Genomic DNA, 71907 nt, shown 5'->3' with positions numbered 1-71907 from the left:
CTGTCTCACTATCTGCCCCGTATGGTCCATTATTCTGTTATGCCTTCATTGACAATGCCTCACTCTCTTACTTAATCCACGGGGTTCTGGAAATGAATGCGTCAACATTCCATCACTGTGTTACTCCTAGTCCAAAGACACCTCCTGCTATAACTGCTCATATCTTTTCTAGTAATGTAGCACCCAAATCCAGTTTAATTTTTCCCTTTGCTATTGCATGATCACCTCTAAAGAATGTGTCTGTATAATGCAATGTGCCCTCCATGACACTTTCTTTCCCACTAGTCTCTCTTACTTCATGATGAAACTCAGATAGCAGATGCAGTAGTAACTGTTCCTTGTCCTTCTCAGGCTCTATAACTATCTGACCATACTGCACTCTGAAATTTGTTTGTATATTAACCACTCGCTATACTCTGTACAGACCTATATGGATCGTTGCTTTGTAATTTAAAAATTGAGAGCATCTGCCTTGTTGAGGAAAGCTTCTTGTATTCTCCTATCATCTTCTAACAGATTATTATCATGACTACACATCCTCCTTTGTCTAACATACATGTGCAGTGTTTTTCACCCAGTTTGTCACAACTGCCAATGGCTTGTCCATTCCTGGTACTACCCATCTTATGAAATTGGCATGGACCTCTCTCATCTTATACTCATCTAACTCATCTATCTAGAGTTCATTATCACAGGCATGCAGTCTGTTTTGTGTTTCTTCAACTGATTTCCTTGCAAATCAGTACCACTTTATCGTTCTATAATGCTTCTTACATTCCCTGATGGTGACTAACGTAGCACTGTTTACTACTTTATAATAGTAGGCCAAAGCATAAATAATCTTTTTTATGTTGCCACTCAAGTACTCTTTAATTTGTCGGATTCTTCTCCTCCATGTGTTCATGTTTCTCTACTTCCTTTTTGTTAACTGAGTTAATATTGATCTGAAGGCTCCTTTACGGAGTTATCTGGGGAGAAGGGCTCTCTGTACAAAGGGATACAATTATGATTGCTTATATAGCATCTCCAGGTAATGTAAGTACAATTTATTTCAGAGTTAAAAAGTGGATTATCTCAAAGAAACTCATGCTATACACATCACTGTACTAATTTTTAAAGTTTCTGATTACTGTCTGCCAAAGACTCCCTTATGAATCTTAGTTCATGTCCTCCGTGGGGGTGAGTACCATGTCCAAAATCTCAATCGTTTCTTCTATTTCACTTTCTTTGCAGTGCTGAGTATCAGATCCAGTACTCCTTTTGTGTGTTCTGCTTCGACTTCCTCTTCACTAGTGATTACTGTACCCCGGGTCTCTCTCTTATATATCCTACCAACTTCCTTTTCAGCAGTGATTACGGACCTCACTGTTGTTAGATATTAAATATGCTGAAAGAAAAAGTTTGCTTAAATGCAGAAACAGAGTTTAGTAATATGTGATCAGCAACCATGCTAAATGACTGTGGCTTAAAAAAATAAGGAACTTGCTTATGAGTGTATTACACACACATCAAGAAAGCTGAACTTCTTACAGACATGACAAGAATGTAATCTGCTTTTACTGGACAACAGGACATGCTTTTCTAAGAAAGTTTAAAAATGTGCTTTTCTAATCCACAAGGCGTTTCCTTGAAGACAGTTTACTTATCAGCATTTGGACAAGAACAGATGTGTTAGCATTTGCGTCATCAAGGCAGTATCTTTCCAAAACCAAGAGAGTGTGTGTTTAACTAAAATATGTATAAAAAGTCTGTATTAAATCTAGTTATGTTAGGGGTATGGTAGGGACACATTTGGTGTCCTGAGGTAAATGTTATATCTCTCACATCATCTGTACTATATGAGAAGTAAAGTGGAACAGTACTTTAAACTGTAACGTTTGTCCAGTTTGGTTTATTATAAAAGTTATTGGTTACTGCACTTAAAGACAGGTGCTGCAAAGTATATTCTCTTATCAGTGTATATTCTGCAAGTTTCTGTATGCGACAGACTGTGAATGCAAATATAACCAGACTTTGAATTTTAGCAGAATCCAGCCAGCAAGTCCGAGTGTCTTAAGAACACTTCAAATCCCACAGCAAGAAGCAGCAAACAGTAAGCAGAGAGAGCTCAATATAATTTTTCAACTGTCTCTCTTATGTACCCTTTCACATTTCCTCCTCAGTATTGACTGCCATGCCCAAGGTTTCTTTTATGCATCCTACCACACCTCTTCATCAGCCATGATTACCATACCCAGGGTCTCTTTTTATTGTCCTACCACATTTCATCCTCAGCAGTGATTACTGTACCCAGAGTCTCTTTTATATATCCCACTGCTCCTTCTCATCTGCAGTGTTTACCACACTGTGGGGCTCTCTTATGTATCCTACCACCAGTCTTCCTCAATAGTGATTACCATACCCAAGGTCTCTTTTATATATCCTATCATAGGTTCATAGGTTTATATGAGATTAATAGGCTAATGACTTAAGGGCCTCACAAGCCTTGCCAATATAACTTGATTTGACCCAATATATGGCCCCAGGGGCAAGAGGATGTCATGGATTTTTGCTTGTGCATTCAGTATCTTACAGATTGCCCCTATCTATAAAGGACATAGGGACTGTCCCAGGTGTGAACTTGTGATTCCACATCCATTGATCCATACTGCATTTGAAAAGGGCCAGTGAAGGGCCCTGCTTAATGTGAATAGGAAGCCTGTTCCAAAGAAGGGGCAGTCGGTGAGACACATATCTGTCTCCAGCATGTTTTATTTGTGTCGCTGAGTAAGTTTAGATCCCTATATTTGGTGAACCTCATGCCGTTTGCCTTGATGATGCATAGCAGCTCCATCATGGCTGGATTTGTGAGTGCTTTGTAGATCAGGGATAGCTCACCATTCATTTGTCTGATTGAGACCCTCCTGAAGGATATCTACATCATTGGTGGATTCAGTGTTTGCCCCCAGCTTGCAGTCATTGGCAAATTTTGTCATCCAGAGGCCTTTCCCATTTGCTTTGACTTCAGAGAAGTATATTCTGAACAAGAGAGGTCCCAGTACTGAGCTATGTGACACACCATTAGCAAGTGGTCTCTTGCTGGATCTGGATTCACACACTTTAACCACATGCCCTGTTCATTAGCCAGTTGGCTATCCATCTGGTGACATAGGGCTTTATGCCTAGTTTTGTGAGTTGATTTATGACATCTGAGGGGGAATTGTGTCAAACGCCTTGGCCAAGTCAAGGTACACAGTAGGTACTGTTTTGTACTCAATAGCTGAGCTGTTTGGCTGGCTACGATCTACCTGCAATCATCTAGACATACAAGCTAATTTAAGTACACTTTCTTTTCAACTTGCATTATTGCAGTGATAGTACTATATTTTATTTATTTGATTCATTTAATATTAATTGAATATTGCGGTCTCTCAATCTCTCCACAGTTAGCATGCTAGAAGTGGAAGCCACCTGATTTCTCTGGGGGTTGTATCACTTCTTTGAAGTTCTGTGTTTAACTGTTAGCCCAGGGGGTTTCTCTTTGCCTTATAATAGTGTTAGTCACATCTCTGTGCATATATTTGTGCTCACCACCTGAACTTTTTGGCTGGCTGTGATCAACCTGCAATCATCTGGAAATACAAACCAATTTAAGTACACTTTCTTTTGCACTTGCATTGTTTCAGTGATACTACTGCATTTTATTTATTTGTTTCATTGAATATTAATTAAATACTGTGGTCTCTGTCTCTCTGCAGTTAGCTTGCTAGAAGTGTAACTCACCTGGTTTCACTGGGGGTTGTATCACTTCTTTGAAGTTCTGTGTTTAACTGTTTGCCAAGAGGGTTTTTCTTTGCCTTATGATAGTGTTAGTGACATCTCTGTCCATTTTGTGCTCAATATCTGAGCTGTTTGTGTAGCTGTGATCTACCTGCAATCATCTGGAAGTACAAGCTGATTTAAGTACACTTTCTTTTGCACCTGCATTGTTTCAGTGATAGTAGTGCATTTTATTTATTTGTTTCAGTGAATATTGATTGAATATTGTGGTCTCTCTGTCTCTCTGCAGTTAGCTTTCTAGAAGTGCAAGCAACTTGGTTTCACTGGGGGTTGTATCACTTATTTGAAGTTCTGTGTTTAACTGTTAGCCTAAGGGGGGTTCTCTTTGCCTTATAATAATGTTAGTCACATCTCTGTGCATTTATTTCTGCTCAATACTTGAGTTGTTTGGCTGGCTGGGATCTACCTGCAATCATCTGGATGTACAGGCCTATTTAAGTGCAATTTCTTTTGCAATTGCATTGTTTCCGTGATAGTACTGCATTTTGTTTGTTTCACTGAATATTAACTGAATACCGTGCTTTCTCTGTCTCTCTGCAGTTAGCTTGCCAGAAGTGTAATCCACCTGGTTTCATTGGGGGCTGTATCACTTTTTTGAAGTTCTGTGTTTAACTGTTTGCCTAGAGGGTTTCTCTTTGCCTTATGATAGTATTAGTCACATCTCTGTGCATATATTTGTCTCAATATCTGAGCTAGTTTGCTGGCTGTGACCTAGCTGCAATCATCTGGAAGTACAAGCTGATTTAAGTACACTTTCTTTTGCACATGCATTTTTTCCATGATAGTACTGCATTTTGTTTGTTTCATTGAATATTAACTAAATATTGTGGTCTCTCGGTCTCTCTACACTGAGCGTGCTAGAAGTGGAAGCCATCTGGTTTCATTGCGGGTTGTATCACTTCCTTGAAGTTCTGTGTTTAACTGTTAGCCTGGTGGGGTTCTCTTTGCCTGATAATAGTGTTAGTCACATCTCTGTGCATTTATTTATGCTCAATATCTGAGCTGTTTGGCTGGCTGTGATCTACCTGCAATCACCTGGAAGTACAAGCTGATTTAAGTACAGTTTCTTTTGCACAGGCATTGGTGCAGTCATAATAGTACATTTTGTTTATTTGTTTCGTTGAATATTAATTGAATATTTTGGTCTCTCTGTCTCTCTGCAGTTAGCTTGCTAGAAGTGTAATCCACCTGGTTTCATTGGGGGGTTGTATCAGTTCTTTGAAGTTCTGTGTTTAACTGTTAACCTAGAGAGTTTCTCTTTGCCTTATGATAGTGTTAGTCAAATCTCTGTACATTTATCTGTGCTCAATATCGGAGTTGTTTGGCTGGCTGTGATCTACCTGCAATCATCTGGATGTACAAGCTGATTTAAGTACACTTTCTTTTGCACCTGCATTGTTTCCATGATAGTACTGCATTTTGTTTGTTTCATTGAATATTAACTGAATATTGTGGTCTCTGTGTCTCTCTGCAGTTAGCTGGCTAGAAGTGTAAGCCATCTGGTTTTACTGGGATTTGCAACAATTATTTGAAGTTCTGTGTTTAACTGTTTGCCTAGAGGGTTTCTCTTTGTCTTATAACAGTGTTAGTCACATCTCTGTGCATTTATTTGTGCTCAATATCTGAGTTGTTTGGCTGGCTGTGATCAACCTACAATCATCTGGACGTATAATTATAGGTTCATAGGTTCATAGGTTTATACTAGGCTATCTGCCCTAAGGCATTTATAAGCCTAGCCCAAAGTTTTGTGGCTTATGCCACCCCTTATATGAAAAAATACTGTGCCCATTAGTTTGTTGTGCCTCTGTCCAGCAGTGACACAGAGATGATTCCCGGGGTAAACCTACGATCTCCCATCCACAGGTCAAGATTTCTCTTGAACAGAGCCAGCGAGGTGCTCTGCCTCACATGGACCGGGATTTTATTCCACAGCATAGGGAGTCTCTGAGTGATAAATCTATCCCTCCAGCATGTCCTATTTATATCCGTGCTAAGGTTTAAGTCGCTTGCTCTAGTGGTTTTGGTGGATTTGGATTTTTTGAGGTGGAGCATGTCCATTAATTCCGGGTTGGACATGGCCTTGTATGTCAGGCACATGTCACCTCTGAGCAGACGGTATGCGACTGAATAGAGCTGGAGTTTCTTCAATCTGGCAGCATATGACAGATTTTGGAGTCCAATTTATTTATTATTTATTGACATTTGTTAACCGGGAAAGTCCACTGGGTTAGAAACTCATTTTCAGTGGAGGTCCAGGAAGAAATACTCCATAGTACACTTAAAATATGTTTATACAATAAATTTATGCAATAACAAAGAAAAAAATGTAAAAACAGTTAGACGTTGACAACTATTAGAACATAAATTTAACAAATATTTCTAATACAGCAAGTATGTGAGGCAAATATAAAACAATATAATCATTTCATAAGGGTTTATACAGAAAATGTTACACCTGAAGGAACAATGTGGACATTTGTTGTATTTTGCATATCTTAGAAGTTAAAAGTTAGTAAATAGGTATTTAGGGTGGTTGTGTGGCAGGTACACAATGGATTATCTAGGTAGTGAGATTTTAAGGCAGTTTTAAAAGTTTTAGCGTAGTCAATTTGGGTTATGCGAGATGGTAGGTTGTCCATAATTTTGCAGTGCCATGGGAATACAGACATTTACCTGCCCTTTTGTTGGGTTTAGTTATGGTTCAGAGGATCTTAGAGTTCTGGTAGGAATATATGTTTGTAGGACTGAGTTGATTACAGGGCAGTCATTGGGTTTGCACATTAGTTTGTGTGCTATGGTGCGTTGGGTATACTGGAGGTGGTGGGAAAATTCTGCCCAATTAAGGGTACTGATAGCTTGGCAATGGTGAAAGCGATAAGATGTTCCGGATGCAAATTTGGCAATTTTATAGTAGCATGATTGTAGTTTATTTTTAAGAATTTTGTGTAGGTTGGTAAAGATGGCACTACCATATAGAACAGCGGGAATGCATAATGTGCTGGCTAGTTTAGTTTTGGTATTGTTGTCCAGGTAGAGTTTATGGTGATATAGTTTGCCTAATTTAAAATGTGTTTTTTTAAAGCATTGAGGATATGGGGTTCATAACTGAGTTTGTTGTCTGTTGTTATTCCCATCAATTTGGCAGTTTTCGCTATTTCTATTTCAGTACCATCTTTAGCAAATATTTTAAAGTCAATGTCTGGAGTTTTTGTAGACAAAAGTAATAGTTTTGTTTTTTGAGGTTTAGCATTAGTTGAGAATTGATGAGCCATGATTTAACAGAAGTGAAAGCTATTTGTATGTTTGTGAGGAGATCTGTAAAATTGTTGGAGGTGGATACTAGTGTCAAATTATCCGCATATTGGATAAGGTTTTGGGCTGCACAGTGGTGCAGTGGTTAACATTGTCACCTCACAGCAAAAGGTTCTCCTGTTTGATTCTCGGCTGGCGTACCTTCTGTGTGGAGTTTGCATGTTCTCCCTGTGTTCGCGTGGGTTTCCTCCAGGTACTCCAGTTTCCTCCCACATTCCAAAGACATGCATCTGGAGCATTTCTCCCCGGGCCTCCGCTGAAAACAGGCTCTATGGAACCTAGTCGGACTTTCCCGGTCAACAAATGATAAATAAATAAAAAAATAAATAAAAATGTGTGGGGTTTTGTGTAAATCATTTATAAAAATATTAAACAGTACTGGTCCTAGAATGGATCCTTGTGGGACCCCTATGTTGTTCTTTTGGTAATCAGATTGTGTATTTTGCCACCTTACTGACTGTTCTCTATTTTGTAGGTAAGAGGTAAACCAATTAAGGGATTCAAGGAAGCATCCTAAGTTTGATAGTTGATATAGCAGCTTAGTATGTGATACTGTGTCGAAAGCCTTAGATAGGTCCAGTAGTAAAACTGAGGTAGGATGACCGGCATCTATGGCTTTGTTAACAGTGTCTGAAAAAGAGAGTAGTTCAGTCTGATTTAAGTACACTTTCTTTTGCACCTGCATTGTTTCACTGATAGTACTACATTTTATTTATTTGTTTCATTGAATATTAATTGAATATTGTGGTCTCTCTGTCTCTCCACAGTTAGCTTGCTAGAAGTGTAATCCACCTGGTTTCATTGGGGGTTGTATCACTTCTTTGAAGTTCTGTGTTTAACTGTTAGCCTAGGGTTTTTATTTCCCTTATAATAGTGTTAGTGACATCTCTGTGCATTTATTTGGGCTCAGTATCTGAGTTGTTTGGCTGGCTTTAATCTACCTGCAATCATCTGGACGTACAAGCTGATTTAAATACACTTTTTTTTGCAGTTGCATTGTTTCAGTGATAGCACTACATTTTATTTAATTGTTTCATTGAATATTAATTGAACATTTTGGTCTCTCTGCAGTTAGCTTGCTAGAAGTGGAATCTTCCTGGTTTAATTAGGGGTTGTATCACTTCTTTGAAGTGCTGTGTTTAACTGTTAGCATAGGGGTGTTCTCTTTGCCTTATAATAGTGTTAGTGACATCTCTGTGCATTTATTTGTGCTCATTATCTGAGCTGTTTGGCTGGCTGTGATCTACCTGCAATCATCTGGATGTACAGGCCTATTTAAGTACACTTTCTTTTGTACTTGCATTGTTTCAGTGATAGTACTAAATTGTATTTGTTTCATTGAATATTAACTGAATATTGTGGTCTCTTTGTCTCTCTCTGCAGTTAGCTTGCTAGAAGTGTAGTCCATCTGGTTTCATTGGGGGTTGTATCACTTCTTTGAAGTTCTGTGTTGAACTGTTAGCCTAGGGTTTCTCTTTGCCTTATTATAGTGTTAGTGGCATATCTGTGCATTTATCTGTGCTCAATATCTGAGTTGTTTGGGTGGCTGTGATCTACCTGCTGGAACTTTTATAAGTTGCTGGATTTGTTTTTATCTGTTTGGTGTGCTTTTTTGTTACAGCTATGACTCTAGCCCTAAGCAGCATCTTACCTTCACCACAATACCAACAAAAAATGATTGACTTCAACAATTGACTTAGTTTCTGGTTTCTTTCCAAGGGGATCAAGTATCTGTCTGCCTGGGATGACATGGTTGACAGGCCTCAATGCTTTGCCATAGATGGCCTCCACCTGCCACGCCTCAGGTTCCGAATCTTGGCCAAAGATCTTGCCTCCCCCACTGTGCCTTTTTTGGGCTATATCCCAAAGCCAAATCTCCCAACATAAAAAATCTGTCAAAAAGCAAATTGAAGGTCATGCTGCTCAATGCTAGGAGCCTTAACCTGAAAATGCACTCACTGGAGGCACTCCTCACACTGGAAGATGCCTATGTCTGTGCAGTCACAGAAATTTGGTTCAGGGCTGCGGGGAACACCCCTGCCTTCATAGGCTATACCTCATTCCACACTTTCCGACCCCAAAATGAGGTCAAAAAGACTAAGGGTGTTGGATTCTCTATCTTGGGTTCCTATTGTATTGTCGACAGCTTAGGTTATCGAATGCTCATACATTGACACCTACTAGTCGAAAGCTTGCAATAGCGAATGGCCACTTTATTGAATTCTTTCCTCTGGATAGAATTTGCTTGGCCGTTATCAGGGATTTGCCCTTTCCCCAATGTAGAGCGATCTTGGAGTTGGTATATTTAGTTGGGGGGGTGAGGGGCAAAGCCCCCCACTATGTTTGGGTGTGTTTATTTATTTTGTTTACGGATGGCCACTCAAATTCTTTCCCGAGGAAAGAATTTGATTATGTGGCTATTTGCTATTGTAAGCTTTCGACGGTTAGGTGTCAATGTTTTTGGATTTGACAACCTAAGCTGTCAATGTTATGCTATACTCCCCATCTTCATTAAGGACATTCACATCTCCAGATTGGTTTAACAGCATGATGCACTGGAACTACTCCAGGTGTAACTGACAGTTGGCAAAACACCCATCCAAGTTATAGTCAGCATTAGACCCCCTTCCATGACTCAGGACACCCACTCCTTCTACCTGGACCTACTTGACTCCATCAAGATATCCCCTAACACCCTGATCCTTGGTGACTTCAACTACCCCACCATAGACTGGGTGAACTATTCCTGCACTAATGCATGCACCCAATGATTGCTTGACTCCATCAGTTCTAATGCACTAGACCAGCTGGTCTCATCCTCCACAAGGGGAAATAACATACTGGACTTGGTTCTCACCAACATGGGTAATGCTGCACCACCCCCATTGTATGTTCTTTCCTGGTGAGATCAGCTCATTGGTCTGTCTCATTCGAAGTTTCTATCCCACCCAACCCCTCCCCAGCCATAACCAGGCTAAAAAAACTTCTCATAAGCTGACTACAACCTCCTAAGGGAGGGTATCAGCAGCTTCACACCACCGCCCTCCTCAGAAGATGCAGACAGCAAATGTGGGAGGACTATGGTTCACCAAGTTCGCAGACGACTGCAAACTGGGTGCCATAATCAACTCTCCAGCTGACACAAACATCCTTCAAAAAGGTCTCACAGAGACAGATAACTGGTGCCAGCACCATGGTTTAAAGCTAAATACCAAAAAATGTATAGTCATACCCTATGGCAAAAACAATGTGCCCACAAATTACCACATAGGCGGTAACCCATTAAGTACAGAGACAGTTATTAGGGACCTGGGGACCCAAGTTGATAGCAATCTCTCCTTTGAAAACCACATTGCCAATGTGGTTAGAAAGACCTTCTACATAGTCCACCTCATCACGAAGGGTTTCACATCTAGATCAAGAGAGGTAATCATGCCCCTTTATTCATCCCTCATCAGGCCCATCATAGAATACAATGCCCCTTTTGGGATGTACCTTACCTGACACCTGCAGCAATTAGAAAGACCCCAAAAGTATCTCACCAAGAAGATCAAGGGTCTCAAACAGATGCCATATGCTGCTCGGTTAAAAAAACTCCAGCTCTACTCAGTTGCATACCGCCTACTTCGAGGCGATCTATGCCTGACATACAAAGCTATGTCAAATCCAGAATTAATGGACATGCTCCATCTCAGTAAATCTAAATCCCTTAGAGCCACATGCTCGAGGGACTTGAACCTCAGCACAGAAATAAATAGAACTTTCTGGAGGGACAGGTTCATAACCCAGAGGCTCCCTTCGCTCTGGAATAGAATTCCAGTTCATGTGAGGCAGAGCACCTTACTGAATCTCTTCAAGAAGAATCTCAATAAGTGGATGGGGGATCCTAGGTTTGTCCCAGGGATTACTCCCGTGTCACTATTAGACAGAGGCACAGTAAACTAAACCTTAAAAAGGGCACAGTATACTCAAATCAAGGGGTGGCGTAAGCCATACAGAATTGGGCAGAATACAGAATGCGAACTTGGTGAGCCATAGTCCTCTCACGTTTGCCTGTAACTCAGAGAAGTATATACCGAACAAGAGTGGTGCCAGGACAGAACCCTGTGGGACGCCACTTGTGACCGGTTTCGAGTCTGACATGGCTCCAGCAACTCTCACTCTGTGGGTTCTGTCTTTGAGCCAGTTTGCGACCCATCTTGTGACATTTGAGTTTATATTTAAGCTGGATAGCTTATCTATGATGCCCGAGTGAGGTATTGTGTCAAATGCCTTTGCAAGGTCCAGATAGGCTGTGTGGACTACCTTCCCTTCATCTATGGCTTTTGTGACTGTTTCGAAGAAGTCAACCAGGTTCAAAAGGCAGGATCTGCCCTTGACAAAGCCAAACTGGGTAGGATCTAGTGTCTGTAGGTCCCCAATGTCTTTGTTTATGAGCTCCATGATAATCCTCGCCATAGCCTTGCTGACTAAGCTAGTCAGGCTTATGGGGTGATAGTTTCCAGGGTCCATAGAGGAGCCGCCTTTGTGGAGTGGGACCACTGTTGCTGTACGCCATTCTGTGGGCACATATCCTGTAGTGAGGCTGAGATTGTATAGCTGTTTTATTTGAGGGATTAGTTGTTCTTGGAGTTCATGTAGGACGCAACCTGGGACACCATCTGGTCCCATGGAAGCAGTGTTTTTTGCTTTGGAGAGGGCAGCCTTCACCTGAGCATCAGAGATGTTTGGGAGGCAGCCCTCTGCCGGGATAGATACTTGCTCCTTTGGGGGGGGGAGGGGGTGGAGAAGTTTGCACTGAACCTGTCTGCCAGGATATTTGCGATGTCTGTGGGTTCAGTGTATTTTTTGTCATTTAGAATCAACTCAGAACAAGCCTGGGAGTGCATCCCAGGTTCCTAACATAACTGAAAAAAGCCTTATGATTGTCTTTGGTGTCCTGTGCAATTTTTCTCTCAAAGCTGGCCTTGGAGGATTTTATGAGGGATCGTAATTTTTTGCTAGTACTGATCAGAGATGCCTTCCCTATTAGGGATTTTGCTCTATCATGTAGTAGCTTCCTCCTTCTGTTGTACAGTTTATTTATGGCAGGGGTCCACCAGACTGGATGCCTCCCTTTGGATGATTGGGTCTTGGTTTTGTTTGGGATAGCATGATCCATGCATTCCTGGAGATGTCCATAGAATGCGTTTATATAGGATTCTGAAGTTTGGGCCTTGTTTCCACTGGCCCTGGGGCCTTGAAGGATTCCACTTTGGTTTTGAGAAGTGAGAAGTTCGCTTTTGAGAAGTTTTTCACTGTAGTTTTCTGGGCTGGGGGTGGGGTCGGGATGTGGACATCCAGTGAAATTAATTTATGGTCTGATCTTACCAATGAAGGATATACTTCTGGTGTGGAGTATAGAGTCCCCCTGTTGGTAATGATCAGGTCTAGTATGTTGTCCCCTCTTGTGGGAGTGGTGACTAGTTGTTCCATAGCATTTGAGTTTATAATTTCCAGGAACCTTTGGGCTAAGGTGCTGGGGCTTGAGTAGTGCTCCCAGTCAATGTTTGGGTAGTTGAAGTCGCCCAATATAATGGTGTTCGGAGAGATCTTCATGTTCTCCAATGTTTTCAGGAAAGCCGAGTGGGATTCCTGACTTTGAGAGGGTGGTCTGTAGGATGCTATAAACTGAAAAGCAGTCTTGCCCACTGTTAGTTGCACATGGATGGTCTCCGATACTTCATGCAATGCCACTAACCTGGAGGTGTGGATATCCTTGATAAATATGGAAACTCCCCCTCCTTTTGTGGTTCGGTCTGGGTTTTGGGGCCGAAAAGCATGATATGAGGTATAGCCTGGTAGTGCTGGGGTGCTCTCTGGAGCCTTGAACCAGGTTTTTGTCACTGCACAGATATCGATGTTCTCCATATTGAGGAGAGCTTCGAGTGCATGCATCTTGAGGTTAAGACTTCTGGCGTTAAGCAGCATTACCCTTACTTTCTTGTTCCTTGTGCTATCTATGGGGGTGGGTTTGACTTTTGAGCCTTGCCTAAAAAAGGCACTATGGGGGTGGCAAGAGCCTTTGCCAATATCCGAAAGCCCAGTGGTGACAGGTGCAAGCCATCCCTAGCAAAGCAACGTGGCTTGTCGAGCATGTCATCCCAGGCTGACAGACACTGGATCCCCTTTGAATGACACCAAAATTTTAGCCAATTGTTAAAATCAATCATTTTGTCTTTGTACTGTGGCATCATTCTAGGTGAGGGTAAGATGCTGCTCAAGGTCAGGGTCATACCAGCCTGGGCTACATGATCAGAGAGCTCCTCTATGTCTCTTTTCATGTAGTCCAGGGAGGTACGTCTCAGGTCATTCACACCAGCATGTACAATGACCAAGTCATATTTGTATTTGCTTTGGAGTGACCTGAGTGCTTGCGTTATGTGGCGGATCCTAGCACCCAACAAGCAGCCCACCGTGACCTTCTCTTTATTCAGCCTGGTGAGCGGGACGTCAGTGTGTCTGACAATATTGTCACCTATTACAAGAGTATCAGGTGTGTTATTCAGCCTTAAGGGATGTGGCTGCTTGGCACACTGACTTTGTGGGCTATGTGTTGTGTGTGTTTTGTTTTGAGGTAGTGTTTGCTTGGATGTCTGCTTTGGAGGTCTCTGTTGCGTAGGTAGATGTTTATTTAGAGCCTCTGAGTATCTTTTTGTGTATTTATGTGTTTGGTTCGCTGATGTGGTGGGACTATGTAATACTGGAATTGTGTTGTGTGAGGTTACCTTCTCCTCCTGACTGGTTACACCAGTTTTGAGATGAGAGAGCTCAGCCTCCAGTTTGGCTAAATAGTTGCATCTCGAACATATATTTGAACCTGTTTGGAGGAGGAGAGGGTTGTCCGTGTACATGAGACAGTTGTAACATTGCCTCAAAATTCCCAGATTCACCAGCTGGACTGGAGAGGAAACCATTGACTGACCTTTGGACATGCTGGAGTAATATAGGGAAACTGAATTTAAGACGGACCAATAGAGGACAGGGTAATCGTACAGAGTATAAGAGTAAGTAATGCTTATGGTTTAATAGTGCTAACTTGTAGGATTACTTAATTGGACCAATGAAGGGCCTTAGAATGAGAATATGGTGTTTAAATTGAGAGATAGAGCAGTTCTAAGGGAAAAAGTGAATAGCAGACTTTGTGGAGCCAGGAATAGTTTAAACCCAATTAGGCGGCGCTGCCCGCTGTTGCGCTATGCACAAAAACGCGCAAAATCGCACAAAAGAGGGTTTTAAGAGAGGAAGATGAAGGAGTTTGGAATTGACCCAAAATGGCCAATAAAACTACAGTTTCAAGTCAGTAACCACTTCCACAGGAGCAGGCATGCTGCTCAATGTTTTTCACTGCCACTGATCAGAGATACTTCCCTTTAGCCCAAGCAAAAAGTGGTCTCCAAGAAACTTACAAACAGTTCAAGAACAGCAGGCCTGTAACTGAACTTTTTTTAAATCTCAGAAAAGTGGGAAAAAAAGCAAGATTTTTTTTGTTTTTTTCAGAGATAGCAGAGGTTCACAAGTATCAACAAGTTATAACAGTGCAGTAAATGACCCCACACAAGAGTGCTAGGCCAAAGACAGATAAAATGCAAGTTTTGAGAAAAAAACGATTTTAAAAATAAGTGCAAACAGGAAATTCAGTAAACAGCTCTAGGTTGTGCTCTAAATACAGTTACTAATGCTTCCACATTTTGCCATAAAACCAGAATATATTAAACATTGTATTTACTTTGCTTGTTAACTAGGTAGGTAAGGTAGTCCAGGACACATTTTACCACACAGCATACAATAATTACAATGTTTTACAATTTGCTACAACATTTAGTACAAATTTTGCACTGAATGTTAAAATAGTTTCCTGGAAAAATAGACAACAGAAGCAGCGTACAACAGTAAGACGGCCTTACGCACAGCAGTCTTTCGGTTTCATTTTACAGGAAAACGACTAGCTTCTCGGAAATAAGATTACATTAAGTCACGTTAGGACATGGAATTTTCCTAGACAGCAGCATTCCGGGAGCTGAGAGCTACATTTTTTTGCCTTCAAGCAACTTAACCATCCCCCACATAAACGCTACCGACTTGCATTGTCTTTGGCTAAAAAGTTCAGCAGAAAAACACCAATGTATAAGCGACTACATAAATGCATCGTATTCAGCGTAAACTAGTCAAACCTAGCAGTGTGCAAGACGTTGAACACAGAACTGATAAATTACCATCCTGGCATTTGCGACCTTGTATATGTATCACACTAGCTTCCGGAAAGGAAACAAACTTTCTGTATTCAAAAGTACGCACATCTTGTGTTACAAAAAGCTGCTGACTGTAGAATAATGTATGAATGCTTGTGCATTGCAGAATAATGAACGTAACTGATTCACATGCATGTGAGAGTACCATTGCTGCAAGATAACACGTGAAAATAATATGTGAATAAATGCTATTGTGCAAAACCCCTCGTTTGGGTCCCTATGGCTTTTGCGTACGTAGGTGTAAACTTGCAAGCCTGCATAGTGTGTGCGTGTAAATAGCTGTGTTTTAAGACATATTTTAAGGAGAAAACACAATAAAAATTTCGCGGCAAGTATACAGTTTATGTCCGATTTATCATTATTTGTACGTAGTTAAGCATCTCTTCAAAGAATTGCTTTATGCTTAAAACTTGGGATTGGATATCCTTTTCAAAAATGATGTGTACGTATTTAGCAACAATACGCTTTGAATTGTGCTCTGCACATTGCAGCTCCACTTCAGTTGCATGTCGCCGTGTGACAAATGAGCTCGTTGAGCGCTGCTTGGTACTCACGAGCCGCATCCCTCACTATCTCCGGATTGCACGCACCCTCTCGAGCCATCCTGATTAGTAAGCACACGTGCAGGGCTGCAGCATTCAGCCACAGTTTGAGGCTTTGCGAACTGATGCATGTACTGTTCATGGTCTTTCTCACTTGTCTGAGTCGCGCCTTCAACAAAGCCTCATGAACTTTAGTGGACTCTAAGACAGTGCAGGATTGAACAGTCAGTGAAAGGGCATAAGCCTTAACTGTTTCTAGGAGACTCGATAACTGTCTCTGTTTGTTGGCTCCGTTTCTGAGCCCCAAGAAAGCTGTCGAGGGCTTGTCGTACTAAGGTGATATCAATGACGCTTCGTGGTTTTGTAAAAATTATGGGCTAATACAGCCGCTGCCTCTGTATCAGCTGAAATCATTCTTTTTAGTGTTTTTGTCTTTAATTGTAAAATATCCAGTTAAATGAGAGCAAAGCTGCGAACCAGCTGTCCGTTAGGGCTACTTGCTTGTAAGAATACTGCTTTGGATAATTAGTATTTACCATTTCAAAACAAATAAAAAAGGTTTGACATCGTAAGTTACACCAACCGCCACTATCCAGGTAACAGTAGAAATGGATCATAAGCAAGGAAGTGACTTTCCCTCTTTCCAAGCACAAACGAATGAATTAGGGCACAGCCCACACTCCAAGCACTGATTGTAGCCTTCAGACCCCCCTAAGCTCTCTCCGATTGTCAGGAAGTCCTTCAGTTTGACTCTGATTTTAGCTCTGTCTGAATCCCTCGTAAAACTGAAAAAGGTGGTGAATTACCCTTAATAAATAATGGAAATAAGTAGAGTTATAGACTTCTTTTAGGCAAAAAAGTATACTAATTCACATTCTCATAATCTTTCAATATCTTAAATTAATGCTGAAAATATTTTGTGTCCATGATTGTCCCTGATTATTTCTGCATTTGTCTTGGATTCTAGTGAGATTTGTGCCTGATTGGTTGACAGCTGTGTCTGCCATTATACTTTCATTCCATCTTTTTCTTCTTATGTTAATCTTGTTTTGTAGAATTTTGGGTGGAATATATACAAAACGATTATGCTTTTTAAATGTATTTTGGTGCTGCATGTGAGGGATAATCCACAGCCACCTATATATGACAGATGACTGGCACTGATGGGAGTTTGAATCCCACCACTACCAACCTAAACACCGCCTGACATATTTTTCTTCTGTCCCTGATTTGGCTGAAAAATGTCTCTCTCTCTGTTCCTTCTAATCTAGCAATTTTAGAAGGAAAGGTGGTGGACTAGACTTAATAAATAATGCCAATAATTAGGGTTTATGCTTTTATTTGAAAAAAAAAAAGCATGATAATTCATATTCTCTTACAGATTCACAGTTGCTTAACAGGCTATTGATCTGTGAGGATCTTAAGAAGCCTAAACTTGGTAATTTTTAGCCCTTATATCTTCCATACAACTAATGAGATATGCCAAATGGGTTCATTTATTTTATGTATTTATTTGTGATGTCCCTGCACTGGCCCAATAATGAAGCAGCCTCAATTCTCACCACTGGCAACAGTGGGGAATGTACAGACTGGGAGGCTGACAAGTACACATACATAGTAAAGTGAAATTTCCTTTAAGAACACACAGAGATCAGTCTGGGGCTGGTTTCTCCTTCTTTCTCCAGATCCCCAATAAGACTCCCCATTGGCACATCTATAGGGTTGAGATCTCAGTTGAGTGGCCAAGCCAAAACCTCCAGCACCCTCTCTGTCCAACCAGTGCTTCGTGTCCCTGCCCAAGTAGCTGACACACACACAGTTTGAGATTTGATTTATGTACAAACACACACATATGCACCTGGGAAAGGCTGGCACAGGTTTACTAGCTATGCCCCCTTCTTCTCAGACTATAAGGTAGTTCCAGCTGCCACCAGCCAACTCTTTATCAGATACTCTAAGGCTCTTAACAAAGGGTGTCCAATCCTGCTGTGTAATGTTACTAATAATCCAAATGTGTCTCATAGATATCAGCCACAAAGATAGGTTTAAATATATTTAATAATAAATAGTAATATAACAAGACAATTCTCATTAAGTAATCCATTACATCAGAATTCAAAATCATAGGAAATATTTAAAACAACATTGCAGAACAGTCTCAAATAAATAAAGAAAACATCTAAGTTGTACTTTACTATATTCCTATCTGCCCTAAAAACTAACTTACAGAACAACATGCAGGCAGAAGTGCAGAAGGTGATGATGAGTAGATGTTTCTAGGTCAAAGACAAGATACAAAATGCACAGTCTCTCTCTGAGAGAGTTCTGAAATTAAGATCAAATATTACTGCTGGTTTAGCTTGGATGACATCACTTTGTGTCATCTGACTTTAATTCCCAAGCTAAACCCCCAGTGTAGCATTTGACATCTCCATGTGAAAAATACATATCTCTCAGATGTTTGCAGATCCTATAAGTCATAATACAATAAAACACTTCTGCATCTCAAACCTAGCAATTACTTCTCTTCCAAGACAATGCAAAAATTTCTAGCTATAGATATGGTATCTGCTACTGAACTAAACATGAGAGATAACTTTTATAGCACAATCGTAAAGCAATTTAATTTCAACTTATTTTCTTGACGTTTTGCAAGTTAACTCTGTATGTTCTAGTTTCTACTGTTAAAACATATACATTTACACAACTATACTAGTTTATATACATTTCTATTCTAAGCCAGCAGGGCATGCTGTGGTTACATTTTAGCTCAGTACTTTACACCTTTACACACACTTCTGTATGAGTCATATCAATATTCACAAATTATATAGAATTATTTACAAAATTCCAGATGGCTGGGCTGGCAGTATTTCATTTTGTGACATTATTTATTTATTTATTTACATTTGTTAACTGAATAGTGTCTGACTGGGCCAGCTAGTCCATTTTCAGCAGAGACCTGGGAGATAAGCTCCAAAATGAGTATTTATTTATTTATTTATTTGTTTGCATTTGTTAACTGGGTGGTGTCCGACTGTGCCAGGTAGCCCATTTTCAGCAGAGACCCAGGGAGATAAGGTCCAAAACAGGTAGTTAACAGAACAAAGAAAAGATATATACATAAATGGCAAAGATAAAAGTTAGGATTACAGAGGTTGTAGGAATTAAAATGTACAATGATGCTAGTTCAAATATACAATTAAGTAAACACAGTGTTTAAATGCATGCAATAAACTTCACAAGAATAGCAACAAGTAGAAAGAAGTTTAACAAGTATTACTATTATTTTTTTTTTCAATAGAATGAGATTGAGAGAAGAGACACTGGAGAAAGTAAAGATTGGAGTGTATATCGTATTGCAGTAAACAGTAGGTCATTGATGGTGAACCTATGACACTCATGTCAAAGGTGGCACACCAAAACATTTTGGATGACATATCAGCGTTCACCAACAGCTAAGTTACCAAAGAAACTGAATGAACAAAAATACAAGAAACATGTTAAGACTCAGCAACAAAAAAAGTCATTAATTGATGTTAATCAAATCAAATGCAATGTGTTCCATATTTTTCAGTTGAATTCAAAATTACTATTAAAAGGATAATAATTTTTTTGCTCCACAATTTTAGGCTCAGTTATCAGTGCTTACATCATTTTCTCTGTTGTAAGTCATTGATTTTTCTTTTCCATTTTAATACATAGCAGCACGTTTGGACTGTATGCTTTTTTAATAAATGAATATGTAAATGATTGTTTCTCTTTTTGCAGGGGGGGGGGGGTGACACACCAGCAGAGTCAAGAGAGCATTTTACATATTTTTGACACACCAAGCCCAAAAGGTTTACCATCACTGCAGTAGGTGAAGAGATTGATCTGGGACAGTGCAGGAGCATAGCCAGTGTTTAGTAAGGTGTTCTTTTAGGAGTAGTTTGAACTTGTGGCTGACTGGGTTTAGCAGGATGTGTTGGGGGAGTGAGTTCCAGGTTGTGACTATTTTACTGGAGTAGAGGAAGTCTCCATAGTAGTTGTGGGATTTGGTTACTTTTATGATTCGTTTGTCAGATGATCTGAGGGCTCTGGAGTTGGTGTTTTGTTGGACTAGGTCAATGAGAGCCGGGCAGTTGTTGGGATTGTGGATGATAGAATGGGTGGTGGTGCGCTGGTTGAGTAACAATAGGTTAGGTAGTTCAATCCAGCTGAGTTGTTGAAGGGCATATCATTGGTGTGTTTTGTGGGGTAGGTTAGCAGCAAACAGCTATTTTGCTATAACAGGCTTCTAGGTTGTTTAGGTCAGATTTGTGCATATTGGTAAGGATTTGGTAACAGTAGAGTAGGAGGGATAGTAAGTGGGATCTGGCTGTGGCTAACCTGGCATTGTTAGTTAGGAATGGTTTTCCCTGTAGAGTGAGCAGAGTTTGGAGTGAAAGTTTTTGATTGCAAAGGATATATGTTTATTGAATTTTAGACAATCATCTATTGTTACCCCTAGGAGTTTAGTGTGGCTGACTGGTTCAATTTGTGTGACATTAGAGAAATAGATAGTAATCGGAGCTGGGTTATTTTATTATTTTTTTTTATTACCAAAAGCCATCAGTTTAGTTTTGTTTGTGTTGAGTACTAGGTAGTGGTTGGACAGATAGTTTTCAATGTCTTGGAGAAATTTCTGAGTTTGTTCTTCTAGTTCCTGGACTGTGGTAGCAGAACAGATTAGGGAGATGTCATCAGCATATTGAATAATGGTCTGAAGAAGCTATGTGAAAGTGCTAACCTTGTGCACGCATTAAAGTCTCTTTTATATATATTTTCGTTGATTCAGTTCGTTTTTCAGCTGCATGGTCGCACACACTGAAGTACTTGCTATATTCGTTTATTTTTGTTTTATTTTTATTTGGTGTGTGGCGTTTACTTCCACGAACGTATTAGTTATTTTTACTGTCTTACTGGTAAATTAGATAAACAATAGGGGTCCAAGGATGGACCCTTGGGGTACTCCAACAGAAATTGGTAATAGGGGGAGAGTTTGTTTTCCCATTTGGTTGACTGTTGTCAGTTTGAAATTTAGCTATGAATCCAGGTAAGAAATGCTGGGCTGAGGTTGTATTTGGCTAATTTATTGAGTAGAATTTGGTGGGACAGAGTATTAAAAGCTTTGGACATATCGAGAAAGACAGATGTAACTAGTTGGTCTTCATTTTTTAGGAGGTTTACAGTGTTAGTGAAAGCTAAGACAGCAGTATTAGTGCTGTGCTTGAGATGGAAACTGTGTTGTGACTTGGATAGAAGGTCGTTCTTTAGGAAGAAATCAAGGAGTTGTTGATGAATGCACTTTTCTAAGATTTTGGCTATGGGGGAGACAATGGCGATGGGCCGGTAGTTTAAGAAGTCTGTAGAGGGGCCACCTTTGTGAATGGGAATGATTTGTGATATCTTCCAGAGTAGAGGGACACACTGTTTAGTGATGGACCGGTTGATTAAGATAGATATAGAGTAGTAGATAGTGTTGGCAGCTAGTTTTAGAAATTCATTGTGGAGGTGACTGGCAGTGAGAGAACTGGGTTTTAGTTTGGTAAGGAGTTTTTTTATGTAGCTGATTTGAATGGATTTAATGTGGAATGAGCTGGGGTTGGAAACTGTGAGGATGGATACTGTTAGGGGTGTGTTGGAATTATTACTTATGAGGGAGGTTATAGAGTTAATAAAGTAGGTGTTAAATTGTGTTGCTATAAAGTCTGAGGAATTGTTGGTTGAGTTTGCTGGTGTGGGTTTTCCAGGGTTTAGGAGAGAGTTTATACATTGCCAAAAATTTTTGGGATTGTTGTGATATTTTTGTTTGCACATTTGAAAGTATATTTTTTGTCCTGCTTTACTTGTTTCTTACCCTGATTTCTTAAATGCTGATAACATGTGAAGAGCTCTTTGCTTTTGGTACTTTGGTAGGTGCTTTCATAGGTTCTTTGATTACTAGTCTAAATGGCATTATAAGCCTAGCCAGTATAACTTGATTTTACCCGATATGTGGCCCCCCTAGGGGCAAGAAGATTGCATAGGTTTGTGCATATGCCTTGAGTATTTTACAGATTGCCCTCTCCATAAGGGACATAGGCAGTACCCAAGGTGTGAATTTGTGATTCCCCATCCATTGATCCAAACTGTTTTTGAAGAGGGCTGGGGAAGGGTTCTGTTTAATGCGAATATGAAACCCGTTCCAAAGAAGGGGTAATCTCTGTGACACATATCTGTCTCTCCAGCATGTTTTATTTGAGTCACTGACTAGGTTTAGACCCCCTATATCAGGTGATCTTCATACTGTTTGTCTTATGGATGTGTAGCATCTCCATTAGGGCTAGATATGAGAGTGCCTTGTAGGTTAGGCATACATCACCCTTTAATATTTAGTAGGAGACAGAGTAAAGGGACAAGGTTTTTAGTCTGTATGCATAAGAAATGTTGTTAATGCCCTATATTTTCTTTGTGGGGAATGTCAGAGGTTGCTCCAGCTATTGTAAGTGCCTAGTCACGTACATGCCAAATGGTGCCTTGTACTAGATTATTGGTTTAATGAGGACTAAGTACACTGGGACTAAAATTTCCTTGGATCTGGATGCCATAACTTTACTTATACGATATATATGACTTCCTCACCACTGTGGACACATGGGATCAAAGTTCAGACTACTATCTGTCTGGGTATCTAGAGCTTTCACCACTGAGTCTACTGTTAGGGGTCTGCTATTAATGTAATTTACAATGGTCTTTGGCTTCCCAAAGGGTGTGATAATGCATTTTTTCACATTTAGTTTTAGTCCATGTCTCTGGCACCAATCATTTGTCTGATTTATACCTTCCTGAAGGATATCTACATCAGTGGGGAGTACAACAATTGCCCCCAGCTTGCAGTTGTTGGAAAACTTTATCATCCACAGGCCTTCCACATTAGCCTTGACTTCAGAGAAGTATATGTAGAACTGAATATGAGCCCTATGGCACACCACTAGTAATTGGCATTTTCCTTGATCTGGATTCATCCACTTTAACCATGTGTCCTGTCCCAAATGCCTTGGCCAGGCCAAGGTAGACAGTATTCACTGTTTTACCCTCATCCATGGCCCTAGTGACTTTTCAAAAATGCCCACCAAATTTAGTAGGAATGACCTGCCCTTGACAAAGCTGAACTGGGTTGTGTCCAGTATTTTGAAGTTTTGTCCATGATTATTCTTTCCATGGCCTTTCATATAAGACTAATCACATTTATCTGTCTGTAATTATCTGGGTCAGTTGATGGTCCCCCTTTGTGCGGAGGGATGACTGTTGCTGTCCTCCACTTTATCAGGACAAAACCAGTCCACAGGCTATGGTTAAACAGAGATCCCGATGGGCCTGATAGGTCCTGATTCAAGCTGTTTAAGAGGCAACCTGGTATCTCATCAGGTCCCATTGAAGCCTTATTTTAGGTTTAGATAGTGCAGTGGCAAACATTTGTTTAGTGAGAATTGGCAGGGAAGTAGTGAAGGGTATTTCTTGGGGGAGAACTGAGGATGATGAGGTAAAAGCAGATTTTCCATATCTTCCGGATGAGTATAGGTAATGCTGTCCACAACTAATTCTGCACATTGTTGGGTGTTGCCATTAAGACTGCTGACATAACTGAAAAATGCCTTATGGACATCCTTAGCTTTTGAGGCCATTTTTGCCTCAAAGTCTGCTTTCAGAGTCTTGACTATTTCCCTGATTCACCTGTTTAGACTAATGATGGACTTTGTGTTCTGTTGTGCACATTCCATCTTACTTCTTGACAGGATTTCCACCAGGGTGGCTTGTGTTTGCAGTTTGTCCCATGCTTATTTCGGTCTAGTACTGCCATTTCTATGTAGTTGTTTACATGGTGATACAGGACTTTTGTTGTATGCCTCTGCATAGGTTTTGCATTTTTTTCTGGGTTTGAGGGAGCTTGGAAACCAGCTATGCAATTACTTAATAGGAGGTAATTTGCCTTAGAAAAGTTCTTAAAGTTTTTGGAGGTAGGTGGGGAAGGTCTCATTTTACCTTTATTTTAAGGGAGACCAGTTTGTGATCTGATCTTATCAGTGAAAACATCACACCATGGTTAGTTGGACATGGAGTAGCTTAAGCATGTCTTGTTGTTTGACTAGCCTTCAGGTGTGCTTATCCTTTATGTAGGTAGATACACCTCTGCCTTTTGCTCTTTCATATTCAGTGGGTAGTTGGAATGTATGAAAGGTGGTATAGCCATATATATCTGGATTGTTTTCCATGGCTTTGAACCACGTTTGAATAACTGCTCAGATGTCAGCATTCTCCAAGGTGAGGAGCACTTCTAGGGAGTGCAGTTTCTTTTTGAGACTCCTAGCATTAAGCATTGACACCTTTAGCTTGTCCTGAGTAGCATTTTCTATGTTGGAAGGTTTGCCTGTTTGACAATGCCTAAAAAAAGCACTATAGGGGTGGGTAATGTTTTGGCCAGTATCAGAGAGCCTAGTGGTGACAGGTGAGGATCATACCTGGAGAAGTAGCGTGGCGTGTAAACCATGTCCTTCCAGGCTGACAAGTATTGGACTCCTTTAGAATGATACCAGCAGTTAAGACAATTATTAAAGTTGATCATTTCTCTTGGTATTGTGGCATCATCCTTGGAGGCAGTAGAATGCAGCTCATTGCTAGGATCATACCTGTTTGCGACACATATTCTGAGAGCTCAATCATGTCTCTCTTCATATAGTTCAAGGAGGTACATCTTAGGTCATTCACACCCACATGGTCTATGATAGAGTCATATTGGTATTTGGGGTTAAGTGACCTGTGTGCTTGCATGATCTGGGGGATTTTGGTTCCTGACAGGTAACTAACTTTAACCTTCTCCTTTTTTTTTTCAAACACCTTTATTGAATTATCACTTGTGATATAGACAAATTTACATTCATATAAAAGTAATCAAACTATATTAACATAAACATTATACTTCATATATATTGTTTTATATCATATAACCTAAGCAATATTACATACATTTTTCAATTCCTGCCATTTTTTTTAAAGAAGAAACATCTTAATTGAACCATCACTTCTTACTACATAGGCAATCATACATTTACATAAACGAAAACAAACCACACTGACACAATCCTAGTCACAAGCATTTTACATCACAAACCATACTGATGCACTCCCATTTGCAAACGTTATACATAACTTATAATCTACCCAACCTTTCTCACTCAAACATTACATAGCTCATTTAAGTCCTCCCGCCTTTTAGTCCTCATCCCCCCCTCGTATGTATTGTTCCCACAACTCCCAGTTTTTCCTGTGTAGTTTGCTCCTACTCTTTTCTAAAGATCTCAGTTTCAGTTTTTTTTACCTCTCTTACTATACTCACTACTTCTAATATAGTTGGTTTAGATTTTGATTTCCATTTTCTAGTAATTGCTTTTTTTGGCAGCCACCATAATTAGACACAGCAAGGCCTTAGCATGTTTAGACAATTCTTATTCTGTATCAGAGCTCAGAAAAATCATCTCCCTCATCAGACCAATCTGCCCAACCAGTATCTCTGACAGTGCTTCCCACAGGGAATCCTTAAAATGTGCCAACTCACCACACTCCCATTAAATATTTTCCCATTTACCTCTTTCTTCTCCTTCACACCTCCAACATTTACTGTCTGCCTGAGGAAACACTCTCTGGAGTCTACTTGGGGTATAAAAATATCTATGTAAACATTTAAAAGATTTTGTTGCATATTGCCGAAAGACACAACACAACATTGGGGAGACATGCACACACACACACACACACACACACACATATATATATATATATATATATATATATATATATATATATATATATATATATATATATATATATATATATATATATATATATATATATATATATATATATCTTCCCATTGTTTCTTTGTGAATTGTTTATTCATTCTTTTTTCCCAATCCTTGCTAACCTCCTCTGATTGATTCTTATAGTTATCATGCAATATTTTATATGCTCTACTAATTATTCCTTTTCTAATGGCAGCTTCTGTTCTAGATTCTATTAAAAACTCTACCAGTGCTGGTCTTTCATTTAGGACCCGTCTATTTCTTTCTCTTTTCCTGTACTCTGATATCAATCCCGGATAGGGAATGCAATCTCTAACCTGCAGTCCAAATACATTCTTGGTGTCTTCATTCTATCATATTTCCCTCTCTGGTTATTTGCTCCCAATACCTTGGTTTCTTTACCAATTTTCTCCAATAGATTCTAGCCCCTCTTGCCTATTGTCTGTATCCCTAAATTGCAGTCATCCCTAATGGCAGAATCACCTTTCTCCATTCCCTTGTTGGATTAGTTCTTAGAATACTTTCTGCTACTTTATGGATGTAATATTCTGTATGGTTATTGTTATTCTCTGTAAAGGCCTGCATCCAAACTTACAGTTTCTCCTTCTTTCTTGAGCTTCCCCCATGTTTCATCATCATCTCTTACCTCTTTGAATTATAGTTTTCTGCTTGTGCTATGTATATGAGTCTTAACTGTGTAGCTCTGAAATACCCCTTCAAATTGGGTAAACCCAATTTCCCCTGTTCTACTGGAAGAATCAGCTTATCCCACTCAAATCTTGTCATCTTTCCCTCCCAGATAAAGTCCTTCAGCTCTTTATTAATTGCTACCCACAACTTCTCCTGTGGTTCATAAAAATATGCCTGACCTGTGTATAAGACTAAAGGAACTAAAAGCATTTGAATTGATTGTATCTTACTATCCATATCCATATAACAAAGCTTCCATTTTCTCAGTTTTTGTATTATCTTTTGTTTAGTCTCTTCCCAGATATCCTTAGCTGTCACACGGGAATACTTTTTAATCCATACTACTAAATATTTCATTTTATCATGTTCTCATAAATATGGTTATTTCTGAACCAGTTCATGTGTGGGTACATAATTTACCGCTATTACCTTTGTTTTAACTTCATTAATTTTGTATCCCAAAAAGATCTGTAACTGTCTCAAAATGTTCCACAACATTGTAATATCTTTTTTCTGGTTTTGTCAGGTACAAAATAATATCATTGGCAAAAAAAGCCAACTTTTCTCAACTACCATAGCAATTATATCCTTAAATTTCTGAGTCCCTTATTTTCTTTGCCAATGGTTCTAAATATAATGCAAATAATGAAGGAGAAAGAGGACACCCCTGCCTGGTTCCTCTGCTCAAGCAGAAATTATCAGGGAGGACACCACCCAGTTTAATTTTCACCTCCGATCCTTCATATATTCTCCTAATCAACCTTATCATTTTTTCAGGAAATACAAATGCTTCCATTGCTCTGCTCATAAAGTCCCAGCTTACTTTGACAAATGCTTTCTCTGCATCAAGACCCACCAACAACAATGGTATTTTCTTACATTCTGCTTCCCTCTGGATTATCAATGTTCTGTTAATGTTTTCAAACATACCTCCCCTTCACAAAACCACACTGATCCTGATCTATTAGTTTTGGCATTACTTTTGCCATTCTTCTACCCATTATAAACATGAAGACTTTATAATCATGGTTTAGTACTGAAATGGCCTTGTATGAAGTTGGATCTGACTGATCTTTACCCTCTTTAGGTATTACAGCTACCAACGATTTCTTCCAGGATGTTGGTACTTCTCCTCCTCTTAAGATACTGTTAAACATAACCTTCCAGATCTTTATCAGTTTTTTCTCCTAGCTTCCAAATTTCCATAGGAAACCCATTTCTTCCTTGTGACATTCCTGTAGATTGGTTAGACATCACAATTTTTATCTTATCTCCTGCTATCCTGTTAGTAATCGAGCCTCATCTACTTCTACCCTTGGCATTTGTACCTTTCCTTGATTTCTATATTTCTCTGCTTTATACAGACTCTCATGAAATATCCAAAATATTTCTATTACCTCTACAGGATCTCTTGTTACCTTCTTTGTTATAGGCTCCCTAAGTTTGGCGACAGCCCTTTCTACTTTTACCTTCTTTGTTATAGGCTCCCTAAGTTTGGCAACAGCCCTTTCTACTTTTACCTTCTTTGTTATAGGCTCCCTAAGTATGGCAACAGCCCTTTCCTACTGTTACCTTCTTTGTTATAGGCTCCCTAAGTATGGCAACAGCCCTTTCTACTGTTACCTTCTTTGTTATAGGCTCCCTAGGTTCATAGGTTCATAGGTAGGTACTAGGCTATCGGCCCAAGGGTCTACGTAAGCCTAGCCAACAAGGTTCCCTGGCTTACGCCACCCAAGAAAGTTATTTTCCTGTGCCACTGCCAAGCAGAGACACAGAAGTGATCCCCGGGGTGTATTTCCTATTTCCCATCCACTCATCAAGATTTTTCTTGAAGAGTGCTAATGAAGAACTTTGCTTGACATAGATGGGTAGCCTGTTCCAGAGTATGGGAAGTCTCTGGGACAGGAATCTATCCCTCCAGCATTTCCTGTTTATTGTGGTGACAAAGTTTAGGTCCCTAGACCGTGTAGCTCGGAGGGATTGGGATTTCTTTAGGTGTAGCATGTCCAACAGCTCTGGGTTTGACATAGCTTTATATGTTAGGCAGAAATCACCTCGGAGTAGGCGATATGCTACAGAGTAAAGCTGGAGTTTTTTGAGGTGGTCAGTGTTGGGCATTTGTTTGAGGCCAGTAGTCCTCTTTGTTAGGTACTTCTGTGGCCTTTCCAGCTGCTGCAGATGTCTTGTGAGGTACATTCCAAAAGGGGCGTTGTACTCTATAATGGGTCTAATGAGTGTCGAGTAGAGGGGAACAATGACCTCTTTTTTCCTGGATGAGAACCCTTTTATGATGAGGTGTGCCACGTAGAGGGACTTCCTGACTACTGTGGTGATGTGACTATCAAAGGAGTGACTACTGTCCACCTTGGTCCCAAGGTCTCTTATCACACATTCAGTGTTAGATAGATTGCTGCCTATGTGGTAGTTCATGGGTACAGAGTTATTATCAAAGGGGATGACACTGCACTTTTTGGCATTGAGCTTGAGGGCATGGCTCTGACACCAGGCATCTGTCTTAGTAAGGCCCTTCTGTAGGATGTCCACATCATTTGGAGACTTGACTATGGCTCCTAGTTTGCAGTCATCTGTGAACCCCATTAGCCAGAGGCCTTCTGTGTTAGCCTGTACTTCAGAGAAGTAGATACCAAACAGGAGAGGTCCCAGGACAGAACCCTGTGGTACTCCACTTGTCACTGCTTTGACGTCAGATTTGGAGTCTGCAACTTTTACAGTGTGGGTTCTGTCAGTGAGGCAGTTGGCAACCCATCTTGTGACATAGGGATTTATACCTAGTTTAGTGAGTTTAGCTATAATGGATGGTGTTGAAAGCCTTGACGAGGACAAGATAGGCTGTGTGAACCACCTTACCCTCATCTACGGCTTTAGTGACTGCCTCAAAGAAGTCGATCAGGTTCAGGAGACATGCTCTGCCTTTCACAACCCTTTTTCCCATTTTTAAAAAATTTTTTTTTGGGGTTTTAAAAACTTTTTTTCCCCGGGGGGGGAAAAAAAAACCCCCCGGGGGAATTTCCCCCCCCAAAATTTTTTAAAAAAAATTTTTTTTCCCCCCCCCCCTTTTTTTTTTTTTTTTTTTAACACCGGGGGTTTTTTTTTTTTTTTTAAAATCCCTTTAAATTTTTAAAAAAAATTTTTTTTTTTTGGGGGGGTTTTTTTTAGGGGTTATTTTTTTTTTGGCCCCCCTTTTTAAAAATTTTCTTTTTTTAAGGCTTTTTTTTTTTTTTTTTTGGGGGGGGGGGTTTTTTAAAAACCCTTTTTTTTAACAAAACCCTTTTCCCCCTTTTTTTTTTTTTGGGAGTTTATTTTTTTTTTTTTTCATTTTTTTTTAAAAACCCCTTTTTTCCCTAAAAAATTTTTTTTCCCCCCCGTTTTTTTTTTTGGGGGGAAAGGGGGGGGTTTTTTAAACCCTTTTTTTCCCCCCCAAAATTTTTTTAAAGGGGGAAAAACCAAAAAAACCCCCCCCTTTTTTTTAAAGGGGTTTTCCCCCCCCCTTTTTTTGGGGGCCCGGGTTTTTTTTCCCTTTTGGGGGGTTTGGGGTTTTTTTTTTTTTTTAAGGGGGGGGGGGGAAAATATTTTTTTTTTTTTTAAAATTTAAAAAAAGGGGGGTTTTTTTGGCGGGGGGTTTTTGGGCCCCCCCCTTTTTGGTTTTGGGGGTTTTTTAAAGGGGAATTTTTGGGGTTTTTTCCCCCCCTTTTTTGGGGGAAAAGATTTTGGGGGGGAAAAATTTTTTTTTTTAAAAATTTTCCCGGGTTAAAAGGGGGGCCCCGGGGGGGGCCCCCCAAAAGGGGGGCTTTTTTTGGGGGGGAAATTTTCCTTTCCCATTCAGGGGGGCCCCCCTTTGGGTTTTTTGGGGGTTTTAAAAAGGGGGGAAATTTGCCTTTTCCCCCGGGGGGGGGGGGCCCCCCCGGGTTTTTTTTTAAGGGGGTTTTTTTAATTGGGTTTTTTTTTTTAAAATTTGGGGCCCCTTTTATTTTCCTTCGGGTTTGGGAAAAGGGAAACCCCCAAATTTCCCTTTTTTAAGGCCCCGGGGGGGGGTTTTTTTTTTTTTTTTTTTTCCCCCTTTCTTTTTTTTTTTTTTAAAAAAACCCCCTTTTTTTTTCCCTTTGGGGGGGGTTTTTTTCCCGTTTTTTGGTTTGGCCCTTTTAAAAATTTTTTTTTTCCCCTTTTTTTTCCCCCGGGGGAAAAAAAATTTTATTTTTTTTTTTTTTTTAAAAAAATTTTATTTCCCGGGGGCCCCAAATTTTTCCCCCCCCTTTTCCCCTTTTTTCCCGGGGGCCATTTTTTTTCCCCTTTTTTGGGGAAAAAAAGGGAAAACCCCGTTTTTTTTTTTTGGCCCCTTTTTTTTGGTTTTGGGGATTTTTTTTTTTAAGGGGGGCCCCCCGGGCCCCCGGTTCCCCCCAAAAAATTTTTTTTTTTTTAAAACCCTTTTTTTTTTTTTTTCCCCCCCCATTTTCCATTTTTTTTTTTTTAAAATTTTTTTTTTTTTTGGTTGGGGGGGCCCCCCCTTTTTTTTTAATTTTTTTTGGGGGGGAAAATTTTTTCCCTTTTTTGGGTTTTGGGGGTTTTTTTTTTCCCCCCTTTTTTTTTAAAAAACCCCCCCCTTTTTGGGCCCCTAAAAAGGGGGTTTTTTTTTTTTTTGGGTTTTTGGTTTAAATTTTTCCCTTTTTTTTTTTTGGTTTTAATTTTCCGGGTTTTTTTTTTTTTGGGGTTTTTTAAGGGTTTTTTAAATTTTTTTGGGAAAAGGCCCCTTTTTTAAAATTTTTTTTTTTTTTGGGGGGTTTTAATTTTGGGGTTGGGGGGAAAAAAAGGGGGGGTTTTTCCCTTCAAAAAAATTTTTTCCCCCCTTTTTTGGGGGAAAAAGTTTTCCCTTTTTAACCCCCTTTTTTCCCTTTAATTTTTTTGGGGGGAAAAAGGAATTTTTTTAAAATTTTTTCCCCCAAATTTTTTTTTTAAAAACCCCCGGTTTTTTGGTTTTTAAAAGGTTTTTTAGTTTTTTCCGGGGGAAAAAAAAAAAGGGGGCCCCAAAAACCCTTTTTTTCCCCAAAATTTTGGGGGGGTTTTTCCGGGGGTTTTTTTGGGGTTTGGCAAATTTTTTGGGGGGGGCCCCTTTTTTTTATTTTTTTTTTCCCCCCGGGGGGGAAAATTTAAAAACCCCCCTTTGGGTTTTTGGGGGTGGGGGGGAAAAAATTTCCCGGTTGGAAAACCCCAAATGGGGGTTTTTCCAATTTTTTTTTTTTTAAAAAAAAGGGAACCCCCCTTTGGGCCCGGGGCCCAAATTTTTTTTTCCCTTGGGGCCCGGGGGGGTTTTTTTGGGGGCCTTCGGGGGGGGTTTTTGGGGTTTTTAAAAGGGTTTTTTTTTTTTTTTTTATAAAAAGGGTTTTTTTTTTTTTTTTAAAATTTTTTTCGGTTTTTTAAAAAATTTTTGGGGGGGGGGGAAAAAAACCCTTTTATTTTTTCCCCCTTTGTTTGGGTTTTTTTAAATTTTTTTTCCTTTTTTTAATTTTTCCCCCCCCCTTTTTTTCCCTTTTTTTTAACCCAAATTTTTTTTTTTTCCCTTTTGGGGGCCCTTTTAAACCCCTTTTTTTCCCTTTTTTGGGGTTTTTTTTCCCCCCCCTTTTTTTTTTTAAAAGTTTTTTTAAATTTTTTTTCCTCCCTTTTTTTTTTAAAAAAACCCCCTTTTATTTTTTTTGGAATTTTCCCCCCCCTTTTTTTTTTTTTTTCCCTTTTTCCCCCGGGGACCCCCTTTTTTTTTAATTTTTTGGGGGGGTTTTTTTTTTTTTGGGGGGCCCTTTTTTGGGGAAAACCCCCTTTTAACTTTTTTTTTTTTAAAATTTTTTTTTTTTCCCCCTTTTTTTTTTCCCCCCTTTTTGGCCCCCTTTTTTAAACCCCTTTCTTTTTTTTTTTAAAAAACCCTTTTTTTTTTTTTTTTTTTTTAAAATTTTTCCCCCCCCTTTTTTTTTTTTTTTTTTTTTTGGGGCCCCCCTTTTTTTTTTGTTATAGGCCCCAATTTAACCCCTTTTTTTTTTTTTTTTTTTTTAAAAAAAAATTTTTTTTTTTACCCCCTTTTTAAAAATTTCCCAAATTTTTTTTTTTTTAAAATTTTTTTTCCCCGGGGAAACCCCTTTTTTAACCCTTTTTTTTTTTTTTTCCCCTTTTTTTTTTTTTTTAAAATTTTTGGGGGGTTTTTTTTTTTTTTTTTTAAATTTTTTTTTTAAAACCTTTTTTTTTTTTTTTTTTCCCTTTTTTATTTTTTTCTTTTGAACCCCCCCTTTTTTTTCTTTTTTTTTTTTTAAAATTTTTTTTTTCCCTTTTTTTTCCTTTTTTGGAATTTCCAAATTTTCCCCCCTTTTTTTATTTTTTTTTTTTCCCCCCTTTTTTGGTTTTCCCCCTTTTTCCGTTTTCCTTTTTTTTTTTTTTAAAACCCCTTTTTTGGGGTTTTTACCCCCCTTTTTTTTTTTTTTTTCCCCTTTCTTTTTTTTAATTTTTTTTTTTTTTTTTAAGGGCCCTTTTTTCCCCCTTTTTTATTTTTTTAAAATTTTTTAACCGTTTTTTTTTAAAAAACCCCTTTTTTTTCCCCCCCCCTTTTTTTTAAAATTTTTGAATTTCCAAATTTCCCCCCTTTTTTTGTTTTTTAACCCCCCTTTTTTTTTTTTTTTTTTTTTCCCCCCGGGGGGTTTTTTCCCAAATTTTTTTTTTTTAAAATTTTTTTTTTTTTTTTTTTTTTTGGTTTTTCCCTTTTTTCCCTTTTTTTTTTCCCTTTTTTTTCCCTTTTTTGGAATTTTTTTTTTTTTTTTTTTAAATTTGGAATTTCCATATTTTTTTTTTTTTTTTCCCCTTTTTTTTTCCCCTTTTTTAAATTTTTTTTTTAAATTTTAAAATTTTTTGGGGCCCCCTTTTCTTTTCCTTCTTTGTTATACCCCTTTTTGGGCCCCCTTTTCTCTTTTTTTTTTTAAAATTTTTAAAAATTTTTTTTTTTTTTTTTTTCCCCCCCCTTTTCCCTTTTTTTTTTTTCCCCCTTTTTTGTTTTTTTAATTTTTTTTTTTTTTCCCCCAAGGGGTTTTTTTTAAAATTTTTTTTTTTGGCCCCAAAAAGGTTTTTTTTTTTTTTTTTTTGGGGGGCTTCCCCCTTTTTTTTTTTTTTTTTAAAAATTTTTTTTAAAAAGGGGGGAAATTTTTTAAAGGGTTTCTTTTTTTTTTTGGGCTTTTTTTTTTTAAAAATTTATTTTTTTGGGGCCGGGGGGAAAAGGGTTTCTTTTTTTTTTTTTTTTGGGGGGGGTTTTGTTTTTTTTTTTGGGGTAAAAAAAAAATTTTTTTTTTTTTTTTGGGGGGGGGGGGGTTTTTTTTGGGGGTTTTTTCCCTTTTCCAAACCCCCGGTTCCCCAAGGTTTTTTTGGGGCCCCCAAAAGGGAAAAAAAAGGGCCCAAAAAAATTTTTTTTTTTCCCCCGGGGGGGAAACGGGGGAAAAGGGCCCTGTTTTGGGGGTTTGGGAAAAATTTTTTTTTTTTAATTTTTTTAAAAATTTTTTTAAATTTTTGGGTTTTTTTGGGGCAAAACCCGGGGTTTGAAAACCCCTTTTTGGGAAGGGGGGGGAAAAATTTTTTTTTGGGTTTTGGGGGAAATTTTTTGGGGGTTTTTTTTTCCTTTTCCCCCCTTTTCTTTTTTTTTTGGGGTAAAAAAGGGAAAAAGAAAAATTTTTTTTTTCCCAAAAATTTTTTTTTGGGGGGGCCCAAAAGGGGGGGGAAATGGGGTTTGGAAAAAAAAGGGGGGGGGGGTTTTTTTGGTTTTTTTAAATGGGGTTTTTTTTGGGGAAAATGGGGGAAAAAACCCCCCCCTTTTTTCCCCTTGGGGGGGGGCCCCCCCCTTTTTTTTAAAAGGGGGGGCCCTTTTGGGGAAATTTTTTTTGGCCCCTTTTCCCCCCCCGGGGGGGGCCCCCGGGGAAATAGTTAAAAAAAAGGGGGCCCGGGGGGGTTTTTTTGTCCCGGGGGAAAAATTTTGGTTTTTAAATTGGGGGGGGGGGGCCCCCTTTTTAAAAAAATTTTTTTTTTTTAAAGGGGGTTTTTGGTTTTGGGGGAAAAATTTCCGGGGAAATTTTCCCAAATTTTTTCCCTTGAAAAAAAAGGGGGGGCCCCCTTTTTTTTTTTTTGGGTTTTGGGGGAAAAGGGGGTTTTTTTTTTCTTTTTATGGCCCCCAAATTTTCCCCCCTTTTTTCCCACCCCCGGAAATTGGGGGGGCCGGGGTTTCCCCTTTTTTTTTTTGGGCTTTTTAAAAAAGGGTTTTCCCTTTTAAATTTTTTTAAACCCCCCCTTAATTTTGGGCCGGGTTTTTCTTTTTTTTTAAAAATTTTTTTTTGGGGGGTTTTTTTTTTTTTTGGGGGCTTTTCATTTTTTTTTTTCCTTTTTTTATAGGGGGGGCCCCCCCCCTTTTTTTTTTTTTTTTTAAACCCCCTTTTTTTATTTTTTTTTTTTTTTTTTAAAAAATTCATTTCCCCTTTTTTTTTTTTTTTCCCCCCTTTTTTTTTCCCCTTTCTTTTTTTTTAAAAGTTTTTTTTTTTTTAAACCCTTTTAATTTTTAAGGTTTTTTTTTTTTTTTTTTAAAAAAACCCCCCTTTGGTTTTTTTTTATTTTTTTTTTTTTTAACCCCTTTTTTTTTCCCCCCTTTTTTTTTAAGATTTTTTTTTTCCTTTTAAAAATTTTCCCCCTTTTCTTTTTAAATTTTTTTTTTTAAAATTTTAATTTTTTTTTTTTTCCCCTTTTTCCCCCCCCTTTTTTTTTTTTTTTTTAAAAGGTTTTTTAAAAAATTTTTTTTTTTTTTTTTCCCCCCCCCCTTTTTTTTTTTTTTTTTCCCCCTTTTTTTTTTCCTTTTTTGGGGTTTTAATTTTTTTTTTTTGGTTTTTAAAACCCCCCTTTTTCCCCTTTTTGTTATAGGCCCCTTTTCCCCCCTTTTTTTTAGCTTTTTTTTTCCCCCCCCCCCCTTTTTTTTTTCCCCTTTCTTTTTTTTTTGGGGGGGAAACTTTTTTTTTATTTTTTTTTCCCCCCTTTTTTTTTTTCCCCTTTTTTCCTTTTTTTTGGGAACCCCCCCTTTTTTTCCCCTTTTTTTTATTTTTTTTTTTTTTTGGGTTTTCCCCAAAAAAGGGTTTTTTTTTTCCCCCTTTTTTTCCCCCTTTTTTTTTGTTTTTTTTTTGGAAACCCCCCTTTTTTTTTTTTTTTTTTTCCCCTTTTTTAAACCCCTTTTTGGGACCCTTTTTTTTCCCCTTTTTTATAGGCCCCCTTTTTGGGGTTTTTTCCCCCCTTTTGGGCCCCCCGGGGCCCCCCCCCCAAAAAAAATTTTTTTTTTCCCTCCCAAGGGGGGTTTTCCCCTTTTTTTTTCCCCCCCCTTTGGGCCCCCAAAAAAAATTTTTTTTGGGGGGGTTGGCCCCCCGGGGTTTTTTTTTAAAACCCCCCCCCCCTTTTTTTTTTTTAAAAAAAAGGGGGGCCCAAAAACCCCCCGGGGTTTTTTTTTAAAAAAAATTTTTCCCGGCCCTTTAAAGGGGAAAAAGGGCCTTTTTTAAAAAAACCCCCCCCCAAAAAATTTTTTTGGAGGGGGGAAAATTTTTTGGGGGGCCTTTTGGGGAAAACCCCTTTTTAATTGGGGGTTTTTTTTGGGGTTTTTTAAAAAATTTTTTTTGGGGGGGGAAAAATTTTTTTTTTGGGGGGGGCCCTTTTGACTTTTTTTAATTTGGGGTTCCCAAAGGGGGAAGGGCCCCAAAAAGGGGTTTTTGGGGGTTTGGTTTTTTTCCCTTTTTTTTTTTCCTTTTTTTTTGGGGGGGTTTTTTTTTTGGGGGGGGGGGGTTTTTTTTGGGTTTAAACCTGAAAAATTTTTTTTTTTTAAAGGGGGGGGGTTTTCCTTTTTTTCCCAAAAAAGGGGTTTCTTTTTTCCCCCCCCCGGGTTTAAAAAAACAGGGGGAAACGGGGGCCCCCCAAAAATTTTTTTAAAAGGGGGAACTGAAATTTTCATGGGGGTTTTTGGGGGGGGGGGGCCCCCCCTTTTTTAAAGGTTTTTTTTAAATTTTAAAATTAAAGGGGGGTTTTTGGGGGGGGGCCCCCCCCCCCTTTTTTTTTTAAAAAAAAAAAAAGGGAAGGGGGGGGCCCCTTTCCCCCAATTGGGGGGGGTTTTTAAACCCTTTTTTAAATTTTTTGGGAAAACCCCCCCCCCCTTTTTTTTTTTTATTTTGGGGGGGGGGAAATTTTGGGGTTTGGGGGAAAAATTTCCCCTTTTGGTTTGGTGTTTAAAATTTTTTTAAAAAAAACCCCCCCCTTTTTGGGGGGAAAAGGTTTTTTTTTTTAAAGGGTTTTTTTATTAAATTTTGTTGGTTTTTCCCCCCTTTTTGGAAATTTTTTTTTTGGTTTTTTTTGGGGGGGAGGAATTTTTTTTAATTTTTAAAAATTTTTTTCCGCCCTTTTTTTTTTTTTTGGGGGGGGGTTTTTTTGGGGGGTTTTTTTCCCTTTTATTTTTTTTTGGGGGGCCCCTTTTTTTTCTTTTTTTAAGGGGGGCCCCTTTAAAAATTTTTTTCCCCCCCTCTTTTTTTTTTTTTTTTTTTTCCCCTCCTTTTTTTTTTTTCCCCCCCCTATTTTTTTTTTTCCCCCCCCAAATTTTTTTTTTTTCCCCCTTTTTTTTACCCCCCTTTTTTCCCCCCTTTTTTTTTTTTTTTTTTTCCCCCCCCCTTTTTTTTTCCTTTTTTTTTGTGCCCGGGGGGAACCCCTTTTTTTTTTTTTTTAAAACCCCAATTTGGGCCCCTTTTTTTTTTTTTGGGCCCCAATTTGGGGCCCCCTTTTTTTCTTTTTTTTTTTTGGTTAAAATTTTTTTTTTTTTCCCCTTTTTTAAGGGCCCCTTTTTCCCCCCTTTTTTTATTTTTTTTTTTTTTTTTTGGGTTTTCCCCAAATTTTTTTTTTTTTTCCCCCCCTTTTTTTTTCCCCTTTTTTAATTTCCAAATTTTCCCCCTTTTTTTTTTTTTTTTTTTTTTTCCCCCCCCCCCCCCTTTTTTTCTTAATTTTTTTTTTTTTTCCCCCCCCTTTTTTTTTTTATTTTTTTTTTTTTCCCCCCCCTTTTTTTTGGTTTTCCCTTTTTTTTTGGAAAAAAAACCCCCCCCCTTTTTTTTTTTTTTTTTAAAAAATTTTTCCCTTTTCCCCCCCCCAAAAAAAAAACCCCCCCTTTTTTTCCCCCTTTCCCCCTTTTTTTTGGGGGGGAAAAAAAATTTTTTTTTTTTTTTTTAAAAATTTTTTTAATTTTTAATTTGGTGATTTTTTTTCCCCCCCCGGGGTTTTTTTTTTTTCAAAAAAAAAGGGGGGGTTTTTTTTTTTTTTTTTTTAAAAAAAATTTTTTTGAGGTTTTTGGGGGTTTTTTGGGCCCCCCTTTTTAATTTCCTTTTGGGGGGGTTTTTTTTTGGGGGGAAAAATTTTTTCCAAAACTTTTTTTTTTGGGGGGGGGAAATTTATTTTTTCCCCGGGGCCCAAAAAGGTTTTTTTGGGGGGGGTTTTTGGGGGTTTTTTTTTTTTTGGGGGGGCCCCCCCCCCCCCCTTTTTTTTTTTTTTTAAAAAAGGGTTTAAAGGGGGGTTTCATTTTTTTAAAAAAAACCCCTTTTCCCCGGGGTTTTGGGGGGGGTTAAACCCCTTGGGTTTATTCCCCTTTTTTTTTTTGGGAATTTTTTTTGGGGGGGGAAAAATTTTTAAAAGGGGGGGGTTTTTTGGGGGGGGTTTTCCAAAAACCCCCCCCTTTTTTTTGGGGGGTTTTTTTTTTTTTTTTTGGGGGTTTTGGGGGTTTTTTTTGGGCCCCTTTTTTTTTTTTTTGGGGGAAAAATTTTTGGGGGGGAAAAAAACCCTTTTTGTGGGCCCCTTACCCCCTTTGGAAAGGGAAAAAATTTTGGGGGGGTTTTAAAAAGGGGGAAAAAGGGTTTGAAAATTTTTTTTTATTTCCCTTTTTTTCCCCCCCCAAAAAAGGGGGGGGGCCCCTTTTTTAATTTTTTTTGGGGAAAACCCCCCAAAAATTTTCCCTTTTTTGGCCCCCTTTTTCAAAATTTGGGAAAATTTTTTTTTCCCCCCGGGGGGTTTTTTTTTAAAGGGTAAAATTTTTTTTGTTTTTCCTTTTTTTTTTTGGGGTTTTTCCCCTTTTCCTTTTTTTTTTTAAAGGGGTTTTTTTAAATTTTTTTTTTTTTTTCCCTTTTTTTCCCCCCTTTTTTTAAATTTTTTTTTTTTTTTTAAAACCCAACCCCCTTTTTCCCCCTTTTTGGAAATTTTGGAAACCCCTTTTTTTTTTTTTTCCCCAACCCTTTTTTTTTTTCCCTTTTTTTAAAAATTTTTCCCCCCCCTTGTTTTTTTTTTGGTTTTTTTCCCCCCCTTTTTTTTTTTTGGGGCCCAATTTTTTATTTTTTTTTCCCTTTTTCCCCCTTTTTAAAATTTTTTTTTAAAAAAACCCCCCCCTTTTTTTTAAAAACCCCTTTTTTAAATTTTTTTTGGCCCCCCCTTTTTTTTTTTTCCCCCTTTTCCCCCTTTTTTTTACCCCCTTTTTTTCCCCAAAAGGGTTTTCCCCCTTTTTTTTTCCCCCCTTTTTTTTTCCCCCTTTTTTTTAAACCCCTTTTTTTTTTCCCTATTTCCCCTTTTTATTTTTTTTTTCTCCCTTTTTTGGGGGCCCCCCCCTTTTTTTCCCCCCTTTTTTCCTTTTTTTTTTAACCCCCCTTTTTTTTTTTTTATTTTTTTTTTTCCCCCCCCCCCTTTTTTTTTTTTTTTCTTTTTTTTTCCCTTTTTTTTCCCCCCTTTTTTGGCCCTTTTTCCCCCTTTTTTTTACCCCCCTTTTTTTTTTTTTTTTTTTAAACCCCTTTTTTAAAATTTTTTTTTCCCCCTTTTTTTTCCCCTTTTTTAAAAACCCCTTTTTTTTCCCCCTTTTTTTTACCCCCCTTTTTGGCCCCCTTTTTTTCCCCTTTTTTTTTTTTGGGGGCCCCCCTTTTTTTTCCTTTTTTTTGGTTTTTTTTTCCCCTTTTTTTCCTTTTTTTTTTTGTTTTCCCCCCTTTTTATTTTTTTTTTTTTTTTCCCCCCCTTTTCCCTTTTTTTGGGGTTTTTTTTCCCCCCTTTTCCCTTTTTTTTTTCCCTTTTTGGGAACCCCTTTTTTTTTCCCTTTTTTTTCCCCTTCTTTTTTTTTTTTTTTTTTTTTTTTCCCCCCTTTTCCTCTTTTTTTTTTTGGGGGAAAATTTCCCCTTTCCCCTTTTTTTTTTTTGGGGGGTTTTCCCTTTTTTTCCTTTTTTTCCCCCCGGCCCCTTTTGGGGGGAAAAAGGGGGTTTTAAAAAAATTTTCCCCCCAAAATTTTTTTTTCCCCCCCAAAAAAACCCCCAAATAAAAAAATTCCCCCAAAGGGTTTTTTTTAAAAAAAATTTTTTGGGGTTTAAACCCCCTTTCCCGGGGTTTTTGGGGGGGGGGCCCCCCTTTTTGGGTTTTTTCCCCCCCCCAAAAAAAAAGGGTTTTTTTGGGGAAACCCCCCGGGGGGGGTTTTTTCCAAAAAAGGGGGTTTTATTGGGGGGGGGAAAAAACCCGGGTTTTTGGGGGTTTTTGGGGTTTTTGGGGCCCCTTTTTTGGGTACTTTTTTTTTTTTTTTTGGGGGGGTTTTTTTAAAGGGTTTTTTTGGGGGGAAAAGGGCCCTTTTTTTTGGGGGAAAATTTTTGGGGGGGGAAAAACCCCCCAATTTTTAAATTATTTGGGGGGGGGCCCCCCCCCCGGGTTTTAAAAAAAGGGGGAAACCCTTTTTTGGAGTTAGGGGGGGAAACCCCTTTTGGTTTTTTTAAAAAGGTTGCCCCGGGTTTTTTTTCCCCCCCAAAAATTTTAAAAAATTTTTTTTCCCCCCCAAAAAAGGGGCCCTTGTTTTTATTTTAAATTTTCCCAGGGGGGAAAAAAAACCCGGGGGGCCCCCCTTTGTAATTTTGGGGCCCAATTTGGGGGGAATTTTCCCTTTTTTTTTAAAAATTTTTGGGGTTTTAAAAAAACCGGGGGGGCCCCCCCGGGGTTTAAAAGGTTTTTTTAAAAATTTTCCCCCTTCCCCTTTTTTTGGGGGGGAAAAAATTTGGGGGGGGGTTTTTTGGAAACCCCCCCGGGGGGTTTGGGGGTTAAAATTTTTTAAAACCCGGGGGTCCCCCCGGGGGAAATTTTGTTTTAACCGGGGGGGCCCCTTTTTTTTTTGGGGGTTTGGGGGGTTTTTTTAAATTTTTTTTTGGGGTTCCCCCAAAATTTTTTTTTTTTTTTGGGTGGCTCCCCATTTTTAAGGGGTTTTTTTTTAAATAGGGGAAAACCCCTTTTCCTTTTTTAAATTTTTTTGGGGCCCCCCCCTTTTTTTTTTGAACCCCCCCTTTTGTTTTCCCCCCAAAAAACCTTTTTGGGGGGGGGCCCCCCTTTTCCCTTTTTTTTTTTTAAAGGGAATTTTCCTTTTTTTTTTTGTGTTTTAACCCCTTTTTTTTTTTTTTAAGGGCCCCCTTTTTTTTGGTTTTTTTTTTTTTTCCTTTTTTTTGGGGCCCTTTTTTTCCCCCTTTTTTATTTCTTTTTTTTTTCCCCCCCCCTCTTTTTTTTTTCCTCTTTTTTTTTTTTAATTTTTTTTTTTTTTTTTCCCCTTTTTTTTTTTTAATTTTTTTTTTCCTTTTTTTTTTTTTTTTTTTTTTTCCCCCCCCTCTTTTTTTTCCCCCCCCTTTTTTTTTCCCCTTTTTTCCTTTTTTTTTTTTTTCCCTTTTTGGGGCCCCCCCTTTTTCCTTTTTTTTTTAAAATTTTTTTTCCCCCTTTTTTTTTTTTTTAACCCCCTTTTTTACCCCTTTTTTTGGGGGCCCCTTTTTTTTCCCCTTTCTTTTTTTCCCCCCTTTTTCCCCCCCCAAAAATTTTTTTTTACCCCCAAAAAGGGGGGGGTTTTAATTTTTTTTTTTTTTTGGGGTTTAAAAACCCCCTTTTTTTTTTTTTTTGGTTTTTAACCCCCCCTTTTTTTTTTCCCTTTTTTTCCCTTTTTTGGGGAAACCCCTTTTTTTTTTTTTTTTTTCCCCCGGGGCCCCCCCCTTTTTTTCTTTTTTTTTTTTAAATTTTAATTTTTTCCTTTTTTTCCCCTTTTTTTTGTTTGGGGGAAATTTTTTTTTTTTTTTTTTTAAAACCCCTTTTTTAGTTCTTTTTTTGTTTTTTTTTTTTTTTGGGTTTTTTTTTTTTTTTTTTAAATTTTTTGAACCCCCCCTTTTTTTTTTTCCTTTTTTTTTTTGGTTTTTTTTTAATCTTTTTTAAAACCCCTTTTTAAAAAAACCCCCCTTTTTTTTTTTTCCTTTTTCCCCTTTTTTCCCCCTTTTTTTTACCCCCCTTTTTTTTTTTGGGGGGGGGGCCCCTTTTTTGGGGCCCCCTTTTTTTTTCCAAAAAAAAAACCCCCCCCCCCCCCCAAAAATACCCCTTTTTCCCTTTTTCCCCAAAAAATTTTTTTTTAAAGGGGGCCCTTGTTCCAAGGGGAAAAAGGGGGGTTTTTTCCCCCCCCTTTTTTTTTAAAATTTCCTTTTTTTTGGGGGTTTTTTTGGGGGCCCGGGTTTTTTGGGGTTTTTTTTAAATTTTTTAAAAATTTTTGGGCCCTTTTTTGAAATTTTTGGGGTTTTTTTTGGGGGTTTTTTTTTTCCCTTCCCTTTTTTTTTTCTTTTTTTTTTGGGTTTTGGGGGGTTTTTTTTTTTTTTGGGGCCCCTTTTTTGGGGGGGCCCCCCCCCCTTTTTATGGGGGGGGGGGGCCCTTTCCTTTTCCCCGGGTGCCTATGGGGGCCCTTTTTCCCAAAAACCCCTTTTTTGGGGGGTTTTTTTTTTTTCCCGGGAATTCCCTTTTGGCTTTTTTTTTTGATAATTTTTAAAACCCCCCTTTTTTTTCCCCTTTTTTTTGGGGGGGGGGTTTTTTGGCCCCCCAAAAAAATTTTTTTTTTTTGGGAAAAAAAAAGGGGGGGGCCCCCTTTTTTTTTGGGGGTTTTTGGGAATTTAAAGGGGGGGTTCTTTTGGGAAAACCCTTTTTTTTTTTTTTTTTTTTTTTTTTACAAAAAAATGGGGGTTTTTTTTTGGGGGGGGGTTTTTTTTTTTGGGGCCCCCCCCCTTTTTCCCCCCCCTTTTGGGTTTTTTAAATTTTTTTTTTTAAATTTTTTTTCCCCTTTTGGGAAAATTTTTTAAAATTTTTTTTTTGGGGTTTTTTGGGGGAAAAACGTTTTTCCCTTTTGGGGGTTTTTCCTTTTTAAATGGGGTAAACCCCTTTTTTTACCCCGGGGGGCCCCCTTTTTTTTTTTTTTTGGGGGGGTTTTTTTTAAAAATTTTTTTTTTTTTTTAAAAGTTTTTTCCCCCTTTTTTCCTTTTTTTTTTTTCCCTATTTTTTTTTTTTTTTTTTTTTTTTCCGCACACCCCCCCTTTTTTTTTTTTTTTTTTTTCCCCCCGCCCCTTTTTTTTTTTGTTTAGGCTCCTAATTTTAAAACCCCTTTTTTTTCCTTCTTTGTTATAGGCCCCTAATTTTTTTTTTTCCCTTTTATTTTCCTTTTAAAATTTTTCTTTTTTTTTTTTCCCCCCTTTTTTTTTTTTTTTTTTTGGGGGGTTTAAAGTTTTTTTTCCCCTTTTTTTTACCCCCCTTTTTAAGGGTTTTTTTTTAAACCCTTTTTTTTCCCCTTTTTTTTTTTTTCCCTTTTTTTCCTTTTTTTAACCCCTTTTTCCCTTTCTTTTTACCCCCCTTTTTTGGGAAGCCCCCCCCCTTTTTTTTTGGTTTTTTTAAGTTTTCCCCCTTTCTTTTTACCCCCCTTTTTCCCCCCCCTTTTAACCCCCCCTTTTTTTTTTTGGTTTGGGGGGCCCCCTTTTTTTTTTTTTTTTAAAAGGTTTTCCCCCCCCTTTTTCTTTTCCTTTTTTTTGGGTTTTTGGGGCCCCCCTTTTTTTTTTTTTTTTCCCCCCCTTTTTCCCCTTTCCTTTTTTTTTTTTCCCCCCTTTTTTTCCCCCTTTTTCCCCTTTTTTTTAAACCCTTTTTTTTCCCCCCCTTTTTTTTTTTAAATTTCCCCCCCCCCTTTTTTTTTTTTTTTTTTCCCCCTTTAATTTTTTGAAACCCCTTTTTTTGAACCCCCCCTTTTTTTTTTTAAAACCCTTTTTTTTAAACCCCTTTTTTTACCCCTTTTTTTTTTTTCCCCTTTTTTCCTTTTTCTTTTTTAACCCCCCCCTTTTTTTCCCCCTTTTTTCCTTTTTTTTCCCCCTTTTCCCCCCCTTTTTTTTCCCCCCTTTTTTGGGGGCCCCTTTTTTTAACCTTTTTTTTCCCCTTTTTTTTGGGGCCCCTTTTTTCCCCCCTTTTTTTTCCCCTTTTTTTCCTTTTTTTTTTTTTCCCTTTTTTTTTCCCCTTTTTTTCCCCCCTTTTTTTTTTTTTAAACCCTTTTTTTTTTTTAAAAACCCCCCTTTTTTTTTTTAAAATTTTTTCCCCCTTTTTTTTTTTCCCCCCCGGGGGGGGCCCCCCCCCCTTTTTTTCCCCCCCCCAAAATTTTTTTTGGGGAAAAAATTTTTTTTTTTTTGGGGTTTTTTAAAAAATTTTGGGTTTTTTTTTTTTTCCCCCCCTTTTTTTTCCTTTTTTTGGGGGGGCCCCCCCCCTTTTTTTTTTTTTTTTAAATTTTTAAAATTTTTTTTCCCCCAAAAAAAGGGGGCAAAAACCCCCTTTTTTTGGGGGGGGAAAATTTTTTTTTCCCCTTTGTTTTTGTGGGGCCCCCCTTTTTTTTTCCCCTTTTTTTTGGGGGCCCTTCCTTTTTTTTTTTTGGGTGGGGTTTTTTTTTTTTTGGGGGGTTTTTTGGGGGTTTCCCCGGGGGAAAACCCCTTTTTTGGTTTTTTTTAAAAGGGCCCGGGGGGCCCCCCCTTTTTTTTCCCTTTTTTTTTTGGGGCCCCAAATTTTTTTTAAAAAAGGGGGGGTTTTTTCCTGCCCCTTTTTTGGGGGGGGGGGTTTTTTTTTTTTTTTTTCCCCCTTTTTTTTAAAAGGGGGGCCCCTTTTTGGTTTTTTTCCCAAAAAATTTTTGGGTTTGGTTTTTGGGGGGCCCCCCCCCAAAAAGGGGGGGGGTTTTTTTTTTTTTTTTGGGGGAAAAATTTTTTTGTTTTTGGGTGGGGGCCCCCCCCTTTTTTTTTTTTGGGGGGTTTTTTTTTTAAAAATTTTTTTTTTTCCCTTTTTTTTTGGGGGAAAGTTTTTTCCCCTTTTTTTTTTAAAAACGGGGGAAAAAGGTTTTTTTAAAATTTTTTTTTTTAAAAAAAGGGAAAAAATTTTTAATTTTTTTTTGGCCCCCCCCCTTTTGGGGCCCCCCGGGGGGCCCTTTTTTTTTTTGGGTTTTTAAGGGGGGGGGGAAAAAAGTTTTTTTTGGGGGGTTTTTTTTTTTTTGGGGGCCCCCGGGGTTTTTGGGGGGGGGGGTTTTTTTGGGGGAAAAACCCCCCTTTTTTTTTTTAACCCTTTTCCCTTTTTTTTTTTCTTTTTTTTTAAACCCCCCCTTTTTTTTTTTTTGGGGGAAATTTTAAATTTTTTTTGGGGGGTTTTTTTTTTTAATTTTTCCCCTTTTTACCCCCCCTTTCCCCCTTTTTTTTTTTTTCCCCCTTTTTTTAATTTTTTCTTTTTTTTTTTTTTTAAATTTATTTTTTTTTTCCTTTTTTTTTAATTTTTTTTTTTTTCCTTTTTTTTTTTTTTTTCCCCCCAAATTTGAATTTTCCCCCCCCTTTTTTTTTTTTTTTTCCCCCTTTTTTTCCCCCCTTTTTAACCCCTTTTTTTGGGGGCCCCTTTTACTTTTTTTTTTTTTTTTTTCAACCCCTTTTTTTTTTTTTTTTTTTTTTTGGGCCCCTTTTTTCTTTTTGGGGCCCCCGGGGGGAACCCTTTTTTTTTCCCTTTTTTGGGAATTCCCCCTTTTTTTTCCCTTTTTTTTTTTTTTCCCCCCCGTTTTTTTTTTTGGCCCTTTTTCCCCCTTTTTTTTTTTTTTTTTGGTTTTAATTTGGGGGCCCCCTTTTTTTTACCTTCTTTGTTATAGGCTCCCAAATTGGTGACAGCCCTTTCTACTTTTACCTTCTTTGTTTAGGCCCCCTTTTGGGTTTTTTTTTTTTTTTTGGGTTTTTAAAAACCCCCTTTTTTTTTTTTTTTTTTTAAAAACCCCCCCCCCTTTTTTTTTTTTTTTGGGGGGTTTTTTTGGGGTTTTTTTTTTTTTTATTTTTTTTTCCCCCCCCTTTTTTTTTTTTTTTTTTCCCCCCTTTTTTTTAACCCCTTTTTTTCCCCCTTTTTTACCCCCCTTTTTTTTTTCACCCCTTTTTTTTTTTTTTTCCCTTTTTGGGGGCCCCCCCTTTTTTTTTTTTTTTCCCTTTTTTTTTTTCCCTATTTTTTTTTTTTTTTTGGGGGGAACCCCCCTTTTTTTAATTTTTTTTTTTCCCCCCCCTTTTTGGGAAACCCCCCTTTTTTTTTTTTTTTTTTTTTTTTTCCCCCCCCCCCTTTTTTTTTATAGGCTTTTTTAGGGGGAAAAGGCCCCAAAAGGGCCCTTTTTCCTTTTTTTCCCCCCAAAAAAACCCCTTTTTTCCTTTTTTTTAACCCTAATAAGTTTTTTTTTTTTTTAAAAAAAATTTTCATTTTTTTTTTTTCCCCCTTTTTTTCCCTTTTTTTTTTGGGGAAACCCTTTTTTTAAAATTTTTTTTGGCCCCCTTTTTTTGGGGTTTTTTTTTTTCCCGGGGGGGGTTTTTTTTTGGGGGGTTTTTTTTTTTGGGGGAACCCTTTTAATTTTTCCCCCCTTTAAAGGGGGTTTTTTTGGGGCCCCCCCCCCTTTCTACTTTTACCTTCTTTGTTATAGGCTCCCTAAGTTTGGCGACAGCCCTTTCTACTTTTACCTTCTTTGTTATAGGCTCCCTAGGTTTGGCGACAGCACTTTCTACTTTTACCTTCTTTGTTGTAGGCTCCCTAAGTTTAGCAACAGCCATTTCTACTTTTACCTTCTTTGTTATAGGCTCCTTAAGTTTGGCGACAGCCCTTTCTACTTTTACCTTCTTTGTTATAGGCTCCCTAAGTTTGGCGACAGCCCTTTCTACTTTTACCTTCTTTGTTATAGGCTCCCTAGGTTTGGCGACAGCCCTTTCTACTTTTACCTTCTTTGTTATAGGCTCCCTAAGTATGGCAACAGCCCTTTCTACTGTTACCTTCTTTGTTATAGGCTCCCTAAGTATGGCAACAGCCCTTTCTACTGTTACCTTCTTTGTTATAGGCTCCCTAGGTTCATAGGTTCATAGGTATGTATTAGGCTATCGGCCCAAGGGTCTACGTAAGCCTAGCCAACAAGGTTCCCTGGCTTACACCACCCAAGAAAGTTATTTTCCTGTGCCACTGCCAAGCAGAGACACAGAAATGATCCCGAGGTGTATTTCCTGTTTCCCATCCACTCATCAAGATTTTTCTTGAAGAGTGCTAATGAAGAACTTTGCTTGACATAGATGGGTAGCCTGTTCCAGAGTATGGGAAGTCTCTGGGACAGGAATCTATCCCTCCAGCATTTCCTGTTTATTGTGGTGACAAAGTTTAGGTCCCTAGACCGTGTAGCTCGGAGGGATTGGGATTTCTTTAGGTGTAGCATGTCCAACAGCTCTGGGTTTGACATAGCTTTATATGTTAGGCAGAGATCACCTCGGGTAGGCAATATGCTACAGAGTAAAGCTGGAGTTTTTTGAGGTGGTCAGTGTAGGGCATTTGTTTGAGGCCAGTAGTCCTCTTTGTGAGGTACTTCTGTGGCCTTTCCAGCTGCTGCAGATGTCTTGTGAGGTACATTCCAAAAGGGGCGTTGTACTCTATAATGGGTCTAATGAGTGTCGTAGAGGGGAACAATGACCTCTTTTTTCCTGGATGAGAACCCTTTTATGACGAGGTGTGCCACGTAGAGGGACTTCCTGACTACTGTGGTGATGTGACTATCAAAGGAGTGACTACTGTCCACCTTGGTCCCAAGGTCTCTTATCACACATTCAGTGTTAGATAGATTGCTGCCTATGTGGTAGTTCATGGGTACAGAGTTTTTATCAAAGGGGATGACACTGCACTTTTTGGCATTGAGCTTGAGGGCATGGCTCTGACACCAGGCATCTGTCTTAGTAAGGCCCTTCTGTAGGATGTCCACATCATTTGGAGACTTGACTATGGCTCCTAGTTTGCAGTCATCTGTGAACCCCATTAGCCAGAGGCGTTCTGTGTTAGCCTGTACTTCAGAGAAGTAGATACCAAACAGGAGAGGTCCCAGGACAGAACCCTGTGGTACTCCACTTGTCACTGCTTTGAGGTCAGATTTGGAGACTGCAACTTTTACAGTGTGGGTTCTGTCAGTGAGGCAGTTGGCAACCCATCTTGTGACATAGGGATTTATACCTAGTTTAGTGAGTTTAGCTATAATGGATGGTGTTGAAAGCCTTGACGAGGACAAGATAGGCTGTGTGAACCACCTTACCCTCATCTACGGCTTTAGTGACTGCCTCAAAGAAGTCGATCAGGTTCAGGAGACATGCTCTGCCTTTCACAACCCTGAACTGGGTGGGATACAGAGTTTGGAGGTTACCAATGTCTTTGTTTATGAGTTCCACAATGATACGTTCCATAGCCTTGCAGACCAGGCTCGTCAGGCTAATAGGTAGATAGTTCCCGGGATCAGTGGTGGCTCCCCCTTTGTGGAGTGGGATAACTGTTGCTGTGTGCCATTCAGTGGGCACAAAGCCTGATGTGAGACTATTATTGAACATGGTGCTTAAGTGGGGAGCCAGTTTGTTCTGACGTTCGTGTAAAACGCAGCCTGGGTTGTTGTTCGGTCCCATGGATGCTGTGTTTTTGGCTTTAGAGAGTGCAGCTTTTACCTGCATAGTTGTGATTACAGGGACTCTGCATTCTTCCTGTATAGATATGGGTTTGGCGACAGCCCTTTCTACTTTTACCTTCTTTGTTATAGGCTGTTTAAGTTTGCAACAGCCCTTTCTACTTTTACCTTCTTTGTTATAGGCTCCCTAAGTTTGGCGACAGCCCTTTCTACTTTTACCTTCTTTGTTATAGGCTCCCTAAGTTTGGCGACAGCCCTTTCTACTTTTACCTTCTTTGTTATAGGCTCCCTAAGTTTGGCGACAGCCCTTTCTACTTTTACCTTCTTTGTTATAGGCTCCCTAAGTTTGGCGACAGCCCTTTCTACTTTTACCTTCTTTGTTATAGGCTCCCTAAGTTTGGCGACAGCCCTTTCTACTTTTACCTTCTTTGTTATAGGCTCCCTAAGTATGGCAACAGCCCTTTCTACTGTTACCTTCTTTGTTATAGGCTCCCTAAGTATGGCAACAGCCCTTTCTACTGTTACCTTCTTTGTTATAGGCTCCCTAGGTTCATAGGTTCATAGGTATGTACTAGGCTATCGGCCCAAGGGTCTACGTAAGCCTAGCCAACAAGGTTCCCTGGCTTACGCCACCCAAGAAAGTTATTTTCCTGTGCCACTGCCAAGCAGAGACACAGAAGTGATCCCCGGGGTGTATTTCCTATTTCCCATCCACTCATCAAGATTTTTCTTGAAGAGTGCTAATGAAGAACTTTGCTTGACATAGATGGGTAGCCTGTTCCAGAGTATGGGAAGTCTCTGGGACAGGAATCTATCCCTCCAGCATTTCCTGTTTATTGTGGTGACAAAGTTTAGGTCCCTAGACCGTGTAGCTCGGAGGGATTGGGATTTCTTTAGGTGTAGCATGTCCAACAGCTCTGGGTTTGACATAGCTTTATATGTTAGGCAGAGATCACCTCGGAGTAGGCGATATGCTACAGAGTAAAGCTGGAGTTTTTTGAGGTGGTCAGTGTAGGTCATTTGTTTGAGGCCAGTAGTCCTCTTTGTGAGGTACTTCTGTGGCCTTTCCAGCTGCTGCAGATGTCTTGTGAGGTACATTCCAAAAGGGGCGTTGTACTCTATAATGGGTCTAATGAGTGTCGAGTAGAGGGGAACAATGACCTCTTTTTTCCTGGATGAGAACCCTTTTATGACGAGGTGTGCCACGTAGAGGGACTTCCTGACTACTGTGGTGATGTGACTATCAAAGGAGTGACTACTGTCCACCTTGGTCCCAAGGTCTCTTATCACACATTCAGTGTTAGATAGATTGCTGCCTATGTGGTAGTTCATGGGTACAGAGTTTTTATCAAAGGGGATGACACTGCACTTTTTGGCATTGAGCTTGAGGGCATGGCTCTGACACCAGGCATCTGTCTTAGTAAGGCCCTTCTGTAGGATGTCCACATCATTTGGAGACTTGACTATGGCTCCTAGTTTGCAGTCATCTGCGAACCCCATTAGCCAGAGGCCTTCTGTGTTAGCCTGTACTTCAGAGAAGTAGATACCAAACAGGAGAGGTCCCAGGACAGAACCCTGTGGTACTCCACTTGTCACTGCTTTGAGGTCAGATTTGGAGTCTGCAACTTTTACAGTGTGGGTTCTGTCAGTGAGGCAGTTGGCAACCCATCTTGTGACATAGGGATTTATACCTAGTTTAGTGAGTTTAGCTATAATGGATGGTGTTGAAAGCCTTGACGAGGACAAGATAGGCTGTGTGAACCACCTTACCCTCATCTACGGCTTTAGTGACTGCCTCAAAGAAGTCGATCAGGTTCAGGAGACATGCTCTGCCTTTCACAACCCTGAACTGGGTGGGATACAGAGTTTGGAGGTTACCAATGTCTTTGTTTATGAGTTCCACAATGATACGTTCCATAGCCTTGCAGACCAGGCTCGTCAGGCTAATAGGTAGATAGTTCCCGGGATCAGTGGTGGCTCCCCCTTTGTGGAGTGGGATAACTGTTGCTGTGTGCCATTCACTGGGCACAAAGCCTGATGTGAGACAATTATTGAACATGGTGCTTAAGTGGGGAGCCAGTTTGTTCTGACGTTCGTGTAAAACGCAGCCTGGGTTGTTGTTCGGTCCCATGGATGCTGTGTTTTTGGCTTTAGAGAGTGCAGCTTTAACTGCATAGTTGTGATTACAGGGACTCTGCATTCTTCCTGTATAGATATGGGTTTGGCGACAGCCCTTTCTACTTTTACCTTCTTTGTTATAGGCTGTTTAAGTTTGCAACAGCCCTTTCTACTTTTACCTTCTTTGTTATAGGCTCCCTAAGTTTGGCGACAGCCCTTTCTACTTTTACCTTCTTTGTTATAGGCTCCCTAAGTTTGGCGACAGCCCTTTCTACTTTTACCTTCTTTGTTATAGGCTCCCTAAGTTTGGCGACAGCCCTTTCTACTTTTACCTTCTTTGTTATAGGCTCCCTAAGTTTGGCGACAGCCCTTTCTACTTTTACCTTCTTTGTTATAGGCTCCCTAAGTTTGGTGACAGCCCTTTCTACTTTTACCTTCTTTGTTATAGGCTCCCTAAGTTTGGCGACAGCCCTTTCTACTTTTACCTTCTTTGTTATAGGCTCCCTAAGTTTGGCGACAGCCCTTTCTACTTTTACCTTCTTTGTTATAGGCTCCCTAAGTTTGGCGACAGCCCTTTCTACTTTTACCTTCTTTGTTATAGGCTCCCTAAGTTTGGCGACAGCCCTTTCTACTTTTACCTTCTTTGTTATAGGCTCCCTAAGTTTGGCGACAGCCCTTTCTACTTTTACCTTCTTTGTTATAGGCTCCCTAAGTTTGGCGACAGCCCTTTCTACTTTTACCTTCTTTGTTATAGGCTCCCTAGGTTTGGCGACAGCACTTTCTACTTTTACCTTCTTTGTTGTAGGCTCCTTAAGTTTAGCAACAGCCATTTCTACTTTTACCTTCTTTGTTATAGGCTCCCTAAGTTTGGCGACAGCCCTTTCTACTTTTACCTTCTTTGTTATAGGCTCCCTAAGTTTGGCGACAGCCCTTTCTACTTTTACCTTCTTTGTTATAGGCTCCTTAAGTTTGGCGACAGCCCTTTCTACTTTTACCTTCTTTGTTATAGGCTCCCTAGGTTTGGCGACAGCCCTTTCTACTTTTACCTTCTTTGTTATAGGCTCCCTAAGTATGGCAACAGCCCTTTCTACTGTTACCTTCTTTGTTATAGGCTCCCTAAGTATGGCAACAGCCCTTTCTACTGTTACCTTCTTTGTTATAGGCTCCCTAGGTTCATAGGTTCATAGGTAGGTACTAGGCTATCGGCCCAAGGGTCTACGTAAGCCTAGCCAACAAGGTTCCCTGGCTTACGCCACCCAAGAAAGTTATTTTCCTGTGCCACTGCCAAGCAGAGACACAGAAATGATCCCCGAGGTGTATTTCCTGTTTCCCATCCACTCATCAAGATTTTTCTTGAAGAGTGCTAATGAAGAACTTTGCTTGACATAGATGGGTAGCCTGTTCCAGAGTATGGGAAGTCTCTGGGACAGGAATCTATCCCTCCAGCATTTCCTGTTTATTGTGGTGACAAAGTTTAGGTCCCTAGACCGTGTAGCTCGGAGGGATTGGGATTTCTTTAGGTGTAGCATGTCCAACAGCTCTGGGTTTGACATAGCTTTATATGTTAGGCAGAGATCACCTCGGAGTAGGCAATATGCTACAGAGTAAAGCTGGAGTTTTTTGAGGTGGTCAGTGTAGGGCATTTGTTTGAGGCCAGTAGTCCTCTTTGTGAGGTACTTCTGTGGCCTTTCCAGCTGCTGCAGATGTCTTGTGAGGTACATTCCAAAAGGGGCGTTGTACTCTATAATGGGTCTAATGAGTGTCGAGTAGAGGGGAACAATGACCTCTTTTTTCCTGGATGAGAACCCTTTTATGACGAGGTGTGCCACGTAGAGGGACTTCCTGACTACTGTGGTGATGTGACTATCAAAGGAGTGACTACTGTCCACCTTGGTCCCAAGGTCTCTTATCACACATTCAGTGTTAGATAGATTGCTGCCTATGTGGTAGTTCATGGGTACAGAGTTTTTATCAAAGGGGATGACACTGCACTTTTTGGCATTGAGCTTGAGGGCATGGCTCTGACACCAGGCATCTGTCTTAGTAAGGCCCTTCTGTAGGATGTCCACATCATTTGGAGACTTGACTATGGCTCCTAGTTTGCAGTCATCTGCGAACCCCATTAGCCAGAGGCCTTCTGTGTTAGCCTGTACTTCAGAGAAGTAGATACCAAACAGGAGAGGTCCCAGGACAGAACCCTGTGGTACTCCACTTGTCACTGCTTTGAGGTCAGATTTGGAGACTGCAACTTTTACAGTGTGGGTTCTGTCAGTGAGGCAGTTGGCAACCCATCTTGTGACATAGGGATTTATACCTAGTTTAGTGAGTTTAGCTATAATGGATGGTGTTGAAAGCCTTGACGAGGACAAGATAGGCTGTGTGAACCACCTTACCCTCATCTACGGCTTTAGTGACTGCCTCAAAGAAGTCGATCAGGTTCAGGAGACATGCTCTGCCTTTCACAACCCTGAACTGGGTGGGATACAGAGTTTGGAGGTTACCAATGTCTTTGTTTATGAGTTCCACGATGATACGTTCCATAGCCTTGCAGACCAGGCTCGTCAGGCTAATAGGTAGATAGTTCCCGGGATCAGTGGTGGCTCCCCCTTTGTGGAGTGGGATAACTGTTGCTGTGTGCCATTCAGTGGGCACAAAGCCTGATGTGAGACTATTATTGAACATGGTGCTTAAGTGGGGAGCCAGTTTGTTCTGACGTTCGTGTAAAATGCAGCCTGGGTTGTTGTTCGGTCCCATGGATGCTGTGTTTTTGGCTTTAGAGAGTGCAGCTTTTACCTGCATAGTTGTGATTACAGGGACTCTGCATTCTTCCTGTATAGATATGGGTTTGGCGACAGCCCTTTCTACTTTTACCTTCTTTGTTATAGGCTGTTTAAGTTTGCAACAGCCCTTTCTACTTTTACCTTCTTTGTTATAGGCTCCCTAAGTTTGGCGACAGCCCTTTCTACTTTTACCTTCTTTGTTATAGGCTCCCTAAGTTTGGCGACAGCCCTTTCTACTTTTACCTTCTTTGTTATAGGCTCCCTAGGTTTGGTGAAAGCCCTTTCTACTTTTACCTTCTTTGTTATAGGCTCCTTAAGTTTGGCGACAGCCCTTTCTACTTTTACCTTCTTTGTTATAGGCTCCCAAAGTTTGGCGACAGCCCTTTCTAATTTTGCCTTCTTTGTTATAGGCTCCTTAACTTTGGCGACAGCCCTTTCTACTTTTACCTTCTTTGTTATAGGCTCCCTAAGTTTGGCGACAGCCCTTTCTACTTTTACCTTCTTTGTTATAGGCTCCCTAAGTTTGGCGACAGCCCTTTCTACTTTTACCTTCTTTGTTATAGGCTCCCTAAGTTTGGCGACAGCCCTTTCTACTTTTACCTTCTTTGTTATAGGCTCCCTAAGTTTGGCGACAGCCCTTTCTACTTTTACCTTCTTTGTTATAGGCTCCCTAAGTTTGGCGACAGCCCTTTCTACTTTTACCTTCTTTGTTATAGGCTCCCTAAGTTTGGCGACAGCCCTTTCTACTTTTACCTTCTTTGTTATAGGCTCCCTAGGTTTGGCGACAGCCCTTTCTACTTTTACCTTCTTTGTTATAGGCTCCCTAAGTTTGGCGACAGCCCTTTCTACTTTTACCTTCTTTGTTATAGGCTCCTTAAGTTTGGCGACAGCCCTTTCTACTTTTACCTTCTTTGTTATAGGCTCCCTAAGTTTGGCGACAGCCCTTTCTACTTTTACCTTCTTTGTTATAGGCTCCTTAAGTTTGGCGACAGCCCTTTCTACTTTTACCTTCTTTGTTATAGGCTCCCTAGGTTTGGCGACAGCCCTTTCTACTTTTACCTTCTTTGTTATAGGCTCCCTAAGTATGGCAACAGCCCTTTCTACTGTTACCTTCTTTGTTATAGGCTCCCTAAGTATGGCAACAGCCCTTTCTACTGTTACCTTCTTTGTTATAGGCTCCCTAGGTTCATAGGTTCATAGGTATGTACTAGGCTATCGGCCCAAGGGTCTACGTAAGCCTAGCCAACAAGGTTCCCTGGCTTACGCCACCCAAGAAAGTTATTTTCCTGTGCCACTGCCAAGCAGAGACACAGAAGTGATCCCCGGGGTGTATTTCCTGTTTCCCATCCACTCATCAAGATTTTTCTTGAAGAGTGCTAATGAAGAACTTTGCTTGACATAGATGGGTAGCCTGTTCCAGAGTATGGGAAGTCTCTGGGACAGGAATCTATCCCTCCAGCATTTCCTGTTTATTGTGGTGACAAAGTTTAGGTCCCTAGACCGTGTAGCTCGGAGGGATTGGGATTTCTTTAGGTGTAGCATGTCCAACAGCTCTGGGTTTGACATAGCTTTATATGTTAGGCAGAGATCACCTCGGAGTAGGCAATATGCTACAGAGTAAAGCTGGAGTTTTTTGAGGTGGTCAGTGTAGGGCATTTGTTTGAGGCCAGTAGTCCTCTTTGTGAGGTACTTCTGTGGCCTTTCCAGCTGCTGCAGATGTCTTGTGAGGTACATTCCAAAAGGGGCGTTGTACTCTATAATGGGTCTAATGAGTGTCGAGTAGAGGGGAACAATGACCTCTTTTTCCTGGATGAGAACCCTTTTATGATGAGGTGTGCCACGAGGGACTTCCTGACTACTGTGGTGATGTGACTATCAAAGGAGTGACTACTGTCCACCTTGGTCCCAAGGTCTCTTATCACACATTCAGTGTTAGATAGATTGCTGCCTATGTGGTAGTTCATGGGTACAGAGTTTTTATCAAAGGGATGACACTGCACTTTTGGCATTGAGCTTGAGGGCATGGCTCTGACACCAGGCATCTGTCTTAGTAAGGCCCTTCTGTAGGATGTCCACATCATTTGGAGACTTGACTATGGCTCCTAGTTTGCAGTCATCTGCGAACCCCATTAGCCAGAGGCCTTCTGTGTTAGCCTGTACTTCAGAGAAGTAGATACCAAACAGGAGAGGTCCCAGGACAGAACCCTGTGGTACTCCACTTGTCACTGCTTTGAGGTCAGATTTGGAGTCTGCAACTTTTACAGTGTGGGTTCTGTCAGTGAGGCAGTTGGCAACCCATCTTGTGACATAGGGATTTATACCTAGTTTAGTGAGTTTAGCTATAATGGATGGTGTTGAAAGCCTTGACGAGGACAAGATAGGCTGTGTGAACCACCTTACCCTCATCTACGGCTTTAGTGACTGCCTCAAAGAAGTCGATCAGGTTCAGGAGACATGCTCTGCCTTTCACAACCCTGAACTGGGTGGGATACAGAGTTTGGAGGTTACCAATGTCTTTGTTTATGAGTTCCACGATGATACGTTCCATAGCCTTGCAGACCAGGCTCGTCAGGCTAATTGGTAGATAGTTCCCGGGATCAGTGGTGGCTCCCCCTTTGTGGAGTGGGATAACTGTTGCTGTGTGCCATTCAGTGGGCACAAAGCCTGATGTGAGACTATTATTGAACATGGTGCTTAAGTGGGGAGCCAGTTTGTTCTGACGTTCATGTAAAACGCAGCCTGGGTTGTTGTTCGGTCCCATGGATGCTGTGTTTTTGGCTTTAGAGAGTGCAGCTTTTACCTGCATAGTTGTGATTACAGGGACTCTGCATTCTTCCTGTATAGATATGGGTTTGGCGACAGCCCTTTCTACTTTTACCTTCTTTGTTATAGGCTGTTTAAGTTTGCAACAGCCCTTTCTACTTTTACCTTCTTTGTTATAGGCTCCCTAAGTTTGGCGACAGCCCTTTCTACTTTTACCTTCTTTGTTATAGGCTCACTAGGTTTGGCGACAGCCCTTTCTACTTTTACCTTCTTTGTTATAGGCTCCCTAAGTTTGGCGACAGCCCTTTCTACTTTTACCTTCTTTGTTATAGGCTCCCTAAGTTTGGTGACAGCCCTTTCTACTTTTACCTTCTTTGTTATAGGCTCCCTAAGTTTGGCGACAGCCCTTTCTACTTTTACCTTCTTTGTTATAGGCTCCCTAAGTTTGGCGACAGCCCTTTCTACTTGTACCTTCTTTGTTATAGGCTCCCTAAGTTTGGCGACAGCCCTTTCTACTTTTACCTTCTTTGTTATAGGCTCCCTAAGTTTGGCGACAGCCCTTTCTACTTTTACCTTCTTTGTTATAGGCTCCCTAAGTTTGGCGACAGCCCTTTCTACTTTTACCTTCTTTGTTATAGGCTCCCTAAGTTTGGCGACAGCCCTTTCTACTTTTACCTTCTTTGTTATAGGCTCCCTAAGTTTGGCGACAGCCCTTTCTACTTTACCTTCTTTGTTATAGGCTCCCTAAGTTTGGCGACAGCCCTTTCTACTTTTACCTTCTTTGTTATAGGCTCCCTAAGTTTGGCGACAGCCCTTTCTACTTTTACCTTCTTTGTTATAGGCTCCCTAAGTTTGGCGACAGCCCTTTCTACTTTTACCTTCTTTGTTATAGGCTCCCTAAGTTTGGCGACAGCCCTTTCTACTTTTACCTTCTTTGTTATAGGCTCCCTAAGTTTGGCGACAGCCCTTTCTACTTTTACCTTCTTTGTTATAGGCTCCCTAAGTTTGGCGACAGCCCTTTCTACTTTTACCTTCTTTGTTATAGGCTCCCTAAGTTTGGCGACAGCCCTTTCTACTTTTACCTTCTTTGTTATAGGCTCCCTAAGTTTGGCGACAGCCCTTTCTACTTTTACCTTCTTTGTTATAGGCTCCCTAAGTTTGGCGACAGCCCTTTCTACTTTTACCTTCTTTGTTATAGGCTCCCTAAGTTTGGCAACAGCCCTTTCTACTTTTACCTTCTTTGTTATAGGCTCCCTAAGTTTGGCGACAGCCCTTTCTACTTTTACCTTCTTTGTTATAGGCTCCCTAGGTTTGGCGACAGCCCTTTCTACTTTTACCTTCTTTGTTATAGGCTCCCTAAGTTTGGCGATAGCCCTTTCTACTTTACCTTCTTTGTTATAGGCTCCTAAGCTTTGACAGCCCTTTCTACTTTTACCTTCTTTGTTATAGGCTCCTAAGTTTGGCGACAGCCCTTTCTTTACCTTCTTTGTTATAGGCTCCCTAGGTTTGGCGACAGCCCTTTCTACTTTTACCTTCTTTGTTATAGGCTTCCTAAGTTTGGCAACAGCCCTTTCTACTTTTACCTTCTTTGTTATAGGCTCCCTAAGTTTGGCGACAGCCCTTTCTACTTTTACCTTCTTTGTTATAGGCTCCCTAAGTTTGGCAACAGCCCTTTCTACTTTCCTTTCTACTACCTTCTTTGTTATAGGCTCCCCTAAGTTTGTGACAGCCCTTTCTACTTTTACCTTCTTTGTTATAGGCTCCCTAAGTTTGACGACAGCCCTTTCTAATTTTATCTTCTTTGTTATAGGCTCCCTAGGTTTGGCGACAGCCCTTTCTACTTTACCTTCTTTGTTATAGGCTCCTAGGTTTGGCGACATCCCTTTCTACTTTTACCTTCTTTGTTATAGGCTCGCTAAGTTTGGCGACAACCCTTTCTACTTTTACCTTCTTTGTTATAGGCTCCCTAAGTTTGGCGACAGCCTACTTTTACCTTCTTTGTTATAGGCTCCTTAAGTTTGGCGACAGCCCTTTCTACTTTTACCTTCTTTGTTATAGGCTCCTAAGTTTGGCAACAGCCCTTTCTACTTTACCTTCTTTGTTATAGGCTCCCTAAGTTTGGCGACAGCCCTTTCTACTTTTACCTTCTTTGTTATAGGCTCCCTAGGTTTGGCGACAGCCCTTTCTACCTTTGTTATAGGCTCCCAAAGTTTGGCGACAGCCCTTTCTACTTTTTCCTTCTTTGTTATAGGCTGTTTAAGTTTGCAACAGCCCTTTCTACTTTTACCTTCTTTGTTATAGGCTCCCTAAGTTTGGCGACAGCCCTTTCTACTTTTACCTTCTTTGTTATAGGCTCCCTAGGTTTGGCGACAGCCCTTTCTACTTTTACCTTCTTTGTTATAGGCTCCCTAAGTTTGGCGACAGCCCTTTCTACTTTTACCTTCTTTGTTATTGGCTCCCTAAGTTTGTTGACAGCCCTTTCTACTTTTACCTTCTTTGTTATAGGCTCCCTAAGTTTGGCGACAGCCCTTTCTACTTTTACCTTCTTTGTTGTAGGCTCCCTAAGTTTGGCGACAGCCCTTTCTACTTTTACCTTCTTTGTTATAGGCTCCCTAAGTTTGGCAACAGCCCTTTCTACTTTTACCTTCTTTGTTATAGGCTCCTTAAGTTTGGCGACAGCCCTTTCTACTTTTACCTTCTTTGTTATAGGCTCCTTAAGTTTGGCGACAGCCCTTTCTACTTTTACCTTCTTTGTTATAGGCTCCCTAGGTTTGGCGACAGCCCTTTCTACTTTTACCTTCTTTGTTATAGGCTCCCTAAGTTTGGCGACAGCCCTTTCTACTTTTACCTTCTTTGTTATAGGCTGTTTAAGTTTGCAACAGCCCTTTCTACTTTTACCTTCTTTGTTATAGGCTCCCTAAGTTTGGCGACAGCCCTTTCTACTTTTACCTTCTTTGTTATAGGATCCCTAGGTTTGGCGACAGCCCTTTCTACTTTCTGTTGCCTGAGTAGTTGTTCTAAAAGCTTTGTGTTCTAGTGTTATTTTCATAAATCAGTTGCTTAGCAGCAATTTGTTTAAGCTCATGCATATTATCGCGGTAATCCCTTATTCTCTGCCTAGAGTTCTGCAGTTGATTCTCTTCTTGTTCTGTAAGATTCCCCCTATTCTGTAATACTTTCACATTTGTCAGTCCCTCTAATTAATTTTTGTTACTTCTTAACCATAGCTCCCTTTCTTTTATTTCCACCCTATATTTAAACTCCACCTTAATTTTATCCCACTCACTAGCTGTATTTTCAGAAGAAATTTCAATCCTCTCTAACAGCTCCTGAATAATCTCCACTACCCATTCCTTAAATTCCTCTCTTTGCAACAGATAGGTGGGAAAGCACCAATGTCTCATTTTTATTTCATTACCCTGTGTTTTTATTTTAGCTATTATTGGCACATGATCTCAAATAGTAATTGGGTGGGTATCAAGGCCTTCAATTAAATACACGTTTCTGTGAAATGTAAATTCTGTCTAGCCTAGCCCATTTTTTATATCTTGTGGAATAATACACAAATCCACTCTGAACTCCTATTACTAAATTCACATCTTCAGTGCAAAATATTTTCATAAATTTCTTCAAAAATCTACCCTCCTTTCTTGTATTTTCCCTTCTGGGCCACCAGACATATATTTATTGCTGCAAATCAAATTCCAGTCCCCACCTATAAGTAATATTCCTTGCTGAAAACTGATTATGTCTGCCAGAATTTTCTTACGCTCCATTGTAGGAGTTTTAGGTGGAATGTAAATTCATGTCAGTGTAATCCTCCTCCCTAGCCAGTAGCCCCTTGGCACTACCGATCTGCTATTATTATCTTTTTTATCTTCTTCTATCACTATTGGAGCACCTCTTGCAATTAATATAAGTACTCCCCTTTTCCTTGTCCTAGGTATTCCACTGAATGAACATCCTGAAAAACTTTCTTTATCAAATTCATGTTCACTTCTTTCTAAGTGTATCTCCTGTAACAGCTATTTGCACTCTACATTTTTAATATATTTCATTACTCTTTTTTGTTTGTATTTGTCTGTGAGGCCATTTACATTTAAAGACATTAAAGAAAGCATCATTGTGTTAAAAAGTTATTATTCCCACCTTTTATGTATACACCTTTTTTGTTAAATTTTGTTAAATGACTAGTTGCAGCTTTTGTGTTACATGCATACACTGTATGACAGGTTGAACTTCAGCAATACAATTGTTTCTTTTCATATACATTTGAGTCTGTCACATCAACTGTAGCCTTCTTCTTATCCAGCCAGGTAAGATTGACATCAGTATACCTCACAATGGAGTCTCCTATGACCACAATTTGGGTTGTGGGGTGTTTTGCCTTATGGGCTTGGTAGTTGCAACACAATGAGATGTGACTTCCTGTGTTGTTATAGGAATTGTTTGCCTGCATACAGAGTTTCTGAGGTCTATGCCTGAGAGGCCTTTCAGGTTTGGGTAAGTTACATGTGAGCAGCTCTGCATATGTGGGTCTGTGTGTCTGGTCCTTTGTGAGTATAGTGATTGGTGTGTGTGTGTGTGTGTGTGTGTGTGTGTGTGTGTGTGTGTGTGTGTGTGTGTGTGTGTGTGTGTGTGTGTGTGTGTGTGTCTGACAACCTATTTTTGCTTTTGTGATTGTTAGTGAGAGTCTGGCTTCCAGTATCAATGCGTAACTACATCTCTCACATACTGTATTTGTCTTTCTGAGAATTAAGTGGTTGTCACTGTATATAAAACAATTACTACATTGCACCAGGATACTCATGTCCACCATACTTAATGAAGAGATAGCTGGAAAGTGCCCATCCATGATTGTAGGTCTAACGTGTACTTTGCAAGGGGTAAGAGTTAATGATGTTTGTAACTGGATGAGGGATGGGTGCTTACTTTGGTGTAATCTGCAGCTAAACTGTCCAGGGAAGCTGTGCAGTGCCCACACCAGATGCTCTTTGATCATTGATAGTCCTGGGTGCTGAATAATGTAATATAGACCTATCGTCATCATCTTTTGGCTTTTCCCATTAGGGGTCGCCACAGTGGATCATCTCTTTCCATTTCTTCCTATTCTCTGCATCTTGCTCTGTCACACCGACCGCCTGCATGTCCTCTCTCACCACGTACATAAACCTTGTCTTAGGCCTTCCTCTTTTCCTCTTACCTGGCAGCTCCATCCTTAGCATCTAATTTCCAATATACCCATCATCCCTCCTCAGCACATATCCAAACCAACGCAATATCATCTCTCTTGCTTTGTCTCCAAACTGTCCAACGTGAGCTGACCCTCTAATATACTGATTCCTAATCCTATCCATCCTAGTCACACTGAGTGCAAATCTTAACATCTTTAACTCTGCCACATGCAGCTCTGACTCATGTCTTTTTGTCAATGCCACTGTCTCCAACCCATATAACATAGCTGGTCTCACTACCCTCTTGTAGACCTTCCCTTTCACTCTTACTGGTACCCGTCATTTACAAATCATTCCTGACACTCTTCTCCACCCATTCCACCCTGCCTGTACTCTCTTCTTCACCTCTCTTCCACATTCACCATTACTCTGAACTGTTGATCCCAAGTACTTAAAGTCGTCCACTTTTACCAACTCTACTCCCTGCATCCTCACCATTCCTCTACCCTCCCTCTCATTTACACACACATATTCTGTCGTAGCCCTGCTGACCTTCATTCCTCTGCTCTCTAGAGCATATCTCCACCTCTCCAGAGTCTCCTCAACCTGATTTCTACTCTCACTACAGATCACAATGTCATCTGCAAACATCATAGTCCACTGGGCCTCCTGTCTGATCTCATCTGTCAACCTGTCCATCACCACTGCAAATAAGAAAGGACACAGAGCTGATCCTTGATGTAATCCCACCTCCACCTTAAACAGATCTGTCACTCCCACTGCAGTCCTCACCACTGTCACACTACCCTCGTACATATCCTGTACCACTCTTACATACTTCTCTGCCACTCCTGACATCCTCATACAATACCACAACTCTTCTCTAGGCACCTTGTCATATGCTTTCTCCAAGTCTACAAAGACACAATGCAACTCCTTCTGACCTTCTCTGTATTACTCCAATAACAGTCTCAGAGCAAACATTGCATCTGTAGTGCTTTTTCCTGGCATGAAACCATACTGCTGATCACTAATCATCACCTCCCTTCTTAACCTAGCTTCTACTACTCTTTCCCATAACTTCAAGCTGTGATTGATCAATTTTATCCCTCTGTAGTTACTGCAGCTCTGCACATCACCCTTATTCTTAAATATAGGTACCAAAACACTTTTTCTCCACTCCTCAGGAATCCTCTGTCTTTTCCAAAATTTCTTTAAACAATGTAGTTAAAAATTCCACTGCCATTTCTCCTAAGCACCTCCATGCTTCCATTGGTATGCCATCTGGGCCAACAGCCTTTCCATTCTTCATTCTCTTCATAGCTGTCCTTACTTCCTCCTTGCTAATCTGCTTCACTTCCTGATTCGCTATCCCCACATCATCCTACCTTCTCTCTCTCTCATTCTCTTCATTCATCAGCCTCTCAAAGTACTCTTTCCATCTACTCAACACACTCTCCTCTCTTGTGAGTACCTTTCCCTCACTATCCTTTCTCACCCTTACTTGCTGCACATCTTTCCCAGCTCTGTCCCTCTGTCTAGCCAATCGGTAGAGGTCATTTTCTTCCTCTTTAGTGTCCAATCTCTCATACAACTCTCCATACACCTTATCCTTAGCTTTCACCACCTCTCTCTTTGCCATGCACCTCATCTCCTTATACCCATGTCTACTTTCTTCATCTCTTTGACAATCCCACTTCTTCTTCTTCGCCAACCTCTTCCTCTGTATACTCTCCTGTACTTCCTCATTCCACCACCAGGTCTCCTTGTCCTCCTTCCTCTGTCCAGATGTCACACCAAGCATCTTTCTAGCAGTCTCCCTTACTAGTTCTGCTGTAGTTACCCAGCTATTCCGTAACTCTCCACTGCCTCCCAGTGCCTGTCTTAACTCTTCCCTAAACTCCACTTCACAATCATCCTTTTTTAACTTCCACCATTTAATCCATGGCACTGCTTTCACACTCCTCCTCCTCTTCTTGATCACCAACGTCATTCTACAGGCCACCATTCTATGCTGCTTAACTACACTTTTCGCTGCCACCACTTTACAGTCTCCAATCTCCTTCAGACTGGCCCTCCTACATAGGATATAATCCACCTGTGTGCATCTTCCTCCACTCTTGTATGTCACCCTATGCTCCTCCCTCTTCTTAAAATACGTATTCACTACAGCCATGTCCATCCTTTTCGCAAAATCCACAATCATCTGACCTTCTGCATTCCTCTCCTTAACACCATACCTATCACTTCCTCATCCTAGCTGTTCACTTCACCAACATGCCCATTAAAGTCCGCTCCAGTCACTAGTCTCTCACCCTTGGGTACACTCAACACGACTTCATCCAATTTACTGCAAAATTTCTCTTTCTCATCCATCGCACACCCAACTTGTGGAGCATATGAACTAACAACATTCATCATTACACCATCAATTTTGAGCTTCATAAACATCACTCTGTCAGACACTCTCTTCATGTCTAAAACACTCTTGGCATATTGTTCCTTTAGTATAACCCCTACCCCATTTCTCCTGCCATCCACACCATGATAGAACAATTTGAACCCGTTTCCTAAACACCTGGCCTTACTTCCCTTCCATCTGGTCTCTTGCACGCACAATATATCAACCTTCCTTCTCTCCATCATATCAGCTAGCTCTCTCCCTATACCAGTCATACTGCCAACATTCAAAGTTCCAACCCTCACTGCTACACTCCTAATCTTCCTCCTCTCTTCCTGCCTTCGGGCATGCCTTCACCCTTGTCTTCTCCTTCGGCCAACATTAGCCCAATTTCCGCCAGTACCCTGTTGCCTAACAGTACTGGTGGCGGCCGTTGTTACCTAAATAGTCCTAAATAAATGCATTTATGCTGCCCACTGCACAAACTAGCCCAGTGAGTAGTGCAGGACTGAGGTAAAGATCCAGGATAGTTTTTATAGAGAAATTTTAATTTCTGGTGATTGCATATATACAAGGCACCTCTAACTGTAGCTGCATGAAGAACAGCTTTACAAAACATGAAGCTTATATGCAATCATAAAAAAGCAAGTTTTACACTAACTGTGCCATAAGGCCAATCAGGTAAGCACATAATAATCTTTCTAGTAGCAATTCCTAGCTCAGATAGGTGAAATCAGCCCTCTCCTACCACAAGAGGCAGAAGCCAAACTCTGACAAAAAAGTTTTCTGAAACATTGGATTTGGTTACCTCTACACAGGAAGCCCTATATATGTTCCTCTATAGATGCTCATTATAAAAAATACAGTCAATTCTTATGAGATACTTGAGAACAGAACACACTCAATAAAGATGTTATGACACCAATGATTTCATTACATCTCAGTCTTTATTTAGAAGTCAAAATATTATCTTTATCAGTACATGATGTTTGCACCACACTTTATATGCCTGATGACATATTCAGGATTTTTTACTTCTGGCATACTTAGAAGTTAGGGCAGATATATTCTGGGCAGTAGTTGCACCCTGCCTTTTGGGATGATGCCAATTACCTCTCAGGTGCAAACCAGGCTTAATGCCAGTCTGTAACATCAAAGGTCTTGTAAAACACTGGATTTTCTACCTGTATAGAGGAGGAGGCCATATGTCAGTTATCTTAAGCAGTCCATTATAAAAAAGTCTGACAATTCCAGTAAAGTGCTTCAGTACAAAGCACACTTAGGAATATTATTCCACCACCAATGAGTTCATCACATCTCAATCTTGATTTATGCATTAGCATGCTGCTTTTGTCAGTATATATTGTTTACCCCTTATTCAATATAGAGTAACGTACATGTTGCCTTGCCTGGTGAAATATTTATAATATGTTTTCACTCTCTCTCTCTCTGTGTTTACTTCTGGAGTAATGAGAAACTAGTGTGTATATTTTTTGGACATTAGTTTCAATGTGCCTTTTGCGCAGAGGTCAAATAGCCTCCAGTTAAAACCTAGGTACAGTGGCAGACTGTGACAACAAAGTCTTGTAAAATACTTGATTTGACACCCATGTGCATGACGCCACAGCCAACTCCCCTAAGACAGTTCATAGTAAAGAAAAACAATTCTGCAAATATCAATAATATTCTTGGGTACAAAACATATTCAATAATGCCATTATACTAACAAAGATTTAACTAAATCTCTGTCATGAGTTACAGGTCTGTCATTACATATTGTTCAGGTCTCGGCCTAAATACATTAACAAAAAAAATTCCTTGCCTGATGAAAATGTTCATTTAATTAATTCATTCATTTATTTTCATTTGTTAAACAGGTAAATAGACTGGTCATCATGGACCCTTTTCAGCTTTTCAGCTCACAAAGGCAAGGACAGATGCAATATATATGAAGACCTTAGAAAAGCTCATCTTTTTGGGATGCAGGAAAAATGGCAGTGCCCAGAGAAAACCTACACAGACACAAGAGGAATATACATGCACTATACTGTCACTAGAGACCAGGACTGAACCCCAGGCCCTGGGTCTGTCAGGCAGAGAGCTTAACTGCTGAGTTACCAGATGTAGCCAATGTTGTGGCTCTAATATAATGACAACACTATAAAGATAAAGTCTAGACAGAATCTGCATTTCATAACTCTTTACAGAAGTTCTGTACTCACTTCTAGTAGAAACTGAGTATAATTCAACATCGTAGTCCGACACATCCTAATGGCCACACACACTAGAGATTATCAATGTGGGTTATATGTATGAAAAAATTTGGAATTTTCAAGTAAAATGTATTTGACAACTAACTGGATAGCCAGTCATAAGAAGTAGGTTATGCTTTTAGGTGCACAGGGAATAGAACAGCTACATATATTGAAATTCTGAGGACCAAGCATTTATGTCCTGTAATGCTTCCCACTTTTTATTGTAACATTATTTCAGGAAAACATCATTGCCCAGGACAAAAAAATTGTGTTTTTCATTCTTATGGGTACAGAAGCAAATATATTTTTATAATTATATATATCACACATTCACTCTTGTGAGAAAAAAGTAAACATGTGCATGTTTATTGTGAACTGAATCCGAAGAATTTCCATTAGGAAGGTTGTGAAATTATAATAATAAAGTAACAACTTGAAAGCCAAAGCAGGAGACATCTTCTCATTGTGTTTGTATAACATAACAAATGTGAGCTTTATCACCTTAACATATATCAGTCCCAGTGAATTGTGCCCCTTCTGAAAGGTTACATCACTTTTAGGTATGAAGTCACTTAAGTATAAAGATCACATTCCTTTCACAACCATATATTACCCGCTAAGAATATATCAATGATCATTCCATGCAATCTTGTATATTACCCTTTGAAATGTCCCTAAAAAGTAGCTCAATTCTGTACACTTTTCATGTCTCATTGAGAAAAAAATGAAAGACATAACAGCTATCATAATGTAGCTCATCTTGTAACTATTAGAGACACTTGCATCTGGCTAGCTTTGACACACAGCCTGCTGCCTCACCCATGTCCCCAGAAGACTGCCAACTTCTATGAAAACCACTGATGTCTGATTGTGTTAAAAATAAAAAGAATAATGACCACAGTACTCGACATAGCTACTTTCTATGCTTATTTCTGATGTGTTGGTTTGAGGAAATCCTAAGAAACAGACTGTGGACACATATGTCATATCAATGATGGCACAACAATTACCGTGTAACTGCCATGCACTTTTACATACAGCTTGCCTCCCATCTTCAAAAAAGATAAACACCATCTGTGCACTCCTCTGATATTAGATTATGAAAAAAGTGAAAAATTCTAATGGCAATCATTTTCAATATATTGGCTTCAGATGTATGTGCACTGACCTCACTCTTACTAAGTTACATCAACGAGTTTTCCATTGTGATCACCTAAATCCCTATTTCTCATCTACATAATACCACCAAACTGATAGCTACTTCTGTTGATCACCTACAATTTGTGATTGCCAAAAGTATAAGAAATAATGGACACAGTGAAGTATTTCAATTTGCTGTTACAACTCCCCCACACACTGATTGGTGTTAAGAAATAAATCATACAAATTAAACAACACTGAGATATCCAGAACACTTTCTCTGCTTACTTCACTGATATCTAGAGCTACTCTATACTACAGGAAGCTTTCTAAAATTCTGTTATTATGTCATAAAAATCTGTGCATGTCTATATAATTGGGCAGTAAGCTGACCAATTATAAGCAAATACAGCAGCATTAAAAGTTCTTTTATCTTTTAAATGATGGGAAACATGAAAACAGAGATAACAACTGTCATGTTCAGCACTAATGCTGCCCAAAAGTGAATAATAGTGCCTTATATGACAAAATTCACTTTATCATATTAGTTGTAATTTATCTTCTGCCATGATTATTTTGTTGCTTATCAGGTTATTAATAATAAACATTGATTTAAATACACTGTGAAGACCAAGAGATCACATTCCAAGAAGTGATTAGTAATTTCATGGTTGCACAGAACCTAAGAGGCTATTTCTGAGCTATGAAACAGAATCCGAATTGCCTAGACATAGTAAGGCCTTGCTGAGTCTAATTCTGGTGGCTGCCAAAAAAGCAATTACTAGAAAATGGAAAGCAATGTCTAAATCAGCTGTACTGGAAGTAGTAAATATGATGGAACTGGGATCTTTAGAAATGGATAGCAAATTACATAGAAAAAAATAGAATTGTGGGAATAATACATACAGGGAGGAATGGGGTTTAAAAGAAGGCAGGATTTGAATGAGGTATGCAGTATTTGACAATGCTTGGGTAGATTATCAGTGATGTATAATCTTTGCAACTAAAATGATGTAAATATGGATTGTTTTCATTTATATAAATGTACGATTGCCTATGTCATAAGTGATAATTTAATAATGATGTTTCTTGTTTTTTTTTTAAAAGAAATGTTTATTGATTGGTTGACTGATTTTCATGTGTTCAGCAGGGTAAAGTAAGGATCCAGATGGACCTTTTTTCAGGCAGAGCCAGGAGATGACACAGAGGAAATGTAACTCAATTGCATGCAACGCTTATCAACAAAGTTACCAATTTATAAAGGGACAATGGGAGGACATCTGTATGGCTCCCAAGCATGCAACAAAAACCAGAAGGGTTAAGATTTTGTTCAGAAGTGTTTGCATAGATATTTCTATACAACAAGTAGACTTCAGAGAAGTTTTCCTCAGGTAGAGCACAATGCTGGAGTTATGATGGAAAAGAGAGAGGTAACTGGGAGCATGTTTTGGCAAATTTAAAAAATTCCCCACAGAGTACTACTGTTAGATATTTTGGGGAGTTAATGACTGTAACTAAGTAAATGATCTTTTTGAGCTGTGACTTAGGATATGAATTGCCTAGAGATAATAAGACTTTACTAAGTTTAATGCTATTCATAGATTCATAGCTTGTTATTAGGCTAATGACCTTGAAGGCTTTTCTAAGCCTCCCAAGTTTTCCCAAAAGAATAATGGTGTTGTGTATCCAAATAGGACATTGAGGATCAGGCATTTACAAGCTACCTCGTTGCCAGGCCCGGTAAAAATTTCCTGTTCCCAATCCACAAGCTACCGAAAAAAATCAGTTACTAAAGAAGGGAAATTGAAATCCAAAGTAACTGTAAGTGAAGATACAAGAACCTGAAGTGGGTCTTTAGAAAAGGAAAGAAGTATATTACATAGAAATAAATGGAATTTATGTAAACAACATATGCAGAATAATGTTCAGGAAGAGGAGGTAGGTTTAAGAGATGGCAGGAAATGAGCAATTTATGTAATGCTAGAGTAACTAATTATTGTTAAAAAAAAACATATAAGTAATGTATAATGCGTGAATATGAAAAATGTTATTATGGTTTGTTTCATTTCTATTAATATATGTATGCCTATGTCAAGTAATAATTTAATGTTTAAACAAATTACAGTCAGTTCTTAGTACTGTAGATAAATACAATTAAATAATAACTTCAGATAAAAGGTTGATAGAAAGCTTTCCACTAGAAAATGTATGAACATTACAATTTTGAAGTACATTAGCAATAAAAAAAAACAGCTTCTAGAAGAGATAAATCGCCCGTGTTTCTTTCTGCAGATGATTTTAAAGGAACAATGCAAAGTTTACCAATCATACTCATTAAAAAAAGAAAAATGTGCACAGCTGTCAATGAATTAAAAAAAAATGATAGAAATACAGAACAATAATGGTAGCACTTTTCTGACTGCATAGAAATAATTAAATATATGGTGTAGAGGTTATGCATACCAGCAGAAAGCAGAAAAAGATACACACATATGTGAAGGCAACTATAAACAAAATATATAAACAGTGAAACAAAAGAAAGTTAATTAAAACTTGACAAATACCAAACAAAATAAATCCTATAGCTCTATTTAGTCATATGAGTATGGACATTATGGTGTAATCTGTGTGTTATAAAATAGATTTGGTTTAGTAGGGTAGTTTTAATATGTGTATGCAAAAAAGGGAATATATACTACTTGGGTTCTAACTTCTTTGGGTAATTTCTTTGTTCCTTATAAGCTCATGTATTTATCAAATACTATGAGTAAAAGTGAAACCTGAATGACATTTTGGCTTTTATGTTCTATGCCATGGAAATCATTTTACCATGTATCTTCAAATTATAGTTTCCCGTAAACTAAAAAGTACAGTACATCATGGTTATTGTCTATATAATTCATTCATGCATGCTGAGTGGATAATGTTTTCCAGTCAGCACACTTCATTTGTTTCACTGGCAAAACATTTCATGACTTTTTAAATTTGTGACTCATATTCTGAGGTCAAACCTTATGAGGTTTTCACAGTCCTAATGCTGATGCACTGAAAGTCATTTATATACATACACACTCACGTATATCTATGTTTATACCTGTCACTCTATCTATGTGTATAAAACTGCCTATTACTTTTTATCTAAGATACTTTTCATCTAATCACAAAATAAAAAAAAAATCATGTAATTCACATTTAATCTAAAACACACAACTGAATCACATTACACCTACAACTTCATATGCAGCAAATGCTTCTACAAAACCTTTTTATAAGGGGACAAGTCCCTCTGCACCACCTACACCAACTAATTTAAATATATTAACTCCACAGTCATACAACTGTGGACAAATGAGAAAACTCATCATACAGCGAATCACTGCCAGAACACAAACTTCTAAAGAAAGAGATGGAACATAACTTTGAGCATTAATAAGGAACAAACAGGGATTAACACTGATTTGCACTGTAATTCCTATGATTCATTAACACACCACCAGTGAATTTCTATAGTTTTACATAATTTTTCTATTCCACAACTTTTTTGTAGATGAAATGTGTCATAGATCAAATGTGAGCTGGTCAAAATGCTCTTTTTAGCACAAGGCATACAATAATCGCAATGTTTTGCAACTGGTTGCAATGTTTAATGCATATTTATCACTAGTTATTAAGATCTTGCTGGAAAGGTAGACTTTAGAAGCAGCATACAATAGTAAGAAGACCCTAGATATTTTCAAGCTTAGTAGTCTTTCAGTTTCATTTTACGGGAAAATGACTAGCTTCTCACAAATAAGATTGCATTAAGTCATATTAGGACATTGACGTTCCGTGAACAGCAGCCAATAAGTTATTTCCGGTGCTAATTAAAGCCACATGGCTCACACACTTTACAACTAGCAACACTTTTTTGTCTTTCTGTGTGTTTTTCTACCTACTGCCCTTACTAAGAGCTGTAGCCTGGCATGTTAGAAACACACCAGAGTTTCCTCTTAAAACCAGTCCTGTTTCACAACCAGTGATGTCTAGATATTAAGCACGGTGTGCTTTAGCCCAATGGATGTAGGCAGAAAGGACATCCTGCAGACATCGGTATTGTAAACTACTTCTCACTGGGGACTGTAAGTTGTACATACAGTCTCTGTGCCTGTATCTGTCCACGTCTGGTTTGTAACAGTATTGTGTAAGATTTCTTACAGTCCCATGCTTGTGTTGTGTTTATTTTACAGTTCTATCGACTATGTGATTCTTTCCTTGTATAAATGTTATCCTTGCCTTGTCTATGACTGAAAAAGTTTAGCAGAAAAAACACCAACCCCATTTACAAATGTATAAGTGACTAAACAAATGCATCACACTCATACCTCTTAGCCCAATAAATCTGGACAAAGCTTGACATAAAGGGGGTACAAAGGCCCAAAAATAGGGACGTATTTTAAATATAGCTCTTATAAACTTGTAAGTTGCTAGAATAACATGGTATGTATTAAAATGCATTTTCTAAAGGATATGAAGTCTGAAACTCAAATGTGTGCCATTATTTACTAACTTCATTCCTCATATCATCCCAGTGATTTGCTAGAAAACGAAGATTTTAAGGAACAGATCAAAATTTTGAGACAAAAATCTGGGCTTTCTGTGAAAATCAGGACAGTTAAGAGGTATGAGTCACACTTAGTGTAAGCTACCAAAGCCTAGCAGCCTGGAAGTTGAACACAGGGCTTTTAAATTAAGTGTCATGTCATTTTAAATTAAGTATCATGTCATTTGTGACCTTGTTTAAATATCATACCAGCTTCTGGAATGGAAACGAACTTTATGTATTCAAAAATACACACATCTGGTGCTACACAGTTGCTAATTGTAGAATAATGCATGCATGCCTGTGAATCAGTTATGTACATTACAGGATAATGCATGTAAGGGTGGGAAGTTGACA

This window comes from Protopterus annectens, chromosome 3.part1 (genome assembly GCF_019279795.1).
Source record: "Protopterus annectens isolate FY-2018-M chromosome 3.part1, PAN1.0, whole genome shotgun sequence".
Classification (NCBI taxonomy): Eukaryota; Metazoa; Chordata; order Ceratodontiformes; family Protopteridae; genus Protopterus; species Protopterus annectens.
Note: the sequence above shows the minus strand (reverse complement) of the source record.